Source organism: Pinus tabuliformis, chromosome 6 (assembly GCF_031772625.1).
Source record: "Pinus tabuliformis cultivar Carrire ecotype Pingquan chromosome 6, CPIR1, whole genome shotgun sequence".
Lineage (NCBI taxonomy): Eukaryota > Viridiplantae > Streptophyta > Pinopsida > Pinales > Pinaceae > Pinus > Pinus tabuliformis.
Genome location: NC_142292.1, coordinates 1296330546 through 1296402634, shown reverse-complemented (window position 1 = coordinate 1296402634; position 72089 = coordinate 1296330546). Strand labels below are relative to the sequence as shown.

The 72089-nt window shown below is 39.6% G+C and overlaps 1 pseudogene; it reads left to right on the top strand.

The window, feature by feature from the left end:
* Window positions 1-38935: 38935 nt before the first annotated feature.
* LOC149263366 (F-box/kelch-repeat protein At5g26960-like) lies at window positions 38936-49610 on the top strand (annotated as a pseudogene).
* Window positions 49611-72089: the final 22479 nt, after the last annotated feature.

Genomic DNA, 72089 nt, shown 5'->3' with positions numbered 1-72089 from the left:
TGTGGATCGAGTTGCAGTTGTCCTTGTAAATGAATGGAAGGATGCCAATGGTAAATTTATTCCTGTAAAGCGGTGGCTTGAAGAATGACACTTCATCTAGGTGATTTATTATGTTCAATTACCGTTCTTGCTTTTAGGAATTTAAGGGTTGTTGTTCCTATATTTTTGAGAGTTTAATGCATGGAAAGAGAGAAAAAACAAATAATGCATACCATTTTGCACACAAGAAATCTATTCGTAACTTTGATACCTTCAACTACTTTCTAAGGGTAGCATGTTGAAGTTGGCCATAATTAAGGGATCTCAACCAAAAGGAAACCCCCCTGGATAAATTTTCAGGTCAACGCTATATAAGTTACAAACATATTTTTAAGGTTTCAAAGCTTGGCCCTAATTTAATTTTAGGAAGTATAATATTAAAATAAAAGATGAATAATACACCCATGTGAAGATTGAAAGGTGCACTAGGCTTGTCATTTTGCTTTTTAGTAATCCACCTTTCATTTGAGGGTACTGAATGAAGTCTGCTTGATGATCTTGGGGAGTATACAATATATTGAGGAAGTTGTTTTGATAGCTCAGGGTTAGGCACCTATCTCACACAGAATCCTGCATGCGTTTCTTATCAAAACAAAATACTACCAACAAATACATTACAAAACTATAGGATAAAATCCAGGTGGTTTCAAACCTTGCATTTGGATGTTATTGGATGAATCCGTTGACCAAATAATTGGAGAATAGGGGACACATTCCATTCCGTCTAGAAATATAAGTACATATTTTGGTAGGTCAAATCCGAATAAAAGTTTTTGTGAAAAATATGGGGGAATATCTGGAGGAGATCTTAAAGAAAGCCAACATAAATTACACAGACGTGTAGAACAATTCAACACCAAAACAACTGTTACAACCAAGTTTTCTCCAATTCCTTTGAAGCATAATAAATACAAATGGTAATCATATTATTTCCAGTTGAAGGAGTGCCCAAACCTATTGTTGTGTCTATCCATTTGAAGAGGTCATTCTGTCCACATATATGAAGATCAGTTGACAGTTTTGCAACACACAATTTCAACTTTGAGACCATGGTTTTATCCTTGTAATGGACCCCTCTCATTGTTGCTGGGATGTTTACACACTCATGAGGGGTGACCTAGCTTAAAGGTCCACATACCACATCTTTTGAGCATTCATTAATGGAGTTGTTTGTTTCTACTTGGTTCATATGTGGATATATCACCAATGAGGGCGCATATATGGCATTTTCCATGTCTAAACCTCAATCAAAGGAAGTCTCCATCACACATCTTCATGCATATCCATAAGGGCATCCACCTATCTATTTGGTCAAACAACACATCATTTACCTTGGATCAGTTACACATGCCATCTTGGCTCATTCCAACACCTCTATTGAGATCATTCCACTACTCTATGCATGCTTATCTCACATGTGGACTTACTTCTAGAAGGGCCACACTTATGGACAAATCATCTTTTGCTATTTTTGGATCCATGACTTGGTCTCGATTCAAATCAAGGAGGCTCCCTTATCTATTGGCTCTATACTTGGAAAATAGTTGCAACTAACTCCTTATTTATTACACAAACATATAGAACGATTCAACACCAAAACAACTATTACAACCAAGTTTTCTAAAATTCCATTGAAGCATAATAAAGAACAGTAACAATCATATTACTTCTAGTTGAAGTAGTGCCCACACCTGTTTGTATTACACAAACCTGTAGAAGAGTTCAACACCAAAACAACTGTTACAAACATGTTTTCACTAATTCTGTTGAAGCATAATAAATACAAATAACAATCATATTATTTCCACTTGAAGGAGTGCCCACACCTATTGTTGTGTCCATCCATTTGAAGAGATCAATCTATCCACAAATATGGAGATTGGTTGATGGTTTTGTAACACAAGGTTTTAGCTTTGAGACCACAATTTTGTCCTTGTAATGGAGCCCTCTCATTGTTCCTAGGATGTTTAAACACTCATGAGGGGTGACCTAGATTAAAGATCCACTTACCACATATTTTTTAGCATTCATTCATGGAGTAGTTTGCTGCTACTTGGTTCATATGTGGACATATCAACTAGGCTGTTGCACATAGGGCACTTGCTATTTTTGAGGCCTAGACATGGTTAAATCCTCAATCAAAGGAAGTCACTAGCACACATCTTCATGCATATCCATAAGGGCATGTAACACCTTCCTCCCACATCCACCCAAGTAACCATGCCAACCGGGTTAAACATGAGACGAGAGGCTACTCTGATCACATTCGACCTCCTATGTAACCTTAAGGAAGTGGAATCGACGAAACATCACACACAATCATCCAACATCATTAACATAACCCTTAGGGGACAAGTCAGCCACTTAGACAACCTGTCCCTGGGTCCCACTGTTGTTCTGGATCTCTTAGACCATAATCGCTGTCATACTATGGGCAAGAGAGCAACCAACAGCCCAAAGTCGCTCTCATACACCTGCCTACTAGCGACCAGAGACCAAAATTGCCAGTTCTATGCTAGTGAACCTGAGATTTAAGCCACTTTCTCGGACCCAGAGCCCAGGCCACTCCCTAGAATGGAGTGATAGTTTAGAATAAGTAAAAATATAGGGAAATAATGATGTAAAAAAAATAAGTTGAACAAGACCATATCCAAACCTCTACTAGCTGTGACAGGCATTTCATCAAACATATCATCAACATGTAACCTATAGGTGTAAACGACAAAATTAAGTGTAGGGATCTCATACTTATCTGAAAATTGCTATGAACCATTGTTACCTCATGTCAATTACTGCATTATCATCTATTAGGTCATAGACACATTATCCATTCATATACAAGTAAAAACATGCTGATAGTCATACATAGTTGTTGTCATAAAATGTACATATAACCAACATAATAAAAACAGAAATACCATAAACATATCGGCTATCAAAATCCACATATACATTAGTACATTTACACATGAAAATCAAGGGAATTAATTTCTCAGTAACAAATGCAATGAACCAACCAGAGAGGGGACGACCACGTTCCACCTGACCATAGATTGGATAAGCCAAGTCTCTCTTTAGCCAATCACCCTCGTGCCATATTCTAAACATGAATGTGGGACTCATAAAACACACCAAAAACACCAATCAACATGGATGCCCCCGGAGTTCTCCATCTACACCGTGAGGAATTTGAGTGCCTCCTAGTCTCTCAGGCTTTACTGTTCATCCACAGTTAGATCCAAGGATCACTAGGCCCTACACAGAGACATATTATCCAGGATTTACCGTACATCACATCCCAGGACTACTAGGCCCAACGGAGAGAAAATCCACCTCTTGGCTTTACTATATATCCCACCATTCACCAACAAGGATTCCTAGGCCTACTGAGGCACATAATATGGCTTTACCGCAACCCACAGTCCGATTTAGGGGTTACTAAGCCAGTGGCTTCGTGATCCTCAGTCCGGTTCAGGGACCACTTAGACCATGTGTTTGTCAATTCAGAGATCCACCCCACTCAGCTTCGAATCCAATTCGACTATCCCACATAAACCAAATGAGAGAACCCATCTCATCAAAGTTATCAGGAAATGGCAAGGCTAGGCTGAAAATACTGTCACACTTGGAAAAACCCATGCCATGGTATAAAAGAAACACATGAAATCCCATGCATGCCAAATATAGCCAGAAAAATACACATGCAAGTTGATACCTGCAATGAAGCCTGTTGTAGTTGCTTGATCCTGCCTTTCCTTGCTTGATATTTGCTTCCTCTTGCTTCTTTTTCTTTCTTGCTCCAATGCCAAAGTTCTCCAAGAAACTCTAAGTGTCCAAGAGTGTGTGAGAGAGAGAGAATAATGAGAGAGCTCCAAAACGTAACTAACCAAGCCCTGCCTAATGATCCTTAGAAGCCGTTTTATTAATGAGGCCTCTATTTTCTTCATTTTCCATTATTTTCCTTCATTTTCCTCCTCACATGCAACCTATGACCTTTTATCTTCCTTTTTTCCTAATTTCCTTTATTTTCATAAATAAAATACCAATAAATACCTCACGCCTTTCCAAATCCTTAGCCATTTACTTTGCCAATTTCCTTAGCCATAAACAACTAAATGAACACCCACACCAGGATGTCCTACCCAACAGTTAACTTGAAATACGTGTCCCATCATACTTGGTATTTATATATTTATACATGGAATTTTCACCAAGGCTGTTACAGAACCCTCCCCCTTGGGGGAACACCGTCCTCGGTGTTCAATGACACCTATAACCAACAAGATCGTTGAAAACAAAACATATTTCCCATGGAGCTTTATAACATAGCCCATTGTAGTATTTACAATGAAAGACCTGCTCAAAAGCAAAACATCATGACAACATACTGCATAGTGGAGCTTTATAACACAACTCATTAAGATATTTACAATAACCACATATATACATACACGTTTGCTTCAACCAACAAATAATCATACTGCTTATGGAGCTTTATAAATCTAGCTCAATACAATATTTACTACACACATATACACATTTTCTCAACCAACAAATAAAATTATGCGATGCTTGCATCCGCAACAAGGGAATCCAGAGGCTCACACTTCCACCCTCAAAGTAATACCAAGATTCACCTCCTTCCTAGGAAGTCTAGAATCTATTGCAAAGTCAAATCTACATCCAATGTCCACTGCTACAATCCTGCACCACTTGTCCTCTCAGTGAACAGTTACTGGCTCATTGTTCACGGGCGCACTCCCAATGTGCATCTGATTCCATCTGACAATGCTAATGACCAAAAGAAATATATTCACGACCTTCCCTTCTCTGCTACACAGTCCCTCGGGAATTTGGTCACCCCTTCCGTGTAGTCACTCACCTTCCAAGTTCCACTGGCACGCCCATCCCGGGAAGTCCATCCCTTGGAAAGGATTCCTCGCATCAGAAGATATAAAAACCAAGGCAAATCCCTGCCTTAAAACCATCATATTGGTCATAGCACGCTCGTGGAAATCAATGGACACTACAGGGTACCAGTGTCCCACAATTGCCCTACTCTTGAAGTACTCTATTAGCATACCACTGCATCTTCCAATTCCTTTTGTTGTCGCTGCAAATTTTGCAGTCGATTTCAACCACCCAATCTGGGCATTCATGTGATTCATGTACCAAGCACATAACTTCCATTAGATTTAAAATAAATTGAAATAAATTCAAATCGTACCTCATTGGTAGCTCATCAATAAGGTACACTTGTAATCCTGCTTGCTTCCTGTCAGAACAAGTCAAACTAGCATATTTGACCAAATCAACATGTATAGAAATATCACATCAGGTTAGCTCAAAACATAACCATCATAGATCAAAATCATAAATCACATGTAACCATCATAAACTAGAATCATAAATCACATGCATAATAAAATTGAAATACAATATCGATACTTGTCCTTCATCGATCCTTACTTCTGCCTTTGTTTTTTCTGTACACATAGCGAATCAATTGCCACACCCGACAACACTCAGTGCCTTCTCCTCAACCATGTGCACATACACATAGTGTACATCCCACACATACAACCACACACGACATACCACACCATGCAATACATGCATTCACACCTGACATACAATGCATACACCTACACCCAGTGTACAACACAACACAATACATACATACACCCACACCTGGTGTACAATACAAGACAATACATACTCCTACGTCTGGTGTATGACACAACACAACACGTATACGTGCACAATGTACATCACAAGACATACATCCACACACAATCTACGACATCACAAAATGCATACACATACATCTGATATACAATGCAACTTATATATCTATACCCGATGTACAACGCCACAAAATATGTGTACCCACACAAAGTACAACACAACAAGTACACATGGACAAGGCGCCACCTGCACAACGTGTACACAACGTCACATGTACACTACTGCACATGTACAACATGTACACAATACCACATGTACATAGTACCACATGCACGACATGTATGTGATACCACATGTACACATCGTGACATGCACGACATGTACACAACACCACGTGCACACAACACCACTTGTACAACATGTACACAACACCATATGCCCACAACACCACTTGTACAATCATGCACACAACACCATAAGTACATAACACCACACATACAACATGCACACAACACCACATGTACATAATACCAGATGTCCAACATGCACAGAGCACCATATGCACACAACGCCACATATATGTCATGCAGACAATACAATATGTACACAACACCTCATATTTAACATGTACATAGCACCATCTATACCCAACTCTGCATATGCACAACACTATTTGTACAATCATGTACATAACATTACATAAACAACATGTACACATGCTATGTATACACAACACCTCATGCACACAATATCACAAATGCAACACGTATGACATATACAACATATGCACAACAATAGTACCACACATCCAAAACCACATTGTCCATACCAAGCAACCTTACTTCCAGTGTCTTATCCATGCTTGTCCCAACATGCTACAAACCACATTGCTTCATTCTGCTGATGTATCCTTCCACATTACCTATCATAACATAAACATAGGCATAATACAAGCATATAATATCAATTAACAACCACATGATACTGACCTCGTATATTTGTCGTGACTACTCTTCTAACTTGATTTCTCTTGAAACAAGAATCTCTTTAGGCCATTCGCCTGTATAAGAAATCATTCCTCCATAAGAACGATCCTTGAAAACACTGTCAGACAGTGACATAGATACATAGATACATACATATATACATATATAAACATCGACATAATCATAATCATGATTGTAACATAATTACCAGATATCAAGGTCAAGGTTTAAAAGAACTTCCTTTATTCGTGCAACACATGCGTAACATTGAGAATAGTTGTTCCCAACATAGCCAAGGCATTTGATGCCTCAGATCCATTTACTTTATCTTTTCTTGTTACATATCTCATGACTATACTGACAACGTCCATTTAGACCAATGGACACAACCAGTCCAACTGAATGTCATAGTCTTACCTTCCGTTGTGCTTACTCATGCACCGAGCTTCATATGTGTCTTACATTACCTGTTGAGTACCACACAACTCTCCTTGAGCTCCATTAACTTTCCTCATTCACAAACAATTCCCAAGACTCAAAACAAAAATGAAAGCACAAGAAACAAGCAAGAAGAGAACCATGAAAACCAAAAGTAATATGACACCGCAAAAAAGTGGCATGATCATGCACTAGACATAACAAAATTTCAAATCAAGCACAAGCAAATAAAAAAGACCCAAAACATAGGACTAAAAAAAGACACGATGAATCAATCCCCATGGTTCCCAAGGAAAGCTCAACCTGAGCCTTCTTCCAAATTTCATGGCAATTTCCTTTGCCATGCGATCCCTTGCATCATGCTTCCATAGACACAACTTTTTGTGCATAAATAAACATAACAATACACTGGTTACCTCACCTTGTTGTGCCAAGCATGTTGCTTGCAACTGAACACATCCATGCCATGTCTCAAGGGACTCCAATCCTTTGACAAATCCACCTGTAACTAGAGAATAGCTAATATACTTTTCAAGTACATGTTCATGAATATAGCATGTATCCACATAATGTCAAACGAAATCAAGGTTAAGAAGACTTCCTGTGTGCAAAGAACTCACTCCTTTGGAATTAGGGTTTCCAAACATAGCCCAAGAAATTCTTTCCCAATTCCTTTCTTTTACCTTTTTACCTTGCTGCAATTGAGTGTTACTATGCACTATCACATCACGCAACTATTAGTTATATAAACACATCAACTATTACCTTGTCACACTAATACCAAGCATGTTTTCTGCAACTTCTCACACATGTCAACCACATGTTCCAAACATCAAGACAATCATATGTATCAATTTGAAATCAACCTTTACCAAGACTAACAATCATGTCATAATCCATAGTTAACTCATGGTCATTAAACATAATGCTACAACTATCACCTACACTCAAGAACACATCAACTGTCTCAACACATATGTGTTAGTACAATCATCTTAAAACAAGGTCATTGGAACACATACTCATATTGTTAATTTCATCAAACATTCAACCAACTTGCAAATAAACGATGTTAGATAAATCAATTAGACACCAAACACTCAAACACCCAATATACAACATAACCAAATGGCTAGGCACCAAGTATATGACATAAGAAAACTCATACCTTAATGTATCTTAAGGGAGGCTATCTTGTCTGTGCAATCAATCCAGGTTAGCACGATACAACTTCACAAGATATCAACTCAAACATAAATCATGATATCTGTTATCACTCCAGGAAACTCTCCGAGGTTGTGAATCAGAGATGCCTGGTAACATATAATTTTTAATATTGTTCTCTGAAATATTGGAATGAAAGATGGTTTGGATCAAGTCGGATAACCATTTCTGTTCTATTCACACTCAAGGCATGCATGAACACCCCCAATAACACAAGGCTTTAGACTGCTAATGCTCAATAGTTTGTAGATTTAATGGATAGATGGAGAACACTGACTATGCCAACAGGTTGCATACATGGACCTATACGAATGGCTAGCTACAGGCAGCAAATGAACTTACTGACTATACCGGCAGATGCGTATACAATCACACATATAAATGGCTAGCCATAGGCAGCAAAGAAGCTTGCAAATCTAATATATCAAAGCAAAGATAAGATGACAGTTATCTGGCCTCAAACACACAGAAAACCTGAACAAACTGTCCAAGTGCAAGCATAGAACAGAAGAGAAATGGAAATTAAACATGTAGCAGCAAAAGAAGCTTGTATTACTAAAGACTACAGATGAGAAGCTTGAGAAAACAGGGGAGGAATAATCTCCAAAAGTTGAACCCTTGTTACATCTTGTTTTCAGCTATTTATAGCTTGTTTACAATGGTCCTCAGCCTTTTGAGGCTTCAGGTGTCTTAATCTATCCTTCTGTCTTGTTTAACTGATTGATTCCCTCAATAGGTAGGCATGGCTCGGCGGTTTTCCTCTTCTGACAGAGAAATAACCATACTCAAATATTTTGGGTGGCCTGCTGTGATGCATAGGAGCTCCCTCGTGCCAAAGATGCCCCATTATGTTCGTTAGGATGACTGCTGCACTGGCAGGGCCGTTAATGCTCCATGATTTTATTTGATTTGGGTTGAGGCGTGTAGTGGCCCTTCCCCTTCCCTTTCTGGGTTCTGTTTGCCGGCTGCTGTCCCTCTGCCGAATCCTTCTTCTGGTATATAACATAACTGCACGGTTCCTTCAAGTATGGCTTGCCGCTTGAACCTGCAATGGAGTGGCTGCCATTCTTATGAAATCCCTGCACCGGTCCCTTTTAGGAAATAGATGTGAATGTTTCTTTTCTGTTATTGTGTCTGTCTGGGTCATAAACAGCGAAAACGCTGCGACACTGCTAAATCCCGCCCATTTCTGTTTCACTTGGACTTCAAACATCCTCAAACATGGCATAACTTTCTATCGGGTCCGCCTTTTGGGTCACAGTCGCATATCGTAGCCGGCCGATCCCTTGCTTTTCTTTATATTTGGAAATTCATGAACAATGTTGCAAAACATGGGGAAATCGACTTTGGCGGACCTGAAAATATGTGTATTTCACTTCCCGGACCCTTTCGGGTCCGGGCTTCATCGTTATCGGCATTCGCTAAGGCTTCCTGTGTATTTCCTTATACATTGACAATACAAAAAATACAATAAAAATGGCCCCCGCGCAGACTTGAAATATTATGAAAAATCCTTTATAGTGTCATCGGGTCCGACCCATCGGATCAGAGGCATGCTATATGTAAAGGCCCTGCCCCTCAGATAATGCCGATAGCGATATTCACCACGGACCCGATAAGTTATCAAAAATAACTCATAACGCCGTTGGTCCGGCCCATCGGCGATCGCTGATATATGTTAGAGGCCCATCCCTTTGTTATCGCCGATAGCGATATGCCGAAGCGATATCAGCGATCGCTCATTGGTAATGTATCATGTCACTGCCTCTGCCTCCTCTGACTTGCGATATGCCGACGCGACCTGGACCGTTGATCGGCCAGATCCGACGGCTGAGGTTGATGCGGATTCATAAGCTTGCAATCTTGGTTTTTATGTGATTTTTTGGGTATTTTCACCTTCCGATAGTGTAATTCTGCCCTCCAAAGGGCTTCCCTCTTGCAACCTCTTTGATCGGTGGGTAGCTTTTGTCATGACTTGATGATTTGAACAACAAACATGGATTTTGGGCATGACTATAAGCATATTTACAGCCTTTGAGAGCTTTTTGAATCTATTTTTAATCCATTTGCATAGCAAAGCTAACACTGGCTCCTTCTGGGGATGAGATCCTCCCTATGAGGTCTCAAGAACTGCAGATCAATGCCTTTCCTGTAGAAAACAAATTAGCCAAAATTTCCTAGTGTTCCATTGGGCATGGAGTCTACTTTGCTTATACTAAAACTGAAAAAATAAAATATTTACAGTTTTAAGGCCTAAAGACCTTAAATCACATAGCTTTTCAAAAACCGCCCATTAATTGGGCCATCAAAAACTGGTTCTCCCTCCATATTTTTCAGTATGAAGGTATTGTTCCCTTGAATCTGTGAAATGATGAAAGGGCCCGTCCAGAGAGCATCAAATTTCCCATGATTGCCTTTCTTTTCTTTAAATGCATCCCATTTCATAACCAAATCCCCAACCTGCAAGTTGTCTCTCTTTGCCTTCTTGTCAAAGATTTCCTTGATCCTCTGCTGATGCGTTGTAGTTTTTTCAATCAACTGCTCTCTGATCTGATATAATTCTGTTAAATCAGTGATTCTATTGGCCATAACATCTTCTTCATTCTGCGCTGTTTGGAGCAATTTTGCCACAGGAAGAGTAAGCTGAATTGGAAAAATAGCATCAGTACCATATACCAGCTTGAAAGGAGAGCATCCTGTAGATCTTTTGATGGTCACTCTATCTGCCCATAATGCATATTTGAGCTTTGCATCCCAATTCTTCTTATTATCTTCTAACAGCTTCTTAATAATCCTGATCAGACTTTTGTTAGAGGATTCTGCTAGACCATTCCCTTGGGGGTAATGGGAGGTGGAATGAACAAGCTTAATGCCCATTGAATCACACATTTCCACCAACTCTTTTGCCTTGAAGGCTGCTGCATTATCTGTTATAAGCTTATGTGGGCAACCAAATCTGCTGAAAATGTTTTCTGATAAAAATTTCATTACCACATTATGATCAACCTTCCTTGTTGGGATTGCTTCAATCCATTTTGTAAAATAATCAGTGGCAACTAATATCCACCTGTGCTGGCCACTGGAGTGCGGGTTGATTTCACCAATGAAATCCAAGCCCCACTGCTGAAAAGGTCCTTTTGCAATTATTGGCTTTAGGGGCAGTAATTTTAACTGCTGCTTTCCTTCAAATCTCTGGCACCTGTCACAAGATTTAACAAAAGCAAATGCATCAGAAAATAAAGATGGCCAATAGTACCCAGCTCTGAGAATCTTTTGGGCTGTAGTTCTCCAATAATGATGTCCTCCACACATGCTGTTATGGAACTGCTGCATAACTGCTATTGACTATTCTTTGTCCAGACATCTTAAAAGCACTCCAGATGGATCCTTCCAATAAAGCGAGCTATCATTGATGCAATATTTCATTGCCTTGAGCTTTAACGTTCTTGCTTGACTTTGAGAAAATTCTGAAGGAACTTCTAGCTTTAAAAGGAAATTAATTATTGCAGCATACCAACTACATGAAGCTAGGTTCTCGGCCACCGACTGTCCTCTCTGCGATTCAGCTGTTTCATGCTCTTCCATTAGACCATTTCCTTCTACATTGAACAAGAAATCGACGTCCAAAGATTTGCAATTTTCTTTAGCCAACAGTTTGGCAAGCCCATGACCTCTTACCAGCTTGGTAGGCTTCAGCTCTATGTTGAATTCTATCATTTTTGCAATCCATTTCGCTCTTTTTCCATCAGCATCAGGTTGCGTTAAGACATCCTTTATTGCAGCAGAAGGCACATATGCAACTATTTTGGAATGCAAGATGTATACTCTAAAAGCTTTCAAAGATTTGATAAGAGCGTATGCTTGTTTCTCAATAATATCATACCTCAGCTCAACATCCCTTAAGGTTTTACTGAAAAATGCCACCGAATGCTCTGAGCCTTCTTCATCTGCTTGCAATAAGACTGCTGCAAGGGTGTCGTCAGAGGCAAAAGAAAATATGCGGAACTCCTTGCTATAATCTGGACTAATTAAAGTGGGGACCTCCATAATTTCCCTTTTAATGGACTCAAATGACTTTCTCGCTACACCATTCCACTTGATCTCTGACCCCTTCTTCAACATAGAGGTAATATGCTTCACAAGTTCTGCAAAATTTGGGATAAATCTCCTTACAAAATTAATCTTGCCTAGAAAAGACTGGATGTCCTTCTTCGATCTCGGGACAGACAAGGTCTGTATCGCTTTTACTCTTTTTGGGTCAATTCGGACACCTGCAGCTGAAACAATATGTCCCAACAACTTGCCTTCTTCTAACGCAAACTGTGACTTCTTAGGATTTACTGAAATCCCAAACCTTCTACACTTCAAAAACACTTTCTTCAAATGTTGCACATGGTCTTGATGGCTACTGGAGTATACTGTTATATCATCCAGGTAGATAAGGACAAATTTATCCTTTTCTCCCACAAATGCTATATCCATAGCTCTCTGAAAGGTGGCTCCAGCATTCATCAACCCAAAAGGCATCTTGGAATACATAAAGGTACCCCAAGGAGTGGTGAATGCAGTCTTCTCCTGATCATCCGGATGCACAACAACCTGATTATAACCTGAAAAACCATCTATAAAAGACATTACTTTGGCACCTGAGACTTGCTGCAACAAATGCTCCATTTTTGGTAGAGGATAATTATCCTTTTTGGAACATTTATTTAGATTCCTGAAATCAACACATAGTTTGATTTCTCCACTCTTCTTCCTCACAACAACTAGATTGGCCACCCATTTAGAATATCCGAGAGGCACTATGATCTTAGTAGCCAGCAACTTTTTAATTTCTTTCTCAACCAGAGGAAGGAGCATAGGATTCATTGGTCTCAACTTCTGTTTGAAAGGAATAGTGTCTTTCTCAAGCGGAATTTTATGTTGAATTATATTTTCATCATATGTCTTCAGATCGCTGTACTCCCAAGCGAAAACATCAACAAATTGCCTCATTAATTTGCAGTATTCAGCACTCTGGTCAGCAGATAGATTGGTGGACAGATTTATGAATTTGGGGTGAGCTGGACCTCCTATATCATGTTTGCAAACTACAGTTTGATCTTCTTTTTGGGCAGCTTTGTAAGGCACATCATTGTGATCAAACAATCTCTCAAGAGGAATTAGACCCTGTTGATGCCCCGAAAATCGTTGTATCAACATTGGGGGATAACCACCCGGTCCGGACCTTAATACAACTCCTTTTTCATTTGGAATGGTGGCTCCGACTGGGGATAATGGGACCAGTTTCCCAGCAATGAGTAAACGGAATGAATGAATGATTGATTGACTAATCTAATGATAGGCGAATAACTTAATTTATCAGCGAAATAAAAGAACTACTACTAATCCCGGAAACTATTGTACTTTAAAGTGTAGCGCTTAATGATCTATGTTTATAAACGGGCATGTAGATGACTCTATTTAATAAACATGGACTTTTATTCATTCAAGGATTACTTTGCTTAAATCGTTAAACAAAGGGATTAGCGCAATATTGCTACACTTATATATCATCGATACATATACGATCAAAAGAAAAGCATCCCATAAACATCCAGTAGTGGAGGGAATAAAGAAATGCTGTTAAAACACATACATATATTCGATAATATCAAAGACAATCAAATAACAATTCATATGAAAAGAATGAATTCAGACATAGATAATAGTACCATATGAGCTGCTAGTCACTCCCAATATCAATCACTATTTGAGATTCTTCTTCCAATGCAGAAATACTTTCAAACAAAGACAGTAGTGCACATTTGCATAAAAGCTTCCTTGTCAAAATTAGAATAACTGGTCCAGTTTTAAAAAAGAATATGGCTGAAGTACAGTAGTGCAACTCCAGTCTTTAAGTCAAGTACAAAACTTTACGACCCTTTCCAAAACAGTGAAAGGGTCTATAAATACTTAATTAAGCTAACTATCTATGAAACTGAAATCCTACTTAGTTGGTATCAATTGATTTTGATCATATTCTTCTCAGCAACCTGGCAGTCGGCGGCATGAATCATCAAGTAGGCTGTTTGCCTTTAAACCTGAGCTGACTTATCGCAAGCATCGGCTCCACTTCAGGCGGTCTGTTGAGGCGAGAGTTAAGTTGGGCGGCATAGGTGGCATCCTGAATATCGGGGATAATATACCCGATTGCATCTGTAAGGCATTTGAGGGTGGCTCTTTAACTGTGTGGTTTTACCAAGAAGAACCAATAGGTGTCCCATGTTAAACTGTTAATTCCAGCAATTAATCTCCCCTTTTCCTCTAGATCTGGATAACATGACTGCTCCAATGTTTTCATCGTTGTCAATTTCCCTGGAGTGCATTGGGAAATCATGTTTGACAAGTAGAGAGTATTATTAACCAATTCAACCAAATTGCTTGTAGTTGATTTGCACCTTGAAATTGCCCTCTCTGCTTTCATTAACTGGGACTGCCATTCTGTAAACAATATATCTTTATGTGACTCTAAAATTCTTGGTAAATTTGCCACTTGTCCCTGATCAGTATCTTGCCAGTCAAGAAATACAGCTATCGTTTCTTCAGCTTGATCCAATTCTGCTCTAGCCTTTTCTGTTTTTTCACTTATTGATGCTGTCAATTCGCATAGTGGTTCTGCCTGGGCGATTTGTTGACATAGAAGCTTGATTTGGGATATTAATGCCATATTTATCTGTAGTGCCTCTACTCTGAATTCAGTTATTTGTGGAACACCCTTTGTCTTCTCAAGCTATGCTGATAGTTGAGCAATCTGCTCATCTTTTGTTTTCAGCATTTGTTCATTTGCTGCCCTCAGTTGTGCCAAGGCTTCAGACAACTCTTTCTGCTTCTGGATTGCGCTGTGATCAATCCTTTGTTTCTCTGCCTGCAATTGTTGAGTTAATTGATTATTTACTTGTTGTTGTGTCAACAATTGTTGTTCTGCCTGCTCCGCTTTCTGCTGTGCTTCTATTAGCTGTGCCTGCAATAAAAAGATTTCCTGGTCTTTTGTTTTCAATAAAAGACTCACCTCTGATGCTTTGTCTATTGTTGCTGCCGAATAGGCTCCAACATATTGTGATAGTTTTGTTAGGTCATCAGAGGGGTCAAATTCCTCCTTCCAAACCACATTGCCCGTGACCGTCTGTTCTGGGAAAAGGGAAGGTTGATCAGTCCTTCTTCTCTTCCTCTGTCGTTTTACTACAGTTTTATGCCTTGGGCTATAGAAGATATCCAAGGGAGGAATCTCTTCTACCTGCAAAATGATTTGATCGGAGGGGTCCTTTGGTATTATTTCTCCTTCCTTTGAACTGGGTAGGCCGCTGGTTCCACTTGGAACCTGTTGTGAAGTGGTTTCCTGTGTGTCTGCTGCTTTCGAAGTTTCGGTGTCCTTTGAAAATTCTAGACTGCTGATAATAGAATCAAATTGTTGCCATTCCTGGAGCAGTTTTGGATCAATATGAGTATCCACATTTACTTCTATGTTGCTCTGCTTTTGCTCTTTAGTCTGGGTCTCCTCCCGCACTTTCTCCTGCTCTTTAGTCTGAGTTTCCTCATGTGCTTTCTCTTGTTGTAACCGAAGGTTCCTTTGAATATTTCCGTTCAGGCTCGCTTGATGCTGTTGTTGGGGTTGTTGCTAACAGATCTAGAGGCAGAGTTTGCAACCTCTGTTCTCTAAGTCTGTTGAATTCAACCAACCCTTCATCCTGATATTTCATTCTGGCTAGTGACTTAACCTGCAATATTGACTCGGCTGAGGAGAACAGGTCATTGAACATATCTTCTTTATGATCAAACTTTGTCAATTTGGCCTGTTCAAGTGCATTATAGGCGACTTTGTTGGGATCAAATCGCCTATTAGGGAGAGTTGCTAGAGTTAATGATTTTATCTTTGTAGCTTCTTTCTCTGCATGTTTGAAGTCATGCAACGTGTAGACACCACATCTCAAAGGAAAAGAAGGCCATACCTGCTTCTTATTTTTCTTGAGAGTCTGTGTAACTCCCACGGCAATGATCTGATAGGCTATTTCCCTCGCCAACAGTTTATCATGTATGTACAAAGGAAGGACATGAGGTTCGGCTTGGCTACCGAAAACTCTTATATAAGTGAAATTTTCCTCCCCGAACCATCTTCCTATTGATGTTAAATCAATCCCGGCTTGGTAGGAAATCTTGGGAGCAGGTTTATCAAAAATAGAGTAATGAATGGGTAACATAAAGCCATTGCAGACTTGGTATAAATGGTGCTTATAGGAAGCTTTCCACAATTTCTGATGGTATATGTGAATAGGCATGGGGTCTTGTGATGTCCACCTCCAGCCGAGAACGGGAAATTCAGAATTAAAACACAGGGTATCTAGAATATAGGCACTGTAGTAGAACGGGGGAATTAACCTTTCAGTAATGCGGGTTTTGTTTCTAAAATCAAGAACAGCTGTTGCTAGCTTATCTGACAGTATAGTTGCCCAATCCATTATTTCACTGTTGCATGCCGCTTCCATCAAGGGAACCATTTCTATAGTGAAATTAGCGGAATCGTGCAACCCCCACAATCTACACATCATTATCCCAGCATAACAATAAGGAGAACATAGAGAATCAACAGAGTACTTACCGGAAGATTCATGCTTGTGTTTTGCCAGATTTTGTCTCCAATCCCGGATGGGTTCGGATTCAATTTCGTTCTCTTTTCGGAATTTCTCCAAAAACGCCTTGTCGTACTTCTTCTCTGGCTCAGGCAAATAAATCATCAGCCTTGAATGAACCGAAGATTCTCCCAACTATGGTGCAGAAAGTTCTGTCTGTGATTGGGATTTCCTCAATTACCCACCTCACTACATCCGTATATGGGAGAATTTGTTCCCGAGCTACTATCCGATGAAGGAAGGAGTCGGCTAAGTCCTTTAAAGTACCATCAGATTTCCGAGTCGCATCTGCCGTGGCTTGTACTGTTGTCACTTCCGGTTCTTCGGCCTCAATCAAATTATAGGTAGTTTGCCAAGTAGTTTTGCCGAGACCAGAACATGTAGTATCAGATATCAATCCTTTATTTTTATTTGTTGGATTAGTGATGGCTTGTCCTGTGGCTGGCACAACGGAAGCGACTGTGGTTTTCTTAGACTTCTTCCCCATTCTGCTTGAGTTTTCTGCTTCGGAAGAATTCTGCACATGAGTGAAAATAAGCGTAACACAGAGAATTGGTAGTGAAAACCAAATATGAGCGAGATATATTGATCAATGCGTGATGAGGGATTAACTTTAAAGTGGCCGCGGATACAATCTATGAGAAGATTTTAGGACTTACTATTACATTAAATGGCCGTTAAAACCTGCCAATCCTTTAAATGCCCATCATATCATTAATCAGCCGAATGATTTGTTTAAGCGTGCCTTGGATGTTTTGGCGGTTGAGCGCAGGTAAATCACTGTTCGACAGATAAGGCTTTTAATATGAATTAATCGTAATATCCCTCTGTTTTAACGGCTTTTTTGAAGTTTGCGCTTCTGGCTTTATCGCAATCGGGCGTCGGGGAAAACTTAAATCCTTATATTGACACCTTTTGAAATCCCCGATCGCCGATAGCGATATCGCATCGCATCGGGAGTATGGGCACTTTAAGAACGCATGGATGGTATATCGCCGATCGCCGATAGTGATATCGCATCACATCAGGTGTATTACCTGGGGTGCTTTAAAAACATGCATAGTATATCGTTGATCGCCGATAGCGATATCGCATCGCATCGGAGCGAAAGGAACTTTATCGCATCGGAGAAAACCAATGGGCCTTTAAAGTATGCCTCCTATGTCATTGCGATATGCGATCTTGCGATCGCTTTATCACAATGATAAAAGATTGATTATTTATATTATAAGACCAAAATTGGTTTGTCCAAAAGGCTTTTTTATAATGTCTTCATTTTGTTTTCAGACCTTTTTGAATAATACAATGTTGTTACCAATCAAAACTAAAAGGGACCCATTTCATATGATAGTTTTTTGTGAATAACCATGATATGAAATGGGGGGTTGTTGTAGAGCACAACAGACCCTTAGGAATATGGTTGCTAGGGAGTTGGACTATGCTATTCTTGCCAATCTTATTTCTAAGCTTGGACTTGGGATCTTCTAACAAAGCATCATTATTTTGGTCAATTTGTATTTTAGAAAACTCATCAATGACTTGAAGAAACCTATTTAGCTCATCATCATCATCAAAAACCCTCCAATGTTGGACATTATCAGGCACGGAGGGTCTATACTTCATTTGTACCTCATAAATTAGTTTGGGAGGCGATGGAGGTATAAACAAACTAGCTGAGACAGCAAGGGAGTCGGCAAGCTGATTTTGGGCTCTAGGAATATATGAAATGCAGAAAAATTCAAAGAACTCTTTGGTTCTCCATACCTCATCTCTGTACGCTTTTAGCCTTGGGTGCTTTGCTTGGAATGTTTTGTTCACTTGCTGAATTATCAGATTAGCATCTCCGAATACCTTCAGCTTCTTTATTCCTCTGTCTTTGGCGGCATGAAGGCCCAACAGCAGTGCTTCATATTCTGCTATGTTGTTTGTCACCTGAAAAACCAACTTTAGAGACAATTGAACTGTTTCTTGTTGTGGAGACACTAGCACCACCCCTGCTCCTGCAGTCTCCTTGGTACATGCTCCATCAAAGAACATCTCCCAAATCTGACCTCCTGTATTATGCTCAGCCTGAGTTGTTGGTTTCCTGATCTGCAATGCAGCCTTCTGAGATTCTTCTATTTGGAGAATGCAAGCTCCAAAAGCAGCGTCCACTGCATATATGGGATGGTTTGTAGGATTCTTCTCATCGCTAATGATATATGCCAGCTGTGCTTCTCTATATAACCTCCTGCTCTCTCCTTCGAACACTGGGACAGTTGCATAAGATAAATCGTTCTGCAATGTTCCACCTAGTCTCTTAATCCACCCTTTGGACAACAGCATGCCAAAATTAGGAGGGACATCTGCCACCACAATATCCATTATCATGCTCTTCATGGGCAGCTGGGTTAGGGAAATGGCTAAATCTTTAATCAATCCCAGACATTTCACCTTCCTTGAATCAAACGAGAATAGGTCATGATATGGTCTGGTGATGTCAAGGCCTAACTCTTCCATGACGGTTTTAGGCATCAGATTGTGACTGGCACCTGTATCTAGGAGGCAGTTGTGGAGAATTTTGTCATGAATGGTCAAGGAGACATAAAAAGATGGGGAATTATCCTTGGCAGGTTCAATCATTGGGCTTAGCACAACTGCAGGCCTATCATCTTGCAAATTGACAAAGTCAGTGGAGGTTCGTGTGATCTTCAGCTCGAGAGCCTCAAGGATAGGCTTTCTAAACATCTCACTCTTTACCAGTTCTGTTAGAGGCATGGTTATTTTTAACTTTTGAACTTCTGATTCGAAGCTAAAAGAGAGAGGTAGCTTGTTAGGACTTTTTACCTCTTGAACTGGTGCTTTGAGGGTGACTGGATCAGCTGCTGGTCTTCTTTGTCTGCTATTCTGGGTCTCTGTTTGGACGACAGCTTTTTGGGCACGATTCTCCTTGATATTATTTGCATTTGACCTTAGATTATATCTTTTATGATCCCCAGTTTGCAGAACAGCCTCTCTGTCCCACCTTTGACTGTCTTGCTCCTGCAGAAAAAACTCTTCGTATGCAGCCAATGTCAAAAAGGCATCACTGCCTTTATCTTCCATACAGAGAATTTCATCCTCATCTTCAATCTGTTCCTCCTCCATGACCACATTCTGGAAAGGAGCCTTAACTTTTTTGTCTTCGTTAGTTTCTTTACCCCTCTGAATGATTTGTGATTGTTCGTTGGCTCTTCTAAATGGATACAGATTTCTTGGTGCAAATGTGCCTGGGAGCCTTTTCTTCCCAGGGTTCTGCTCAATCTCCAGCTTAGAAATTTTAGCAGACAGTGACTCGATCATTCTAGTCATTTTATCAAGTTTGGTATCTGAGGATGAAGCAAAAGAAGCCTCGCCTCTCGGCCTCCTTCTATCAGCGTGACTTTTGAGCTTTTCTGCAACCATAATGTTAGATTCGACTTCTAGTGCCGCATCCTGCATTTCAGCTAGGGTGACACATCTTCTTTCTCTCAACAGCAAACAGAACTCAGAGTCAAAGGCACTGGTGTAGGCAAGTTTGGTAGAGGTGGGGGTAGGCTTTACCTAGCTGGTATCTTACTATACATACGGTTGAATCTTTTATTAAAATCAGACAAGGATTCCCCATTTTCCCTCTTCAGGTTTCCAAACTCCGTATGATAGTATAGCAAGTCCTTTTTATCTCCCCAGTGTTTTAGGAACGTATCATCTAAAGCTTCGATATCTGCTATAGATCTTGGGGCTTGTTCTCTAAACCATTTCCTAGCCTCCCAATCTAGACTTTGGACAAAGACTCTCATCCACACATCATCTTCACTAATATCCAGATTATCAGCATAGCTATAAAATGATTCAAGGTGTTCTTCAGCAGTGACACTTTCAGTCCCAGTGAACTTGGGCATATACTTCTGATATTCTCCAGTGGGCATAGCATTCAAGGGAGTGGGTAGTATTAAAGGTCCATACCTGGCGGCTATGATTCTTTCCATTTTGGTGGGTGCTTGTGGTCCTGCCATGTTTGGAATTTGTGGAAGGACACTAGCAGATGGGGCAGTAGGAAATAATGTAATGGATGGCAGAGATATTGGGATGTTTTGGACAGTATGGGAAGCTTTCTTTGGACTGAGATTCAAAGGGGAACTAAATGGACAAGGAGCTTTATGAATCTCTGCAGGTACTTCTTCATTAGCAATACTAGGCTTTGAATCTTCAAACTGCGTATCCTCAACTAAAAACTTCTCATGCAGAGACAAATAAGATTTCTGGGGCTTACCTGATTTTGATGCTCCCTTCTGTGATGACAATCTTCTCAGGGTTAGGAACTGGGACAGCTGGAGACTTCTGCGGATTTCTTCTAGTATGCCTCACAAACTGAGCCAGAACTTCAAAGTGGAGTCGCCAAAGGATGGCCTTCCTCCAGTGGAGTTGCCAGACAGATGATTACAACCAACGTCTATGTTCAAACCTTGTCTGTCATCAAAGCTTGAAGCTGTGTCGTCTCCCAGGGAAGCTGAGCTTCGATTCTCTTCTCCCCGGAAACGGCGCCAATTATGTTATCACTCCAGGAAACTCTCCGAGGTTGTAAATCAGAGATGCCTGGTAACATATAATTTTTAATATTGTTCTCTGAAATATTGGAATGAAAGATGGTTTGGATCAAGTCGGATAACCATTTCAGCTCTATTCACACTCATGGCATGCATCAACACCCCCAATAACACAAGGCTTTAGATTGCTAATGCTCAATAGTTTGTAGATTTAATGGATAAATGGAGAACACTGACTATGCCAACAGGTTGCATACATGGACCTATACGAATGGCTAGCTACAGGCAGCAAATGAACTTACTGACTATACCGACAGATGCGTATACAATCACACATATAAATGGCTAGCCATAAGCAACAAAGAAGCTTGCAAATCTAATATATCAAAGCAGAGATAAGATGACAGTTATCTGGCCTCAAACACACTAAAAACCTGAACAAACTGTCCAAGTGCAAGCATAGAACAGAAGAGAAATGGACATTAAACATGTAGCAGCAAAAGAAGCTTGTATTACTAAAGACTACAGATGAGAAGCTTGAGAAAACAAGGGAGGAATAATCTCCAAAAGTTGAACCCTTGTTACATCTTGTTTTCAACTATTTATAGCTTGTTTACAATGGTCCTCAACCTTTTGAGGCTTCAGGTGTCTTAATCTATCCTTCTGTCTTGTTTAACTGATTGATTCCCTCAATAGGTAGGCATGGCTCGACGGTTTTCCTCTTCTGACAGAGAAATAACCATACTCAGATATTTTGGTTGGCCTGCTGTGATGCATAGGAGCTCCCTTGTGCCAAAGATGCCCCATTATGTTCGTTAGGATGACTGCTGCACTGGCAGGGCCGTTAATGCTCCATGATTTTATTTGATTTGGGTTGAGGCGTGTAGTGGCCCTTCCCCTTCCCTTTCTGGGTTCTTTTTGCCGGCCGCTGTCCCTCCGCCGAATCCTTCTTCTGGTATATAACATAACTGCACGGTTCCTTCAAGGATGGCTTGCCACTTGAACCTGCAATGGAGTGGCTGCCGTTCTTATGAAATCCCTGCATCGGTCCCTTTCAGGCAATAGCTGTGAATGTTTCTTTTCTGTTATTGTGTATGTCTGGGTCATAAACAGCGAAAACGCTGCGACACTGCTAAATCTCGCCCATTTCTGTTTCACTTGGACTTCAAACATCCTCAAACATGGCATAAATTTCTATCGGGTCCGCCTTTCGGGTCACAGTCACATATCGCAGCCGGCCGATCCCTTGCTTTTCTTTATATTTGGAAATTCATGAACAATGCTGCAAAACATGGGGAAATCGACTTTGTCGGACCTGAAAATATATGTATTTCACTTCTCGGACCCTTTCGGGTCCGGGCTTCATCGTTATCGACATTCGCTAAGGCTTCCTGTGTATTTCCTTATACATTGACAATACACAAAATACAATAAAAATGGCCCCCGCGTGGACTTGAAATATTATGAAAAATCCTTTATAGTGTCATCGGGTCCGACCCATCGGATCAGAGGCATGCTATATGTAAAGGCCCCGCCCCTCAGAAAACATCGATAGCAATATTCACCGCGGACCCGATAAGTTATCAAAAATAACTCATAACGCCGTCGGGTCTGGCCCATCGGCGATCGCTGATATATGTTAGAGGCCCATCCCTTTGTTATCGCCGATAGCGATACGCCGAAGCGATATCGGCGATCGCTCATCGGTAATGTATCATGTCACTGCCTCTGCCTCCTCTGACTTGCGATATGCCGACGCGACCTGGACCGTTGATCGGCCAGATCCAACGGCTGAGGTTGATGCAGATTCATAAGCCTGCAATCTTCATTTTTATGTGATTTTTTGGGTATTTTCACCTTCCGATAGTGTAATTCTGCCCTCCAAAGGGCTTCCCTCTTGCAACCTCTTTGATCGGTGGGTAGCTTTTGTCATGTCTTGATGATTTGAACAGCAAACATGGATTTTGGGCATGACTATAAGCATATTTGCAACCTTTGAGAGCTTTTTGAATCTATTTTTAATCCATTTGCATAGCAAAGCTAACAATATCAATAATAGTAACTAACTAACATGTTTACATCATAAGCTCATTGACATTTTTCGTTCATGCATAAAAATCACATATGTACAATCAATCTAGATTAGTATGAAACCATATCACAAATATGTTGGCTTATACCTCAATATCGCAACCATAACCATCTGCATAGGTCAAACCAGGTTAACGCAATACATATAACATCAATATCTTTAATGCAATGAACATAACCATCACGCATATGACCAATCCAAATTACAACATCAAGATCTCAATGAAATAGCCCTAATCATCAAGTTAATAGCATATAACAACAATAAGCTATATATCATGCTCATCAACAACATATGACCTAATCATCAAGTTATCTAATATAAAACAACAATAGTAATTCATAAAACCACAGGTTACCATCATTCTTGACTATCCGACTCATGTGCATATGACTATGTTAATTAACTATAATCTAACATCTATGTAATTATAACATCAAAAGACATGTTCATAGACATAATGCATATAAACCTAATGTATAGAAAAATCCTTGACTTACATACCTGCATGTCAAACATACAATACACGTATGACGATCTAACCTTATCCCAAAGTCCAATGTTTCAACCTCATTATGATGACTTGCATCTCCTGCTTTATCTCAGCCAACACATTGGCATCATAACAACCAACAACATCATGAAGACCTAAATTACATACAATGACTTCACCTGGCATGTCTTACCTACTATTCATGCATAATTATAACCAAGACCATACATGCATAACAACTGCATATAAACATATAACACATGAGTACCAAACCATATACACATCATTCTATCTAGAGTCCAGTCATCAATGCATGACCATATCAACTACACAAACCATGACCTCATGCATGACGATGACAATTACTCCATTATACACATTTCCACATGCAACCGTCAACATGCATAAGCAATGCCTAATCAACTACACCTATGCATAAATGCATGCAGTCAAACACAAGCAATCAATTCTTGTAACCAACCTACAAGACTAATACATGTAATCAAACCTACTAGAATATAGCCTAACATACAAGGATGTAAGTAGGCAACATATAATGAACATGTAAGTGAATAACCATATGCAACCAGTCTCATACTCATGACGAACACATTTCATGATATCAATATTAAATACTCCATGATAACCATACTACAACCATAATCTATCATCAAGAAAATGCAACAAGTACATGAAATGCAAATATAAGAGACACACATGCAACTGACATGCATGCACGATCGACACACACTGCCCATCCAGTTCGAGAGTTGAACCATGCTCTGATACCACTATGTAACATCCTCCTCCCACATCCACCCAAGTATCCATGCCTACCGAGGTAAACATGAGACGAGAGGCTACTATGATCATATTCAACCTCCTATGTGACCTTAAGGAAGTGGAATTGACGGAACATCACACACAATTATCCAACATTATCAACAGAACCCTCAGGAGACAAGTCAGCCACTCAGACAACCTATCCCTGGGTCCCACTGTTGTTATGTATCTCTTAGGCCATGGTCACTCTCATGCTATGGGAAAGTGAGCGATAAACAATCCAAAGTCACTCTCATAGGCCTGCCTGCCAGCGACCAGAGACCAAAATTTCCAGTTCTGTGCTAGCGACCAGAGACCAAAATTGCTAGTTTTGTGCCAGTGACTCCAGGATTTAAGCCACTTTCTCATGCCACTTCCAAAAATGGAGTGATAGATTAGAATCAGTAAAAATACAGGGAAATAATGATGCAAAAGCAATAAGATGAACAAGAGCATAACCAAATTCCTACTAGACATGACAAACATTTCATCAAACAAATCATCAACATGAAACCTACAGGTGTAAACAACAGAATTAAGTGTAGGGATCTCATACTTCTATGATGGATTGCCCAGGATGGGGGTGCTCTCAGAACTTGGAAGGTGAGTGACTGCACGAAAGGGGTGATCGGATTCCCGAGGAACTGTGTAGCAGAGAAGGGAAGGTCATGGTTATATTTCTTTTGGTCATTAGAATTTCCAGATGGAATCATATGCACATTGGGAGTGTGCCTTGGAACAATGAGCCGGTAACTGTTCACTGAGAGGACAAATGGCATAGGATTTTAGTGCTGGACATTAGACGTAGATTTGAATTTGTAGTGGATTCTGGACTTACTAGGAGGGATGTGAATCCTAAAATTACTTTGAGGGTGGAGGTGTGAGCCTCTGGATTCCCTTGTTACGGATGCAAGCATCATATCCTTTTATTTGTTGGCTGAGCAAATGTGTATATGTGTGTACTATTGTAAATATTGTATCGAGTTGGATTTATAAAGCTCCATAGACAGTACGATTATTTGTTGGTTGAATAAAATGTGTATGTATATAATAAGGTTATTGTAAGGTGAGTGACTGCACGAAAGCAGTGACCAGATTCCCGAGGGACTGTGTAGTAAAGAAGGGAAGGTCATGGATATATTTCTTTTGGTCATTAGCATTTCCAAATGGAATCAGATGCACATTGGGAGTGCGCCCTGGAACAATGAGTCGGTAATTGTTCACTGAGAGGACAAGTGGCATAGGGTAGTACATCACATCTCAGGACTACTAGGCCCATAGGAGAGAAAATCCACCTCTTGGCTTTACCGCATATCCTTCCATTCACCAACAAGGATTCCTAGGCCCACCGAGGCACACAATCTGGCTTTACCACAACCCAAAGTCTGGTTTAGGGGTTACAAGGCTAGTGGCTTCGTGATCCTCAATCTGATTCAGGGACCACTCATACCACGTGTTTGTCAATTCAGAGATCCACCCCACTTAGCTTCAAATCCAATCCGACCATCCCACATAAACTAAATGAGAGAACCCATCTCATCAAAGCTATTAGGAAATGGCAAGGCTAGGTTGAAAATACCGTCACAACTGGCAAAACCCATGCCATGGTAGAAAAGAAACACATGCAATTCCATGCATGCCAGATCGAGCAAGGAAAATACACATGCAAGTTGATACCTGCAACGAAGCCTACAATAGCTTCTTGATCTTAGCCTCCTCTTGCCTTCTTTTCCTTTATTTCTCCAATGCCAAAGTGCTCCAAGAAACTCTAAGTGTCCAAGAGTGAGAGACAGAGAGAGAATAATGAGAGAGATCCAAAACTCAACTGACTAAACCTTGCCCATTGATCCTTAGAAGCCTTTTCATTAATGAGGCCTCTATTTTCTTCATTTTCCATTATTTTCCTTCATTTTCCTCCTCACATGCAACCTGTGACATTTCATCTTCCTTTTCTCCTAATTTCCTTTATTTTCATAAATAAAATGCCAATAAATGCCTCATGCCTTTCCAAAGCCTTAGCCATTGCCTTGCCAATTTCCTTAGCCATAAAAAACCAAATGAACACCCGCACCAGGATGTCCTGCCCAACATTCAGCTTGAAATACGTGTCCCATCATCCATGGTATTTATATATTTTTACATGGAATTTTTACCAGGGTTGTTATAGAACGCTCCCCCTTGGGGGGAACACCGTCCTCAGTGTTCAATGACACCTATAATCAACAATACCACTGAAAACAAAACATAATTCCCATGGAGCTTTATAACATAGCTCATTGCAGTATTTACAATGAAATACCCTCTCAAAAGCAAAACATCATGACAACATGACATCATACCACATAATGGAGCTATATAACACATCTCATTATGACATTTACAATAACCTTATTATATAGATACACATTTGCTTCAACCAACAAACAATCATACTGTTTATGGAGTTTTATAAATCAAACTCGATACAATATTTACAATAGTACACACATATACACATTTGCGCAACCAACAAATAAAAGGATACGATCGCTACATCCACAACAAGGGAATCCAGAGGCTCACATCTCCACCCTCAAAGTAATACTAGGATTGACATCCCTCCTAGTAAGTCCAGAATCCACTACAAAGTAAAATCTACATCCAATGTCCAACACTAGAATCCTCCACCACTTTTCCTCTCAGTGAACAGTTACCGACTCATTGTTCTAGGGCACACTCCCAATGTGCATCTGATTCCATCTGACAATGCTAATGACCAAAAGAAATATATCCATGACCTTCCCTTCTCTGCTACACTGTCCCTTGGGAATCCAGTCACCCCTTCCGTGCGGTCACTCACCTTCCAACTTCCGCTAGCACCCCCATCCCGGGCAATCCATCCCTTGGCAATGCTTCACGCATATGACCAATCCAAATTGCAACATCAAGATCTAAAAGAAATGACCCTAATCATCAATTTAATGGCATATAACAACAATAAGCTATATATCATGCTCATCAACAACATATAACCTAATCATCAAGTTATCTAACATAAAAAAACAATAGAAATTCATACAACCATAGGTTACGATCATTCTTGACTATCCGACTCATGTGCATATGACTATGCTAATCAACTATCATCTATCATCTATGTAACCATAACACCAAAAGACATGTTCATAGACCTAATGCATATAAACCTAATGTATATAACAATCCTTGACTTACATATCTGCATGCCAAATATACAATACCTGCATGATGATATGCTCTTATCCCAAAGTCTAATGTTGTAACCTCATTATTATGACCTGCATCTCCTGCTTTATATCAGCCAACACATTAGCATCATAGAAACCAACAACATCATGATGACTTAAATTGCATGCATATAAACATATAAAACATGAGTACCAAACCATATACACATCATTCTAGCTAGAGTCTAATCATCAATGCATGGCCATATCAACTACACAAACCATGACCTTATGCATGACAAAAACCATTATTCCATTGTACACATTGCCACATGCAAACATCAACATGCATAAGCAATGCCTAATCAACTACACCTACGCATAAATGCATGTAGTCAAACACAAGCGATCAATTCTTGTAACCAACCTACAAGACTGATACATGTAATCAAACCTACAAGAATGTATCCTAACATACAAGGATGTCAGTAGGAAACATATAATGAAAATGTAAGTGACATATAACCATATGCAACCAATGACATATTCGTGAAAAATATATTTCACAGCATCAATATCAAATTCTCCATGATAACCATACTACAACCATAATCAATCATCATGAAATGCAACAAGTACATGAAATGAAAATATAACAGACACACATGCAACTGACATGCATGCATGAATGACACACATTGCCCATCTAGTCCGAGATTTGAATCATGCTTTGATACCACTCTATAACACCCTCCTCCCACATCAACCCAAGTAACCATGCCAACCGGGGTAAACATGAGACGAGAGGCTACTATGATCAGATTCGACCTCCTATGTGACCTTAAGGAAGTGGAATCGATGGAACATCACACACAGTCATCCAACATCATCAACAGAACCCTCAGGAGACAAGTCAACCACTCAGACAACCTGTCCTTGGGTCCCACTATTGTTCTGGATCTCTTAGGCCATAGTCGCTCTCATGCTATGGGAAAGGGAGTAACCAACAACACAAAGTTTCTCTCACAGGCATGCCTGTCAGCAATCAAAGACCAAAATTGCCAGTTTTGTTCCAACGACCCCGTGATTCAAGCCACCTTCTCAGGCCCACAGCTTAGGCCATTGCTCAGAATGGAGTGATATATTAGAATGAGTAAAAATATAGGGAAACAATTATGCAAAATAAATTAGCTAAACAAGATCATAACCAGATCCCTACTAGCCATGACAGGCATTTCATCAAACATATTATCAACATGTAACCTACAGATGTAAACAACATAATTAAGTGTAGGGATATCATACTTATCTGAAATCACTATGAACCATTTTTCCCCGATGTCAACTATTGCAATATCATTTATAGGTCATAGACACATTATCCATTCATATACAAGTAAAAACATGTTGAGAGATATACATAGATTCTATCATAAAATGTACATATAACCAGCATAATAGGAACATAAATACCATAAATATATTGGCCATCAAAATCCACATATATATCAGCACATTTACACATGAAAATCAAGAGAATGAATTTCTCATTAACAAATGCAATGAACAAACTGGAGATGGGACTACCACATTCCACCCAACCATAGATTGGGTGAGCCAAGTCTTTCTTCAGCCAATCACCCCCATGCCATATTCCAAACATGAATGTGGGACTCATAGAACACACAAAAAACATCAAACAACATGGATGCCCCTGGAGTTCTCCGCCTACACCATGAGGAATTTGAGTGCCTCCTAGTCTCTCAGGCTTTACCATGCATCCATAGTGAGATCCAGGGATCACTAGGCCCTAAACAGATACATACTCTCCAGGATTTACCGTACATCCCAACCTAGGACTACTAGGCCCAACGGAGAGAAAATCCACCTCTTGGCTTTACTGTATATCCCGCCATTCACTGGCAAGGTTTCCTAGGCCCACCGAGGCACATAATCAGATTTACTGCAACCCATAGTCCGGTTCAGGGGTTACTAGTCCAGTGGCTTCGTGATCCTCAGTCTAGTTCAGGGACCACTCAGACCATGTGTTTGTCAATTTAGAGATCCACCCCACTTAGCTTTAAATCCAATCTAGCCATCCCACATAAACCAAGTGAGAGAACCCATCTCATCAAATCTATCAGGAAATTGCAAGGTTAGGCTGAAAATAGTGTCACATCGGGAAAAACTGATGCCATGGTAGAAAAGGAACACATGCAATCCCATGCATGCCAACTATAGCAAGGAAAATACACATGCAAGTCGATACCTACAATGAAACCTACTATAGCTGCTTGATCCTGCCTTTCCCTGCTTGTTCTTTTCTTCCTCTTGCCTTCTTTTCCTTTCTTGCTCCAATGCCAAAGTGCTCCAAGAAACTCTAAGTGTCCAAGAGTGGGAAAGAGAGAGAGAATAATGAGAGAGCCCCAAAACTCAATTGACCAAGCCCCTCCCACTGATCCTCAGAAGCCTTTTTATTAATGAGGCCTCTATTTTCTTCTTTTTCCATTATTTTCCTCCTCACATGCAACCTGTGACCTTTCATCTTCCTTTTTTCCTAATTTCCTTTATTTTCATAAATAAAATGCCAATAAATGCCTCATTCCTTTCCAAAGCCTTAGCCATTTCCTTTGCCAATTTCCTTAGCCATAAACAACTAAATGAACACCCACGCAAGGATGTCCTGCCCAACATTCAACTTGGAATATGTGTCCCATAATCCGTGGTATTTATATATTTTTACATGGAATTTTCACCAGGTCTGTTACAAGACATCGCCTATCTCTTCTTTCTGTTTGGTCAGACAACATATCATCTACCTTGGATCAACCACACATGCCATCCTTACTCATTCCAGTACGTCTATTGAGATCGTTCCACTACTCTATGCATGCTTATCTCACTTGTGGACTTACTTCTAGAAGGGCCACACTTGTGGACAAGTCATCTTTTGCTATTTGGATCCATGACTTCATCTCTCATCAAATCAAGGAGGCACCCTTATCTATTGGCTCTATATTTGGAAAATAGTTGCAATTAACTCCTTATTTATTACATAGACTGTAGGACAATTTAGCGCCAAAACAACTACTACAACTGAGTTTTCTCCAATTCCTTTGAAAAATAATAAAGACAAATGACAATCATATTATTTCTAGTTGAAGGAGTGGCCACAGCGATTTGTATTACACATACTTGTAGAACGATTCAACACCAAAACAACCGTTAGAATCGAATTTTCTCCAATTACTTTGAAGCATAATAAAGACAAATGGAAATCATCTTATTTCCAGTTGAAGGATTTCCAACACCTATTGTTGTGTCTATCGATTTGAAGAGGTCAACTTGTCCACATATATGAAGATCGGTTGATGGTTTTGAAACACAAGGTTTCACCTTTGAGACCTTGCTTTTATCCTTATAATGGAGCCCTCTTGTTGTTCTTGGAATGTTTACACACTCATGAGGGGTGACCTAGCTTAAAGACCCACTTAACACATCTTTTGAGCATTTATTCATGGAGTAGTTTATTTCTACTTGTTTCTCATGTGGACATATCACCTAGCCAGGCGCACATATGACTTGCTATTTTTGAGGCATAGACATGGTCAAATCCTCAATCAAAGGAAGTCACCAACACACATATTCATGTATATCCATAAGGGCATCCACCTATCTCTTTATCTATTTGGTGAAACAACACATCATCTACCTTGGATCAATGATACATGCCATCTTGGCTCATTCCATCACATCTATTAAGATCATAACACTACTTTACACATGCTTATCTCATCCATGACTTGGTCTCTCATCAAATCGAGGAGGCACAGTTACACAATATTTTGTCACCCCTCCTGCAATTCCTTATGACATACCTCGAAGTTCCCGAAACATGACCATTATACAATATACTCATCCATGTATATAGTTCAAATCCCTCCTAAAACTTTGATTGGAAAATTCCTTGAGCTTTCCCTTAGGAAATAGCTCTTAAAACCCTAAAATGAGAGTCATCGCTCTTATGAGGCTTAAAAAAACGATGGTCGCATGTTGCACTGTACTTAGCCATCGATGGCATCACTCTTTTCCCTTGCATACCCGCAGTTATCCCAAAAAGTTAATTTTCCCAAAGAGGATGAGAAGCTTGGTGGTCTAAAAGCTTCTAGAGTGGCGAGCTAGAGGTTGTTTCACATAGATGAGGTCGAATCCTCTCAACTTGGCCTCTTTGTCTTATCCCTATGAGTTATCTCCTTGAGATGAGGGCCTAATAATATCTTTGGAGAAGTCCTAACTCCCTTTCCCAGCCTATAAATTCATCCTCTCCCATTCCCAAAATGGTTGGTCTATGTCTATTTGCACCCTTATGCTAAGCTTGTGCCTAGAGACTATTCATTAGACTTGGAGAAGGAGTGCTTGGAGAGTTCTTGGCTTGGACTTGGATTACCACTCAAGGAGAGCCTTTCAACATCAAGGCTTTGGTTGTAAGCTTCCCTTTATTTCCTAATAATATACAACTGCTGGTTCATCTTCGCAAAATATATATTTTCATGTATTATTTAGCTTGACATTCCTTGATTAGTTAAATAGGTTGTTATTGGATTTGCTATTGGTTTTGGCATACTTTGTTGTCTCTTGATCACTTGTGCAGGTACATAAACACTGAGAGAAGCAGGAACAAGGCCATGACACAAGCGTTTTGAGGCCCTCAACAAAGAAAATAGGAATAACATCAGAACGAGGTAGGCCATTTCCTTCATTCTTATTTTCAATTATAACCTAGGAAGATGTCTAGTTGATTGTCACTTCAGTTTATAGACCCACTCATTGGGCTAGAGGGATCATCTCTGTTCGCAGAAAGGATTAACATTGTCAACAAAATGGCGACTCCACTGGGGAGCCTATGATCCTTTCCTTCTCATTCTTCACCTTGTCTTTTGACGAGTTTGATCAACCATTCATTCCCAGACTTCATTGTTTGTGTGTATTCAGTCTCACTTTCTGGTAGATGCTTGAAGGTTGTTGATTTGAGATGTTCTTGAAGATTTTGTGCTTTTTATTTGTTTTTCTCGCCCATCGCATTTTTAGCCTTGACAGTCGCGATGATATCGCAAATTTGTTGATTACAGTAGCGATGATCGTTGATTTTCTCTTAACAGGTGCGATGATAAAAGAAGTTAAAGAAATTTAGGGTTTGTCTTCTTGCTTTCAGCTCTTTTTCCTTCTCCTAGTGATTTACTAGTGTGTTTTTATTTGACTCTTTCCTTGTCTAGTTGCAATTGCCTCTTAACTTGGTTTGAATGTGTTTGAAGTTTGATTAGCCTTTTAGGGTTTCTAGGTCTTATAGGTCAACTGTCATCCACTCGTTGGTCTTCTCATCAGAGGTCGATTACCTGTGTTAAAGAGTCTTTTGTGTGTTTGGACATCCTTTGCAGATCACTTTTGGTTCTTGTGTCTCAAGTTGGTTTCATTAGTGTCAAATTGAGTAGATAGTGTGAAAGTCGCTTGAGTTCCATTTCACAAACAATAGATTACAAATTGATTGTCTCATTTGAATCAAAAGGAAGTGTTTGCTTTGAGTTTGTGTTTCGAAAAGCGAAAAGTGTTTATCTTTTCAATAGTTTTCGAAGCATTTTTGTTGCATTCAAACTATTAATGTGAAAGAGATTTTCATGTTTGTTGGCATGATTGCATTCTCTTTTACTTTTTTGCACTAGATTACATTGAATGCACTTAAGTGAAAAAGAAAAATCATCGTTATATATTAAGGTAGTTCTCTTTAAGGTTTTTTGTTTTGACAATGCATTTGCTTATGATATGAAAGATTAGAGTTCATGTTTTTGCATTTAACATTTGAAGATTTTCATTGATGCATTGTTGCTTGTTTGATGCATGAGTTGAGTGTTTATCTTACCTACATAGATAGCTTTCATCGAATTGAAGGATTTCATTTCATCATTTAGTTGCATTTTAGGAACAGGTAACATTGTTAAGGCCTTGAAATCGAAACATAATTCCAAGATCAACTTTAAAATCTATCAATTAATATAAGGAGAATTTGAAACATTAACGTTCATACTTAGTGGTCTAGGCTAGATACGTGTTTCGACATCTATAAAACTTATCAGTTGTCATTTGATTCGGCATTAGACAGCACTAGCACGGACTTGTGCTCCCTGTACCATCGCGTATATAAAGGGAGACCCTCATAGGTTGCAAACCTTTATCCATAGGAAGCCGAGTCTGCCGCCGTGTAAATGTGATACACCGAACACAACATTCGGGGAGATTGTCTGCACATACGTCAAGTCCTTGGTAAATTTATTTGTTGAGGTGTATATTGCAGTTCATGGTTACTTGGTACTCCTTTTGCCTAGAGTTACCTAAGTGGTCATTTCAGTCTTTTCTGACTCTTTTTAATTTGAAAAGATCATGGAGCAACTTGTCCTTTCAAGCTTGCTAAACCATTGAAAGCGACTAGAGTCACCTTTTTGTCCTTTTCTCGACTCTTAAAATATGAAAAGACAAAGTTTTTGTTTCTAAAAATAACTACCCACGATAAACATGTCGAACCCAAGCAGTTGCTTCTTGGTTCAATATTGAGTAATTCCCAGTTAATTTCAAGATTGTTAATAAAGTCCTCAACGAATCTCCTTTCCTTTTTTGCTCTTGAGAGGAAGTCATCGTGGCTGAACCATTGAGTTCATCTCATAGTTCCCCTTCATTGTCTGATACCGAAGGGTCCTCCTAAGGAGTTCATGTAGAGCTTCCTCAATCACTTGAAGATCAAGGTTTTGAACTTGGGATTATTCCAAGTATTCAACCCCTGTCTTCTTGTCCTCCTCCATTAGATTCCTGGTCACCTCAAGAATCTGATCCTGAGACCCCAGACAATCATATTCAAACCCCTGAGAGCCCGCAGAGGCTTGTTATTTATTCGCCGAATCCGTTATTTGATTCTATTGTGATATCTCCTCATTGTGATATCTCCTCAGCGTCCTTACAGTCCTTACGATCGGCCTAGTATTCCTTTGGAGTTATCCCCTCGCACATCTAAGGTTCCTCGTTACCAGTTGTTTCCATCTATGGAGTCATAAGGTGAAATCCCAACCTCTTCTCCGGGTCATTAGGAAGTTTCCGCTACCCATACTCCTCATGTTTATGATGAGCATGGATATGAATTTCCTCCAAAAGGATTTCCTTATACAGGAAGAGTCCCGTCTCTCACTTACCTTGAAACTAGTGGACCCATGTTGCCACCTGGTTATACAACCTTAGCTCAGTTATCTTCAGGTACTCCTAGTGCATCGTCATTGTATCAAAATCCCATTTTGTCTTCAAATGCTATGCCTACATCCAATATGTTCATTCCAAATGCGACCTCTTGAACTTCTGTACAAACTGCTGCCACCTCAGTTCATGTTCAACTTACGATTTCATCACAGCCTGTCTCGTTGTTTCAATCGACCCTTCGGGTACAAACGACTATTTCAAGTTAGGTCTCTCTTAGTTCTTATACCCCTCAGTCCAGTGGACAGAATGTGCCACCGCTTGGGTTGAAGGATCCGAACACTCCTCTTGTGTCAGGTGAAACCAATGTGAGTGGATTACAAACTCACATGGTTGGAGTGAATCAACCTTATTATGGTAGTATTCCTAACCCTGTTGGTCCATCCAGGTCAGCTAACATCCAATATCAGCAGTAGCCTTATATACCGGCTTATGTCCCATATGGTTCGCAAGCCTTGGTTAATCCGTCTTACATTCCTCAAGCAGGAGCTTATGTCCAGCCTGGTCAATTCGCTGTTCCTGGTGGATATGGTCAGATTCAATTCAGAAATTACGAATACCCTCATGGTATATCCTAAGGAACTATCCAACTACCCTTGCAACAACAAGGACAGCCTTTGCAGCAGCAAGGGAAACTGTTATAGCAGTAGGGGCAACCTTTGCCGCAGTATCAACAGCCTTTGCAGCCACAAAATCAGTTTGTTCAACAATCTACTCAACCTTTGTACTCACAAGGCAAACCTTTGTAGAAACAAGGTCAACCTTCGCAACAACAAGCTTTATATGCGTATCAACTAGGTCAGCCTTTGCAAGCCCAAGGTCAACCCTTGCAGTAGCAAGGTCAAATTCTCCAGGTTTAGGGTTAACATGTTCAACAACCTTACAACCCATATGCCACGTACAATGCTTATCAACGACCTATGGTGGGTCAATATCAAACCTACCTTGGACCAAATCCACCTTATGGTCAAGGTAACCCTCAGTGGGGACAAAATTAGGTCCCATATGGACAAAATCCTCCACTGTGGAGCTAAAATCCTTACCAAAAAGCATGGAACCCGTAGTTTGGGTCTTCTCAAAGACCCTATATGCCATTTAATACGCAATTTCCTTTATTGGCTATGTTGGAGTTGTTCGATGTCTCGAGGCTCACGAATGATCCCATTCTTCATTTGCCTTACTGGCCTCCAGTTCCAACTAAAATTCCAAGTGATTGCCCCAAATTCGAAGGAAAGGCTAAGGAGGACCCACAAGCCCATGTGATGACATATCACCTATGGTGCTCCTCCAATTCGTATGTTGACGATTCTATCCGTCTTTGCCTCTTTCAGAGAACTCTCACAGATGCTACCACAAAATGGTATATCGAGTTGCCTCGAGGTACCTATGATGACTTCAACTCTATAGCTATGGTCTTCCTCTCTCACTTCCACTTGTCGGTTCAGTATGAAACTGTCACTCATTTTCTAACATCCCTTAAGCAAGAAATTGCGACCCACATTTCTGATCATATCCATGAATGGAGACATCGACTTCGCCTCATTAAATTTGAGATTTCTGATGAGTTATTGACTGAATGGTTCACAAAATCATTTGTTAACAAGATTTCTAAGGATATAGCTATGGGTGGATGTGTTACTGAAGAGCAAGCTATCTCCCATGCCCAGTATTTAGACTTAGTCTATTCACAATCTGGCACATTGTATGAGATGTTGCCTGATGCTCCGAGACCATATTCAGATCTGACAACATCAAAGTCTCCTGATGTACCACTTGTGGATGGTGTGATTGGTTCCATGTCTCAGACTTCCACGAAAGCTTCTTTGAAGCAGAAATATGTTTCAAACACTGGTTCCAATAATCCTTTGAAGAATTCATCAAGTCCTGGTAGAACCTCTGAGGCACATGATGTTCAGTCTACTGCAATAGATAAGGCCTCTAAAGGTAAGAATAAGGGCAAAGGTAAAGCCAAATCCGATGCCCCAAAACAGGATCCACCAAGTCATCTGCTGATGATGCTTCTAAAAGAAAGCCGAAATATCCTTGCTGCATCTATGAGGAAGATCATTACACCAAGGATTGTCCCCAATGCTCTGAAGTTAATCGCTTGTTGAAAGGGACCTCGACTGTCTTAAAATAACCTTTTCCATCTCAACAGATGCAGTTGGTAGACCAACCGAAATCCTCAACCTCCTTTGGTTCCCAGGTTTTCATGATGCAAAGTTCGTCAACTATTTCGATTGCTACTCAAACAAAGGACTATCAAACCACGCATAAGCAGATGGTGGAGAAAGAAGTCACCGATATCCCTTCTACTTCTACTCCATCCAGTTCTGGTTTGCTCCATATTGAGTTCCCTATCAGTGAGTCCATAATTCGACCACCCCCCAAGGGTGTTCTTCAGAAATCTTCTTATAATCCGAATGCTAGAGCTATACAACACTACAATATTGTTGAGGATTTAGCTCAAGCGCCTTCAACAATGTCTGCCTTGGAGGTTCTCCAAACCTGTCCAACACAACGAAAGTCACTGTTATCTATTATAGGTGCTATTGATCCTTCTGATTCGAGTTTGATTACCTTTGATCTTGAAAACCACGTTCCTCGTCTTCCTCATCATATTACTTTTGTGATACAAGTTCTTATCAAAGGAAAGACGATCCATCAGACTATTATTGATTAAGGTGCTTCTACCTACGTCATATCTGTTTTGTGTTAGAAGGCCATTAACTCTCCTTCTCTTAGCCAGTCCCCAAACACCTTAGAAGCCTTTGATGGCAGAGGCTCACGTCCATATGGTATTCTCACGAACTTGCCGATTACTTTGGAAGGAAGGATGGTTGAATTAGAACTAGAAGTTTTAGATGCAAATCTCACCTACAACCTTCTTCTCGGGTGAAGCTGGACCCACGCTATGTTTTGTGTGGTTTCTTCTTTGTTCTGGGTGCTTCGTTTTCCTCACGAAGGAAAAATTGTCACTGTCGATCAACTGTCTTTCTTCTCTTCTGGTTCATTGAACGACAATGTCCCTTACGTGGAAAATGCTGAAATTCCTTATGAGAGTGTGGGGCCAGGTCTCTTCAAAGACTCTATTTAATGGGTACTTTTACTCTCCCACCTCCGAATGTTACTTCAATCAATATGATCTCGGTTTCTACGGATCCTTGGATTATTCCTACCCCAGATCAAATTGATTCATTTGGCGATTCTATGCCTTTAAGTCCATTGGAGAAAAATTATCAAGAAATTGTCTTAGCTTTGATGGCCACTTCAGAAAGTCACACTGTTTTCAGTATGAACTTGGACACTTATGTACCATCTCCTTGGCTTGGTTCTTGGGATTCTCCGGATCCTTTGAATGAGACATTCCCCACTGACGAGAGTATTTTTGAGGTCATGTCTATGAATGAAACTCCTTGGAACAGTCTCCATCATCATTCTTCATTTATTCCTAGCCTCGGTGAGATGCCTTTGCGTCTTGAAGTGTTTGTTTCTCATTTCCCCACATTTCCACTTCAAACACCTGTCCTGGTTCATGAAGTCTTGTCAGAAGGTAATATGGGAAACATCACTGCTACTATGCCTCTTGACATTTCCATTAAACCTAGGATTGTCGAGAAAGTTCATATTGGGGTTACCTGTTCTCCAGATGAGATCAGAGTTTACACTCAAATTTTTAAAGAATTTCGAGACGTCTTTGCATGGTCATACGAGGAATTTCCTGGTATTGATCCAACAATAGGGGTGCATGAGATACCGACTTATCCTGGTGCCAAGCTTATTCGCCAATGGCTTCACCCCATGCATCCTCAAAAGGCTGCTGCTATTAAAGTAGAAGCAGTGAAGATTTTAAAAGCTAGTTTTATTTATCCCATCCCATTGAAAGATTGGGTGTCTAACATTGTCCCTGTTGCTAAAAAGTAGGGCACGATCCATGTTTGTGTTTATTACCGCGATATCAATCGTGCATGTCCAAAAGACAATTATCCCACTCCTTTTATCAATCAGATCATCGACGAGTGCGTTGGGAGTGAGATTTTCTCGTTCATGGATAGTTTTTCTGGTTACAACCAGATCAACATTTCACTCGTTGATCAACATAAAACAACCTTTATCTATCCCTGGGGCACTTTTGCTTATAAAAAGCTTCCTTTCAGTTTAAATAATGCTGACACTACCTTCCAAAGAGCAATGTATTATGCGTTTCATGACATCCGACACATTGTTTAGCCTTACCTTGATGACTTACCAGTTCATTTTGCTAAGCGTCATGACAATCCAGATCACTTATTATCCATATTTTTGTGATGTTGACATTATAACATCCATCTCAATCAACACAAATGTGTATTTTGCGTTGATTCTGGCTGACTCTTGGGTTTTGTGGTATCCTGCGAAGGTATCCAAATCAATCCTTTAAAAGTTAAGGCCATTGTTAACTTACCCCTCCTCTCCCCCCCCACACTACTTGATTTCTGCAATTGAAAAGCTTGCAAGGAAAGGCTAAGTTTCTCCGTTGATTTGTTCTAAATTTCGCTGAACTTGCCAAAGGTTTTATTCATTTAATTAAGAAGGGGATCCATTTCATTTGGGATGAAGTTGCCCAAAAATCCTTGGATGCTTTGAAAGACACGCTTATTAGTGCTCCTTTACTGCATACCCCGAATTATCGACACGATTACTTCCTATACTTGGCTGTAACTGATACTACTATTGCTATGGTGTTAGTTTAGGATGACGATGATGGAAACGAGCATGTGGTTTATTATTTAAGCCGAAATCTTCTCGATACTGAGTCTCGATATTCCCATGTCGAGAAGCTTGCCTTGGCAGCAGTCCATGTTGTCCAAAGATTTCAACACTACATCCTTTTATGGAAAACCACAGTGATTTTCGATTGCAACCCCATGACCTATATACTAACTCGTTAGTTACTCGGGGGCAAATACTCCAAATGAATTGTTATCCTGTAGGAGTTTGATTTGGAGTTTACTGCCACCAAATCAAGGAAATCGGTTGTTTTTGCTGAGTTGATCTGTGCCCTTCCATCTACAAGCACTTCTACTGATTTTACTGAGTAGATTCCTAACGAAACCTTGTTTTTGATCAGCACTCTAAACCCATGGTATGGAGATACTATCATTTATCTTCAAACCCAAAACTTCCGATCTGAGTTGCCTCGATCTGACCGACACCGCATCCAGCATCAGTCCCAACCCTATCGGATCCTTGGTGATGCATTATATTGGGTCGGTGTGGACTTTGTTCTTTGCAGTTGTGTTACCCTATAAGAGGTTGAATGAGTCTTAAATGATTGCCACTCTGGTGCCTGTGGTGGTCATATGTTAGGATATGCCACTGCTAAGAAAATCCTTTGCGCCGATTATTTTTGACCTTCTATCTTTAAAGATTGTATTCTAGCTGTCAAAAAATGCCATGAATGCCAGATTTTCAATCGCAAGTAGCGTGCCCCACATGCACCCTTACACCCAGTAGTTACTGTTGGCACATTCGCTAAATGGGGCATTGATTTCATGACATGTAACCCTCGGTCAGCCAGGGGGCATGGTTATCGTCGTCGTCGACTATTTTACTAAATGGGCCGAGGCGATGCCTACATACAATGATGACAATATCACTACTGCTCAGTTCCTTTTTAACCATGTCATAGCATGTTTTGGTGTTCCTCAAGCCATTGTGACTGACCATAGATCACATTTTTGTCAACACATGGTGGCAGAGCTGACTGCTCAGGTGGGCCTTCGTCATGATAGCTCAACTCCTTATCATCCACAGGCCAATGGCCAAGTTGAGGCAATTAATAAAGTTTTGATTACTATGCTTCAATGTACTGTTTGGAAGCACAAAAAGGATTGGCATTTGATGCTATTCTTAGCTCTCTAGGCTTACGAAACTTTTGCTAAGATGGCCACTAGATTCACTCCATTCCAGCTGGTGTATGGTTTAGAGGCAACTCTTCCAATCGAATGTGAAATCCCATCGTTGAAATTAGTTATCGAACTTCTTCTAGATACCTTGCCCAAAGACGAGAGGTTACTGTATCTTGAGAGGCTTGACGAGACTCGTCGCATTGTTGCGATGGTCATCGAAGCTCAAAAGAAACTTGTCAAAGCTCATTTTGACCAAACTGTTTCTCCCCAAACTTTTGCTGAAGGCGACTTGGTCCTTCTTTATGATCAAGCCAACAATAAATTGGGAGCAGGAAAGTTCGAACCCATGTGGCATGGGCCCTACATCGTTAAGCGTGTCTTACAAAAAGGTGCCTACAAGCTATGTGATTATGAGGGAAATGAATTATCACAACCCCGTAATGGGTTGTATTTGAAGAAGTATTATGCGTGAAATTCATGTAATGACTTTTGTACATTAGTGTGTTAATTCATTAGTGTGCGTTTTTTATTTTTGGTGTGTTTGTTTGCTTTGCAGACATGTGTTTTTCTGCTTACCCTATGTTCCACTCGGTTTGCAGATGTCGTCAAGCCATTACGTTGGTTTTGCTGATGGTGCTTGTCGTAGCACATGGAACCTGTCTTCCGCAGCATGGGTACTCTATGACCCTAATGGCAAGCTTATTAACTTACAAGGTATCTGCCTTGTTCAAACAAATAACAATATTGTTGAATACAGTGCAATCATTGAACTCTTGTTAGAAGTAGTTGCTCTTGGAATTAGGGATTTAGTTGTCAAGTTGGATTCACAGCTCGTTGTGTTACAATTAAACAATCATTACTCAGTGAGAAATCCACAAATATTGCGTATGTATCTATGTGTTATATTACTCGAAAGAAATTTTTATTTCATCACATATCAACATATTCCACGTAATTTAAATACATGAATAGATGCATTAGAAAATTTTGTTCTTGATAGGAATTTGCGTCATTTATAAAACTGATCATATTATGGACACATAAGTAGAAAATAAAACATGCATATATATATATATATATATATATATATATATATATATATATATCACGTCTATTAAAGTGTTTACATCAAGATATCAAAAAATAGAGTGTTATGGGACACTTGGCTTTCAAAGCCTACAAAATGTGTAAAAGAGCTAGAAAGGCTATCAACCTGCATGGTGCTCATGATACCACGAGACCACTTTGATCACTCAGCCTAACAACTGACATAGTCTCGCGGATACTCCCACTGTGTGTCTCTGCCAACACAGTGGAACATCATCAATAGTGGCATACTCTGGGACTCCTCGAGTTATCGCCTCTAGGTTGCGCTCCATCTCAGCTAGGGGTTTTGCCCCTTCTTCATAGTCTGCGCCCACTATCAGATGAGAACTCACTGTGATATTGGCGACATGCCAGGTGGTCTCTCTGGTCCCACATTTGCACATTTATCACAACACTATTCTCAGTTTACACTTTTACAAAAAAATATAAAACTTGAAAAATTCCAAAAAACAAGTTTTTACTTGCATCGGTCCACTGTTCTCTTGGTGGCAAAGGTAGATCTGGATCCCACTTGAAATCTGTACCGACATAAGCATAGTCGTCTACCTCGAGTAGTTGGCATTCTACCCAAGCAAAAAATTGTGGTGGATAATGCATATGCTGACTCGTTTCTCCTCGAGGCATGAGTTGACTCCATCTCACTAATCTCGGATCTTAAGGGGCAGGATCTGGTACCTCTACCCACTGATACCAGAATAAGGGAATTCAAAAGAAGGCCACCAATATTGAACCGAACCCGAATTGCTTCAGGTGTCCATGTTTCCCCTTGGTCAGTTGCCTTTTCATATTTTCCAGGAGGCCTCCACACCAGTTAAATATGGTGGGGGTCAAACATGCGATAACATACTGGAACTTGGATTTTGAAGCCTCATGTAAGGCTTGTGTGCCAAATGCACACTCCATAGTGAGCAAGATCGTTCTCAAGATGAGGTTGTTGGTGGTTGTTGCTATCTTCACCTTCCCTCCATTGGTCATTTCAGCACCTAGACAATGCCTCTGGACTAGAGTTCTTGTACTCTCACCTCCTGGGCAAGATCCAAAGAGTTGGATCGCTTCCTCTCATCGGGACAATCCCATGATGAAGTATATATCCATCTCCTCAAGTTCTAGTTCATGGCCTTTTATGATGAAGATATCTCGATCTACATCCCAGAGTAATCAAATAGGGAAACAATTCCATCTGGGCCCTTAACCCTGTGGTCCTGAAGAACTTTAGCAACCCGCAATTCCTCAGAGCATTTATGCATTCAGGATTCTGATCTGCTTGGTGGTCTTCGGCCTCATGGCCTCTTTCTTTCCATTCCAAGACCATGATCTCTTGCAAAACATCATTTAACACCAATTAATGCTTTTTTCATGGATTAAAATCATAAATTTTTGCTTGAAAAGAGGGTTTTCCTTCAAAAAAATCCACCTCGGCGCCATTGTGCCTGTTTTTACAAACAGTGCAATGTCATCGTGTGAGCTTTTGGGCTCGAGTGTGATCATCGCAGGTCCAATGAACATCCTTGCAATGATCACCGGTGCCCTAAAAAATAAAACTCCTCCCTTATAGCATTAAAATTACCATTTAAAATGCATAAAAAGTGATAAAATGCAAGAGCAGGGATGGGCCTCTTACCTATTTCAGACGGTTCATGAAATGGCACAACTTACTATGGTAAAATGGTAAAAAATAAAATTACTTTTGGTTATTTATAAGTTTTGCAAGTCATTTTGTCAATATTTTTGTAATATTTTAATGTTTTTTCTTGATATCAATGATGGGTGCATTTCTTTGTGTAGTTATAGGTACCTTCAAGTGAATAATGATCATTATTGACTGATTCTTACAAGTTTTATTTTATCTCTTTTTCGGAATCATTAAATAAGCGAAAAAGGAACCCCCCCGGAGTCATCTTTGAGCTCTTTTCTGACTCTCGAAAACTGAAAAGATTGCTGAGTACTTGTCATTTTTAACTCGTAAATGTAAATGAATCGACATCACCTCACTGTACATTTACCCCTTTTTCGGGCTGAGGTTGACTATTTACGAAAAAGGTACACCTTGATTGACATGGTCAAGAGGTTCTCTCGGATATTGTTTTCTACCAAATCGGATTCAAGGGACAAATTACGAAAAGGGACATGATGGAGTTTTCTTTTTCGTCTCCTTTTCAAACTCTCTAAATATGAAAAAGATGCCGAGTTACTCTTATGTTGGACTTGTTAAAACTTCACGATGAAAGACTCATCACCATGATGAGACCGAGCTTCTCCTTTCTAGAGCTCGTAAAACTTACTAGAATGGATTCATTAGAAGAATGAACTTACATGACAAGCATATGCTATCCCCTTCAAGCTTGTTATAAAAATAATTGGGGTACTCACTAGAAATAGTGGGGAAAAATGAAGATGAAACATCCTTTATATAGGCAGCATTTCGCTCTTGAACATGATACTCTTATGCTTTCTGTCGTGTTTGGGATATCCTCACTCAGTCAGTTGTCCCCTCAGGTTTAGGTGAGCCATTTTTCCTCTCATTTGACTATTCCATTTTTTCATCATGACCTTTAGTCCTATGTCGAGTCAAATGTTGCCATACTCCAGAGTCGTGTCGCTAATGTTCAAGAGAAGTCCAATCTGCAGTTATTTACCTATACACTGTTTCAGTCATTGTTACAGTCTTGGAAATTATTCCACTTTATTCCTTGTTTCATGTCGTTGATGGGGGATTCATCATTTCCCTCAATTGATAGGTCTTTTCCTGTCAAATTTAGCTCATTATCCAGGAAGTTGAATTAGAAACTCCCTTTGAGTACCTTAGAGCTGGCATGCCTTAATGGCCAGTTCTTCTTATTCGACAACAGGTCTTCTTCATTGGCTTTTGATTGGGTGATTCCACGAGTGTTCGACTTCAACTTCATTATCAAATTCACAGATTATACTGTTGTACCTTGAGAGCCATTATCATTATTGGTGGTTTCTCTCGTACCTGTTAACAGTCCCCATCATTGTCCGGTAATCAGGTGGTTTTCTAGCATGTTCGACTTCAACACATTTATTCGCATGTGAGGAATCGTACGTTGATCGGGTCGAGATGGAGTGCAAGACCCCGAGTCTTGTCTGTTACGACTCAGGCTGCATGGAATTATATCTCATTCATGATTGTACACATGTTTCTACTATACAGATGGTTGTGACCATACCATGGGACTTTATATTGATGATGATCCTTGTTATCTGGATGGTTGTGCCCATACCATGGATCTTTTCATATAGTCTTCATCATCCGGATGGCTGCGTCCATGCCGTGGATTCATGTCTTGATCTTATATATGTATATGTATATGCATCTTTGATTTTCAGGTCTCCTAACATTACGTGTCCTCGTCCTTGCAAGAGCTTGTAAAGCATCTCAGCCATCACTCCTCATTCTGCCTTCATGCTTTAGGGGGCATCTGTTACTCAGTACTTTGTCATACCTCCTGCACTTCCCTGTGACATACCTCGAAGTGCCCAAAACATGACCATTATACAGTATACTCATCCATGTATACAGTTCATATCCCTCCTAAAACTTTGATTAGAAAATATCTTTGATATTTCCATGAGGAAATAGCTCTTAAAACCCTAAATGAGAGTCATCGCTCTTATGAGGCTTAAAATAGTGATGGTCACATGTTGCACTATACTTAGCTAGTGATGGCATCGATCTGTTCCCTTGCATAACTGCGACGATCCCAAAAAGGTAATTTTTCCAAATAGGATGAGAAGCTTCGTGATCTAGAAGCTTCCAAAGTAGCGAGCTGGAGGTTGTTTTGCATAGATGAGGTTGAATCCTCTCAACTTGGCCTCTTTATCTTATCCCTATGAGCTACCTCCTTGAGATGAGGGCCTAATCCTATCTTCAGAGAAGTCCTAACTCGCTTTCCCAACCTATAAATTCATCCTCTCCCGTTCTCAAATGGTTGGTCTATGTCTATTTTCACCCTTATGCTAAGCTTGTGCCTAGAGGCTATTCATTAGACCTAGAGATTTCTTGGCTTAGACTTGGATTACCACTCAAGGAGATCCTTTCAACATCAAGGCTTTGGTTGTAAGCTTCCCTTTATTTCCTAATAATATACAACTGTTGGTTCATCTTCCCAAAATATATATGTTCATGTATTATTTAGCTTGACATTCCTTGATCAGTTAAGTAGGTTGTTATTGGATTTGCTATTGGTTTTGGCATGATTTGTTGTCTCTTGATCACTTGTGCAGGTACATAAATACTAATAGAAGCAGAAACAAGGTCGTGACACAAGCGTTTCGAGGCCCTCAACAAAGGAAATCAGAATAGCATCAAAACGAGGTAGGCCATCTCCTTTGTTCTTCTTTTCAATTATAACCTAGGAAGATGTCTAGTTGATTGTCACTTGAGTTTCTAGACGCACTCATTGGGCTAGAGGGATCGTCTCTGTCTGCATAGAGGATTAACGTTGTCAACATGCACCCTGATCTATTGGCACTATATTTGGAAAATAATTTCATCTAACTCCTTATTTTATCATTGCAGGCTCGACCATTGGTGCTAACTAGATATGGTCTTCATTGAGAATTGTTTAATATATTATTTATAGTAACTTCCTAGAGGAGATTATGGATCTCAACAAATTCTTTCTACTTTTAGTAAAACCTTTGTTGGAGATGATGATTTTATCATTATTCTTACGAGAACTATTGTATCTAGGGAAATAATTCATAGTTTATTATATGAGGGATATTGAGATTAATCCTATATAAAGGTTTTCTCTCTCTATTTGCAACTCCAAGTATTGTAATGAAGGTAATTTTTTTCTAAGTTATCTTTGTCACTTCCATACAATATGGTGTATGTCATAGATATGTACTAGGTGCAAAAATGGTAAATTTCATATGCAAGATGAGAATGTCAAAACCAAGTCTATGAGAAACCTTGTCTTGAGGAGAGTAGTTAAAGTGTTATGCATTCATTGTGGGTAATAGGTTGTTCCTTACCTTAGAGAGAGGGGGTTTAAATCTTAACATCTTTTGTGAGTAAAGTTTAACTGCCCTTATGCTCAGTTTAACTATGGAATTCCTATTATGAGTTCCTTCCTTTCTCACCTTGTGACCCGTGGTTTACCAAGTTAGCGGTTATAGTATATGTAGATGAATTGATTACTAGATAACCCTTAATCCATTTTAGAACACTTTCTTAGGTTTCATGTGTGACTCCATAACCCAAGAAATAAGGCATTGGATTCTCTTTCATCCATCACTTGCAAGCCCAACTAGTATAAATTTCTTTGCCTTTCCTTTTTTTGTATTTGTTGCAAAGCTCCCTTTATTCGCATTTCACACTATGTGAAGCGAGCCTAACATCCATGTCCAAACCCCCCTAACTTAGGTCCACTCTTCATCTAAAATGAAGAATAGTGTTGGGTGAGGTAGCAATGTCTAATCTCCCAGTTCCATAAATATCCATCTAGGTGTTGGGGCTTTTCATCTTTGTGTTTGAGATTTTGTGGTAACAATACCCTTCCCCTCATCTCAAACCTTTAAAATCCATTTCGAAAAATAAGACAAAAAGAGTAGTCATTATGTTACCTAAAGTTGTTGCCAACACTGATACCAATGCCAAAGATAACAATATGAATGCATAAATGGAAGGTATGCCATGAGTGTTGTAGAAATTTTTGAATGACTCTATAAATATACAAAGAGCAATAGGTGAAGGAAGATAGAACAATCATAATTTTCAAAACTTAAATAACTATAAAAGCGAAAACAATAATAACAAGGACCTCGATATCTCCTAGAAGAAGTCTTTCTGTTGGTAAATTGTCTCTGACTATCAAGGATCGTGGTAAGAAGAAAATGGTGATCAGTTGATCGAGGGCGATGACAGACCAACCTAAGAATGCTAGGCCCTTGCCAAAAAGCTAGGAAGAGCCCACCCTAACATTAAAATAGAAAAAGGAGAAGTGTTCCAACAAGAACAAAGTGGACCTTAAATCAACATTGCATGCTTAGGTTAGTTCATACATGTTTTTTAAAATCCTTTTGCATTGTTTCAAAGAAACATGTCACAAGGGTCATGCTGCAAACAATGGAATTCCTTAGGATTATATTTGTAGGATCGTAGGAAGACATGAAAGCTTATTGTTTGTGTTTGGGGGTGCTAGAACATGACTTAAATCTACAATCTAATGTAAAAATAATGGTGCCCGGGTAGATGGTGTGCTTTTCAATACTGATTCAATCTAGGGGAACAAATGGTATTTCGAATATCACAATGCTTATAATTCACTATTATATGCACAATCAACATTTCTAAATAAATATATCTTCATTCTAGCAACAATCCTCTGCCCGATTTCAGGATATGGGGATTGCACCATTGTGTATGATGCATGGACCATGTCCTTGACTAGGAGGGCCCTAATGCTCTTCCTAAGGAATAAGTTTGTGTGTTGTGTGATTTCAAATAGGATTTTTGTTGTAGAAGGTGCCCATATAAATTACTCAACCATAACAACCACTGTGGATGTAGAGGAATATATTCCAGAGCTTGACATATGGAAGCCCATTGCGAATATGCCTCGAAAGAGGTATGGTTGTTTGGGTGCTGCTGTGAATGGACTCTTCTATATTATTGGTGGGCTTAAGTTTGGAAATATGAACAAATTATCTGTACACCATTATGCTTATGTGAGTTCTATGGATTCTTTCGACCCAAAGACAAACAATTGGCTTAAGACCAAGGTGTCACCTATGGGGGGTTGTGTGATTTCTTGTGCAATGTTTGGATCATGTATTTATTATTCTATAATTCGTCGAGTCATGTAGTCGAGTTATCATTCTAGAAATATATTACAGATACTAATTCCTTGACTAAGATTAAGCAACCTCCCATTCGATCTCCTCTAAGGAAGGACAATGTATTGGAATTTAGCTGTGTTACCTTGGGGAGATTTGCTTATATTATTCAAGTTGGAGGGTCTCTTGATGATATGTTGAGGAGGAGTGGGAGGAATGCATGAGGATTGAAAGAAGGGTTTGTTATCATTTATGATACAAAATTGCATGAATGACAATGAGGGCCTGATTTCCCTTGTGTACAAAATGGAGTAGCTTGTGTTGTTGTAGAGTGTTGAGAGTAAAATTTGAATGGATATAACTATTTAGGTCTGCAGGACAATGCCCACTATCTACTATGGACCTCTTGAAGGCTTCTTGGGATTACCTACTACAATTCATTATTTGAGCTCATCTATATTTATTGAAAAATATAAAATAATTTTCTCAATAGGTTCTGGTCTCAACCATGACACTTTGAAGCAACATGCAAAAGTTCAAGTTGGAACTGAAAATGAGGTTCACGTAAGAGCCCTTATTGCTTCTTGCAATATATCACCATTTTAGACGTGAAAAATCCATTGAATATACTTTGTTTGGCTATAGATTTCAGCTATGAAACCAATTAATAATATGTTGTTATTCGTATGGATATTTTCCCTAACCACAACTGGAATATACCTTCGAATAATCAAAATGTACCTTCGAATACTGGAATATAAATGGTTAATATCCATCATCTACAGATCTGTATGCTTCATATGTGACCCCTCAGAGGCACTATAACCTAATACTTTTAAGATTTCTAGGAAACTTCTTTGTGCTCTTTTATTAAAAAATGATGTAATATTCCTAAGTTTTTCTCCTATAACATTCCAATCCAGTTTCCATGCAATCTACATGCAACAAAAGGTAAGTTTCTTCTTCCTGTCTGATGATTTCCTAGACATACAAGTGGAGAAGTGTTTTTAATGCTTGGGTTGAAATTAATAGTATTGTACGCATTCCTCTGAATATAGATCTCCAATTTTAGTTTTTCATCCTAGTGTAGTTTTCACTAGTTTCTATTTTAATAGTTGGGGTAGAAACCAGACTCCACATGCCACAAATATCAGTCACTGAGCCATATATAATTACTTTTTATCTTTATATTAATTTCAGAAGAATTGTGAATACAATAGACTTTATAGGAACAATATTAAACTCTAGATTCAATCAATATACTAACTCACACTGCAGAAAGATCTACAAAATATTTGCAACATAGAAAGGTGTCTCGCTAATCTGTCTATCAGATCTAATTACGTACTCTCCACTTCTCTGATATCATTATCCTCTCTCACCAGTCTATACTCTGCAACTATTCTCCCACCAAATCTTTCTTCTCTCAGACAACAAGTTGAATCTCCGAGACCTTTATTTCTTTCTTACAAAATTAAAAAAAAATTGATCTGCAAATGACTGGACTATATAGACCTCTGTTTGGTCCATTCCCTGAATTTGATTTTTTCTCTTTGATATGTTCTTCAATCTCTAACCCCAACTTAACAAGGCATATTAATTCCTTGTTGAATCAATAAATAATGCTTCCAGTGTCATTTCCAAGATATCTTGTCCAAGGTGTGCCTTTTGGACACAAGCATCAAATCCGCTATCCTCTGTGGATCCAAGGTCTAGGGAGCTATATTGCTTCTAACCAACTAGACCAATATGGATGGGGACCGAACTCTTATACTACAATACATCATCCATTTCAAATGGACAACTCCACAATCCATGATCAAGGTAGAGTTTGAAGCTCACCCTTTGCACATTGAGGCCATCTTTAGACTCATCTCCTTGCTTCACAAAGTTCATACATTGAGTGTCTCACCATCAAATAAAGATTAGGATCCCTATTAAGCTCTAATCTCCTTGAATGATACTGCCTTCGTGAACCCCCCTGAAAGGAGTTGTTGGCTTTTATAGGCTTCTATGTTTCTTTAATGGCCATTTTTCCAATCAACTCCCCCTCTTCAACATTCCTGAGGATCTCTATGTCACCCCCTAAATTCTAAGCAAGATCTAAACCTATTTATTAGGAGGATATCTCCATCCAATAGACTTAGACTACCGCTCAAAGGGCCCTAGCCCTAAGATGGCATTCTATATCTATCATTTCATGCAATTGAGGGACAATCATTATTATTGTCAAAATTAAGTGTACATGCAAACATTGGATGCATGCCCTTAATATCCCCCTGGCCAATTCAAAGTGTAATCCCATCCACTTTAAGTTGAGATAGATCACGACACTTCCCACCCCAAGAGAAATTTCGAACTCTACCACCTTTAAGACACCATGTCGAAGAAGCACCTCACACACAAAGCCTAAGAAGAGTCTTCTATTTCAGTTGTGTCCGTTCCCAAGTAAGATTATTTTTACCCTTTCAGTACTTTTTGATCTAATTATTTTGAACAAATTTTTCCCTTTTGAATTATTCTAATGTATGTGAATGCAATGCTTGCAGTCAACACAACAAAACTACTGTAGAGTGGTAACATTCAAAAATTTAAGCCTTGATATTGAAGAGGGTGTCTGTCGGAAAGTGATATCATTGGTGTATCATAACACATATGTTGTACAAGAATGTCTTTATCAGAAGGCCTATGCATACATTTTGGGAGTAGATCAGCCAACTTCTTAAAATAAAGGAGGCCATGATATGCCACATCTTGGTGTGAATGCTTTCATCTTGATCTTATTTCTGATCAAAGTGTGTGAATGAATATGATTTGGTCTCCTCTATATGCACATATACTATTATCCCATTAGGTTGACCATTCCAATTGTTGTTCTAGGGGTGGCAATAGTGGAAAATATTGTCATGACTCTCAGAAGTTATAGCTGGCAGTTCACGGGCTCAATCTTCTAGCTTGAATATTTATTTCCCAATTATTCAATTGATTGAATTTATTTTCTCTTTCTATTATTGAATTTATTTCAGGAATGTTGAAACTACCATTTCTTATGTTTTGGAAAAGTAAGGGTATATTCTATTCTTCCATTTATGGTGTTTGGATATTGTTTAATAAAAATCCCTTTTTGTGGGGAAATGTTTCTAAAATGTGCCAAAGCAATACTTGTAAAATTTAATGCAATAATGGAAGCATATAAAACCTGTTGAAGCTAGCTCACCAGGGGACAATGCAACACAGAGCAAAGGTGGATGTAGTGTTGATATCTGAACCTTATAAGATATGCATATGCTTTTTATAAACACATGTCACAAATCGCCATTGTAATAGTGGGCTCTCAAAAATACATTGAATTATTTTTTTCCTTTTAGTTGAAGTGGAAATGTTGAAGTTCTTATAATACACTAATAAATAAACAATGTTGGTCTACTGTTTACTAACAAGTTTTGATGTTTCACTGTCATTCTCAATTTTGTACAAATCAAGACACAAAAATTCAAATTGAAATTAAATTGAAACTGGCACCGAGAAGGATTCAAAAGTTCTTTCAGCATTGTAGATCCAAATTTATTGACCTCAAATAGTCTTTAGGCGTTTGTTAATTTGATCCCATAGGTGTGACAATATCATACATGTTGTACGCATTAGGGAATGCTTCATGTCATCCTATGGTATTACCGATGTTATTAATCTTGGTGTTGGAGTTTTTGTGGTACTGATACTTTTAAGTGTCGGTAAGTAATAGTAGGAAGTTTAAATTTTAGTCCATGAATTTGGCAAAAATTGCACCTTCGAGAGAGATCATAGCGCTGTTGATGTGCATATCTCTGCCAAGAAAATCCTAGTGACTTATCTAGGTTGTGATGTTAGAGGCTTATGGCGCACTTGTTACTAATATGATAACCTAATGATGGTTCTGGTAGAGTGATTGTTCAAGTTAAAAAATTCTCCACTTTACTTTCCCATGGAAATCCATGTCATTGTATCCTACAACATTTGTATCTTGCCCTATAACTTGATCCTCCAAGTTGAATATTTTTTTCCTTTATGTGAAATCCAATGAGAATATGTATCTACATGTAACAAGAAAATCTCTTTTAGGTTTACCCAAAAAGACAGGGATTTGGAAGTATAATTATTAATTATCAGTGGAAATTATGTTAAATCATGGATATTTATAGGGATGATGGGTGCCACTAATTGACTAGATAATTTGGGATTTTTCTTTATCAAAATCAACATCGATAGTAGTGCATGCAATACTAGATGTGTCTATCCACTTAATAGTGATTGTGTTTCATCTATATTGTTGCAATTATTTTAGGATCATGGATCTTTATTGGGAAGATGGTTGCCACAATGACTAGACCATTTGGGAATTTCTTCTTTCAATCAACATCAACAACAATGCATGCAATGTACGATGTGGCTATCCTCAATAGTGACTGTGTTTCATATCCTCTACTGCAATTATCTCGAGAGGTGGCAAGTGTCATTATAGGATGCAACTGGAAATATTTAGATGCCATAGTTTATCTGTTATATGTTTTGGAGGGTTTTTCAACATATTTTTTGGTCTAATTTTCTCAGAATCCGACAATTGTTTTTGGAATCACAAGTTTAATTGTGAACTCTCCACAATATGAGTGCCTCGATAACCATTGCCACAACAATAAAATACAATACAACAAGAGTTGCAAAGGCTTCAGAAAACTTGTGGTTTGTTGCAGCATCAGAAACACAACTTTGTTTAACAACAAAAACATCTACTACAACAATGAGCACTGTTAAAGGCCTCAAGTAAACTCCACTCACCTGTTTCGTCCTTTATAGACATTTTATTTCATTTCAACTACCTTCTAATGTATTCCCTTTTCATATTGCTTTGTATAATAGGTATGGGATGTGCTCTCTAACAAGGAAGTAGTAGATATTGTGGCATCAACTTAGATAACAGGTCCTCATGCTCAAGAAAAAGCTTCAATGGTACTTAAAAATAACTATCAACAACAATATATATGCAATTTTATTTCATAGGTGTTCAGAATACTTGAAAATGCATGCATTTTCTCTTAGACTTATAATTTTTTTCCAGGGACTTCTTACTTTGTTTTGGTTTAGAATTAGACTTGGAATTTTTTTCCAGGGACTTGGAAGTTGGATTCTGGTCATTGCTTGCTCTGGATTTTGAGTGTCTTAACCATGCAAGGAATGCCATGTTGTAGGGTCCAACATTTTGTTATGTGTTCATATTGACTTCTAAATTACTTTGATGATCATATTGACCTCTCCATTTAGTTTGGTGTTCATATTGACCTATAAAGAAATGCAAAGGCTTACTCGAATGCTATTTGAGAAGAAAAATATAATAATTAGATTGTATCAAAGTCGGTAAGCATCTTGCCACAAAGCTCCCAGAATAGTTGAGGTGCATGGGTCTTTGGATTATTCTAAGGGGTGTTTAGATCACTATTGTGTAGCAATTGAAATGTTTGCTTCAGTATTGGGGTTATTTAGCAGGTATCTTGTTAGAAAGTTCTTGGAACTTTAAGGTATATGGAATTGTTGGGAATTCATATTGCCAAGTTAATACTAATTATATTGTTAATGCGGTAATCAAATACTTAGGTCCCTCCGTTTTTTTACTTATTTTATTTGCAATCAATATACAACTATCTTCAATTTCCCAACTTGCCTATTGACTGCCTTAATTGATCTGCTCTGGTTGTCCTCTATTGTATCTCAATATTGACATTGACAAAGCTGTGGTTTATTACAATATTTTAATAATTTTAATTATATATATATATATATATATATAAACCTTTTTTTATAAAATGACATCCAACATAGTCAGGCTCCTCAACATACTGGACCTTTGAATATATACTCAACCTATGAGCCCATTCAACTAATTGATTCCCGATTCCTAGTGAGACATTGAAAACCCTTCTATTTCAAATGTTATTGTATATATATTCGAAGGGTAAACAAAACCCCAAAACACTATTGACGCGTCTTTGCACCTTTAGGTGCAAATTCTAGTTTTATCTTGTACAATAATATTGAATGATTTTTTTTAAACATTTTAATCAAGTAATATTTTTTTTACAATTATTATTTTTTGGATCTGTATTTTATAATAATTTTATTATATTATTTTTTAAATATTATATTATGAAAATTAATTTTTAAATATTATATTATGAAAATTAATTTTAAATATTTGTATAAATAAGTTTATTTTTTTTAAATATCAAATTATATTCATTATTTTTTTCAAAATATTATATATTAATCAAAATCTAACCATGAAAATGATATTATTATATATTTCATCATATTAATGAGATGTTATTGTATTTTATGATGTTAATACTATATATGTCTCATCTTAAAATATTGTATATTTTAATATGTCACATTTCAAAATATCAAAATATCACATATTTCTCATAATATAAGAGGATAAGATTTGAAAATAATCACCAAAGGGGGACAATATCACAAGAACCCAAATATGACAACGAACCTCACCAAGGATTCGGGGACTAAGGGTTTTGGGTTACTAATGTCTATTCTCTGTATTCATCTGCGTCCGCCTTTGGGGGTTTTGGTGCTCACTTATTTGTCGCATTCTGTCTCAATGACCAGGTGGTTTCAGTGGGCAACTAGAAGAGCTCTCTATGAATTGTTGGTCAGAGTTTCTGGTGTCTTTATTATGTTCCTGGTGTTGTATTGTATAATTGTATGGAATTTGAGGAGCTCATAGATTACAAGCCCAAGGATTCTCGTTGCTATGGAATATTCGTCTCTTTTCTAGGTCGCTTGAGAACATCCTCTGACCTTGCGGGGTGCTCATTGTTTACATTAGGAAGTCACTCTCCTCATCTCTTTGTTCCGAATATGGCTTGTGAACATTCCCCCCAACTTGTGGACGTTATGGTGTCATCATCTCACATGGTTCCTTTCTCTGGGAGGATACCCGACATCTCTCGACGAGTTGGTGTCTCGACTCGATTAGTATGGTATGGCGTTCAAGAATGTTAACACCTAAGAAAGTAGATTTGTCCCCAAGGGCCAACGTGTCGGGAATCCAGCAGATCGGACACAATTCATGTCCGAAAATCAGGACACAACGTGTCCCGATTTTCAGACACGAATCCAAAAAACTGTGACCCGCGTGACATTAAAAGGTGACTTCTCTCCCTTATTTTTTCACATTCACTTCTTTACTTTGTTGTGGGTGTTTGGGAGTAGATAAAAAGGCGCGGGGGAATTTTCAAGGAGATTCAAGCAACATGTAAGTGTATTTTTATTACAACAGTTTGCATATGCATTTCTTTTACAAATTTGTGAATTTTTTGTTTATTTTTTTTACAACATTCATGGATCAATCAAGGGCAACATGGAAGGGGAAAATGAAGGGGAAGAATGTCCCCATTGGATATGCTCCTCCTCTCCCAATTTCATTAGAGTTTGCTGCAAGTATTCCCTCTATTGCAAGTAATGTTGAGGGAAGAATTCCTTCTTAATGTAACATTGACAAATATTCCTTGTTGAAATATGTCATAAGAGAGCAAGGGCCACCCAACAAGGTGAAGGGAGGAGGTAATGTGAGTTGGAAATGCAGCTATTGCCACAATACTTTCAGGAGCACATATTTTTGTGTGAAAGGTCATTTGTTGGATTTACCACGTTGTGGAATTCGAGCTTGTTCAAATGTGCCTTTACCAAAGAGGAAATAAATGCTAAGAGAGTCCAATGTTGGTATGGAAAATGTGGTTGCAAAATAAAAAAAACCAAGAATGATTACCCCCTTCAATTCTTGAGGAAAAGCAACAAAAAATTTCCATTTGAGAGTTCTGGTGGGGGATAAACACTGAAAAGAAAGGCAATTTCACTTGGTCCAATGGACAATATTTTTCAGAAGGAGAAACGGGAAGAGATTGATCTCACCATTGCCTTTTTTCTATCAAAACTTCATATCCTTTAATGTTGCACACTCACCTCTATTTATTGAGATGTGTCATGCTCTAACTCAAGGGCCTCCGTCAGGGCATGTGCCTCCTGGGTCAGCGAAGCTTAGAACCACATTGTTCACTAAGGCAAAAAAAGAGGTAGAAAAAAACGCTTGAGCCTATTAAAGCATCATGGCCAACATCTGGGGTTAGCATTGTTTCTGATGGATGGAAATATCCAACACGACACCCACTCATCAACTTCATGGTGTCTTCCTTGAATGGTCTAGTTTTCTTGAAAGCAATGGATTCACTTGGACAATACAAGGATGCATAATATATGTGTGAGTTGTTTATTAGTTATTGATGATGTAGGTGTTGATTCTTGTGTGAAAATCATTATAGATAATGCACCTGTTTGCAAGGATACTGACATGACTGTGGAAGCTAAATATTCGCAAATGTTTTAGACACCTTTCATTGTCCATTAATTGAACTTAGCATTGAAATCCATTGCTTCTGATGTGCTTTGGATTGGTAACATTATTGAGGATGCACGACATATCTATAACTTTGTACAAAATCAAACAAATTCCTTTACTATCTACAAGGAGTACAACAATCTATCATTGTTGAAGATTGCAGATACACAGTTTGCCTCTTCATTCATCATGTTGAAGAGGTTGAGGGAGGTGAAGACCACTCTTGGGGCCATGGTTATTTCAGATTTTTTATCTTTTTGGAGGAAGACAGATCAAGTAACCTCTAAAAGAGTGAAGGACACAATGTTAGGTGACGCTTGGTGGGAGAGGGTAGATCTACTTAATCAGATCATGGACCCTATCATTTATTTTTTTTGATTGCAGGTACAGACCAACCCATTCTAGGAGAGGTTTATGAGGGATGGGATTCCATGTTTGAGTATGTGAGGAGCATTATTCTACAGAGTGAGTACCCCGAGTATGAGACATCACCAGAGGTATTCTTCACCACTATACATAATATTTTTGTTAGAGGATGGGACAAGAATTGCACACCTTTACATGGTTTGGCTCACTCATTGAACCCAAAATACTACAACCATGAGTGGCTAAATGGTGGACCTTCCCGCAGATTCCCTCCTCACATGGATGGTGAAATGTTACAGGGGAGGAAAGATGCATTCACGCGGTTTTTCTAGGATAGAGCATCTCTTGATGAGGTGGAGGATGCCTTTACAGAGTTTTCCACTAGCATTAGTCGATTTGCAGGGCATGATATAATTAGGGACATGGGGGCTAAGAAGCCCTATTCTTGGTGGGAAAATCATGGGGAAACCCTCCTCTATAGCAGTTAGCCATGGGGCTCCTCTCTTAGGTGACTTCATCCTCTTGTTGCGAGAAGAATTGGATCACATATGGGAATTTGTATAGTGTCAAGAAGGGCAAGCTTGAGTAGTCCAAGGCAGAGAAAATGGTGTATGTGCACACCAATCTTCGTCTTATTTACAGGTAGAGGGATGAGTGGTTGAAGGGAAAGACAAAGATGTGGGATGCCTTTCCCGATGATATGGGCATGGACAACAATGTTAAGTTGTCATTGGCCAACTTGGATTTCAATGATCCAGTGCTAGAGCCTGTCATATTTGATGATCGTGAGACTGTAGAGGGATCATCCTCCACACTAGCAGATGCAGAGATGACTTTGGATACAAAGGAGGAGGATGCAACAAAGGAGAGAAATGGTGACTGATCAGGACAATGGTGATGATTTTGATGAAGGCTATGAGGATTGATGACTCACGAGTCATGAGCTACCTACTGCCTTGAGGCTTGTATGCTTGTAGTTGTTTTGTATTTGCTATTTCTATTTGCCATTGGCATTGCACTACCTATGTAACACATTTTGATTTTGATGACTTAATGAGAAAAGTATAATATCTTTATCTTACTATGTTGTCTTTCTCCTATTGGATCATTGATGAATTGAATATGTGTCATGATTTATCATTTATGTCACAATTGTATTTGTATGCATAATGTTAATTTGTAAATCTTACATCTAGATGAAGATCTACGTTTGAAATCAAAGAATTTGTATCAAGAATGAGAATTTGTGTAAGAAATATCTAATTTTTAATAATATATATAAAATAACATATAATGTATCCGAACGTGTCCTGTTCTGGGGGGTCAACATGTCCGTATCTGACACTTGAATCCGTGTATCTGTCGAATCCCGAATCCTCGTGTCATGTGACTTAGGTTAATGTCAGTTTCATTATCAGATTTCCTGTTGAATAACCTTCCATTATGGCTATGAGATCTCAAGAGATGTTTGAATTTGGTTTTGGAATGGGATTTACAAGGGTTTTCATGCTATAAGTGTTTAACCTCATCTCTATTCCATTCTAAGATTTTAGCCGCTTCCAGTTTCCAAACCCTATCGACACTAATTCCAATCATCCACAATGTTCACAGTTTATGGTCTCTCAAGTTGGGTTGAAACAATCCATGGGCTTCCCATCAGAACCTAGCTCATGATTTTGTCTCAGCAAGAACTCAAATTATATCAGGATTGGCCCCAAGAAACCCCATTGCATTCATACGAAATATTTCCCTCAGGTGGCTCTGGTGTTGGGGGGTGACATTTGTATGGAGAGGGCTTCAACCATGGTGGAGACATTGCTCGTAAAGAGGGTTCAAGGCCATCATTTTTTAATCCAAACCCTAAGGGATCAGTGAGTTGCTTGTGACATTTCTTCCTCGGCCCGAGCTCAACTAGAGGTGGAGCTTCTTGCAAAGGGCTGGATCCATTTAAAATTTGTAGGCTTAGGGGATGTAAAATCCATCGAACAGAGGGTTTGGCACATAAACTCGTCTCATGTTGTTTTTAAATTTTGGACACCTCTCTTCAATGCTTGCAGGGAGCGGTCAAATCTGGTTATGCTTTGGGTTTGATTGTTAGGTCTACCATTAGACTATTGGGCAGATGAGTTTTTTCAAGATATTGGGAACACTATTGGTACTCATTTGGCTCATGCTTCTTCGTATCTCACATCAAGGATTTTGATTATGTCTCAAATTTCGGTTAAGGTGGACCTTAGGGATGTTCTTCTTGAAGAAATTGACCTTGGTGGTGGGGAAGGGTTTATTCAGGATCTTGATTACGAAGGTATTCCATTTCATTGCCACAAATGTCATCAGTGTTGGCATTGACATAAAAGGAGAATTTATTTTGGGAAGATGTAGGGCTTTCGAATGGGATGTTGTTTTCTAGTGGGGAAAAGAGTTCACCTCTTAGGAATTCAATGGAGTTGGTTTCCATGGTAGTTTCTCCTCAACTGTCTCCTATGCATGTGGAAAGTGGTTTTATGGATCCCCTGGAGCATCTTGTTCCAGGTACTCTTCCTGTCTCCTCCTATTTTTTTTTTAATCTCGTGATAGCAGTATAAATGTCTTAATTGCTAATGATCATGGATTCCCCTCTCCCTCATATTTATGCCCCCCCCCATTTCAATTCTCGTCTCTTCTATTTCTCCCACCCAAGCCGTTTGTTCTTTCTCTTTACCTCAATGCAATTTATCTTCCCCTATTATCACCCCCTCAAATTCACTCTCTTATTTGTTGAGTGATGATTCTTCTTCTTATAACCTCTAACCCCGCTCAAATGGCCATTTTATAAAACTCTCTGATTTAGGGTTTGGTCAAATTCATATCTCATGCCCAGATTCTAAGAGTCGGGGTAGGAAGTCGAATATCACCAAATCCATAGAGTGCGCCAACGTTGATATGGCCACGTGTAGAAATTATTCAATTCAAGGGGAAATGAGAGCAATTGAATCTCCCTTAAATGTGCCCTTATGAAAATCCTCTCTTTTAATTGTAGGGCTTAACGAGTCTCCCCAAATGACTTGCTCTAAAAAAGAATATCAAATTTGAATCCCTCAGAGCCATTTTCCTCCAAGAGACCCTAGGTCCCAAACCTTCTATTGTGTAGAGTCTTGAGAAAATCTTATGCGGGTGGAGTTTTTAGAGTATTGATGTTATTGATTGCTTTGGGGGTTTGGAAGTGGGATGGATTAGTTGAAGTTTTAAATTCCTCAATGCATGGAGTTTTGTGTCGAGAATTTGCATAGAACTTTTTTTGGAGGAACTGTCCAACCCCTTTTCCTTGTTCAATGTATATGGTTCTACACAAAACATAGAACCTTATTAGGAGATTTTCTTCAATAAGCCATTCATAAATTAACCTTCTCTCATCATTGGTGGTGATCTAAATGTCTCCATGGGTGCCTCAGAATCCTAGGGGACAAAGAAAATTCTGATCTTTTGGTCAATTTTTTCATGACTACTTAGTCAATCGGTCCCTTATAAATGTGGCACCTCTGAAGCTCTGTCCCACTTCGAGAAATAAGCGACCGAGTTCGGATCAAATAGCCAATAGGCTAGACTGGTTCCTTGTCTCTAAAGCTATCATGGATCAATTCTTTTCAATTAAACAATAGGCTGACACCGGAGTGACATATAACCATTCCCCTATCTTCCTTGAAATTAAAGGTGCCACACATAAGTTGACATGCCCTTTCAAGATGAATTCCACCTAGTTGAAGGAGGCCTCCTTTGTGGAGATGATCAAAGAGAAATGGTCTTATTATTCACCACTTTCAGGGATTTCAGTAGGAAAACAATTTGCACAAAACCTCAAGAACATTAAACAGAAAGCAAAATAGCGAGATTTAGAAAAGAAACATGTGTATTCTATGGTACTTAGGGAGATTGATAAAAAATTTCGGGAAATTGCATCACAAGAGGCGAAAGGTTATGAATCTACTGAATCAAGAGACCAACTCTTTCAGTTGGAAAAGAGAAGGAAACAAATTCCAGAAAATTGTGAGGTGGAATGGGGATTTAAGAGCAAGGCTATCTGGTTGGAATGGGGACAACAACACAAAATTATGTGAGGCTTTTGCCAAAGGTCATAAGATGGAAAATACAATTTGGTCATTAAAATATCAATCAGGAAGGGATGTTTCTACATTCTTGGACTTAGACATATTGGGTGTTTTTCACTTTGAATATTTCTTTAAAGCTCAAGAGGAGGCCACCATAGCTAAAGTCATTTGCACGATTCTCCCTTTCCCCCGTTTTCTCAATGAGGAGGATAATTGTGAACTTACAGCCGAAGTTTCAGAGGATAAATTAAAATTTGTTCTCCATAGTTTCCAAAAAGACAAGAGCCATGGCCCAGATGGATGGGGAATAGAATTCTTTTTGGGTCTATATGAAAATTTGGGGAATGATTTATTATTTGTGGTTGAGAAGTCTCGTAGGAATCGTCATATGCTTCCTGCATTAAACTCTACATTTATAGCTCTAATTCCTAAAGTGGACTCCCCTACTTCTTTTGATGAATTCATGCCCATCTATTTATGCAATTCGATATACAAGGTTATCACGGAGGTGGTTACTATTCATCTAAAACTGATCCTCTTTGCCTCTATTTCTAAAGAAAAATTTGGTTTCCTTAAAGGTAGGAAAATTCATGAGGCAATTGGGGTGGTGCAGGAAGGTTTGCACAACCTTAAGATGATGAATATTAAAGGTTCTATCTTCAAACTTGATTTATCAAAGGCATATGACTGGGTCAGTTGGATCTATCACTGATTACTTTTAACTCATGTGGTTTTCGGTCTCGATTTTCTATCTTGGGTTCTGAGTTGTATTCAAATGGTCTATTTGTTGTATTAATAGATGTTGTTGCATCCCATTTATTTCATGCTTAGAGGGGTTTTCATCAGGGTTTCCCCCTCTCTCCATTTTTTTTTGGTTATTGAGTATCTCAGAAAGCTCTTGGAGGAAGCTAAACAAAGTGGGGATTTCCATGGGCGGTTGGTAACCCAAGCTCTAGCTATCTCACTTATTATTCATGGATTGTATTCTCATATTTTGTAATGGGGACCCTCGCGAGGCGGCAACACTGAAGAAAATTCTTTCATTATTTGGGAAGGCCACTGATATGTCTATTAATTTTCAAAAATCCTCCCTTATTTTCTCAAATCAATGTATCAATGTATGAGATTTATCAAATAATTGTATTTGTTTCGATGGAAGCCTCTCACCTTGACAATGACATTAACTATATGGGATTTCACCTGAAGCCTAATACTTATAAAATGGTGGATTGACACTGATTGATCTCTAAGGTTTAAAAACATATCAAAATTTGGTGTCAAATATAACTTTCTTGGGCAGGTCGGTTGGTTTTAATCAAATATGTACTTGAAGTAATACTTGTGTATTGGTCCTTAGCTGCTTGGATTCCAAAATGTGTATTGGAGCGCATAAGGTGTGTATGTTACAATTTTTTGTGGTCTGAATCAATTTCAGAGGTGACCCTTCCTTGGGTGGGGTGGGATAAAATTCATAAAACAAAGGCCCTTGGTGGTTGGGGCCTCAAGAGAATCTTCCTATTTTCTCACGCTCTAGCTACAAAATGTGTTTTTTGCCTTCTCACCACACATAACCTTTGGACAATGGTTGTAATTGCTAAATACATTTCACCCCTTTCGTTGGAGGATTGGGTGCGCAGGTTGGATAAACTTCAACACAACATCTTTGTTATATGGGGAGCTATTTTAAACACTTTTCAAACCATCTATGGTGGTATTGTCTAGAGAGTTGGCTATGGTTTACGAGTCTTTCTTGGACAAGACCCTTGGCCTGACTATCTTCGTGACCATATTATTCCATCCCCATTAATTGATTTTCTTTGGGATTGTGGTTTTTCAAAGTTGGCACATTGACAACCACTTCTATTTGGTGAAAATGCTGGAAATCTATGGCTGAGTTGGAAATCCCGAAGCCCTTCTTGGAAAATGAATAATTATATAAATTATATATAGACTAGTCATGTTCATATAACGGACGAAGATGATGAACTTGTTTGGGTCGTTGTAAAGTGTGGGCTGTATTCCCCAAAAGTTGGATATAACTTTATAACTTTTGAGTGTCATTCGATTGCTTCTCAATGGTGGTGGAAGATCGTTTGGAGATTCAAATTACCATTAAAGGAAAATATTATGTTGTGGTGTATTTTAAATGGAAAAGTCCCTACATGGGATGTTCTTCAAAGATGTTTCTCTATTGGCCCTAGTTGGTGTGCTCTATGTTAGGCTGAAAGTAAAGCTATATCTCACCTTTTCCTTTACTCTCCATTCAGTCTACAAATATGATATGGCTGTAGGTCTATAGAAGCTTAAATTGGACCCCGACATGGTCCATTTGTTGAATCTACTTGGCGTTATTGTCTCTCTCTCCTGGTCTCCTGCACATTCAAATCTCTTCCTTTAATCATTTGTTGGGGTATTTGGATTTCTTGTAATCGAGCTATCTTCCAAGACTTTGTCTCTTCTCCATGGAACATCACTATTGAAGTAATGGTGATCCTTAGTCACTTTCCTTAGGAGAAGGACGTTCGTAGGGTACACGAAATTATGGTAGAACAACCTGACAAGTCTAAATCGTGGGCATATTCGACAATGCATTGATTGACTCAAATGGTAATTGTCGGGGCAATTTCATTCTTCATCTCTAATGACATCTATTTTCATGTTTCCATGGATTTTCATCCAAGATCAAACAAATATGCTGAACTTCTTGCTTCCTGGAACCTTTTTGCCTTTGCTATTTATTGGGGTGCTCTTCACATCTATGGGATTCCAAGCTTGTCGTCAATTGGATGAATGACACTCAATCTTTCAGGAATTTTCTATTATCTCCTATTTTGGATGATATTTTGAGGTTAAAAAATATGTTCTCATGTTTCTCTTTCCATCATATAGATAGGGAACTCAACCAGACATCTGATGGTCTCTCCAAATAGGCTTTATAATTGGTTTAGGATTGCTGGAGGATCTATGAGTACCATGAAGGCACAATATATTCTTACTCTTACAATCAGTTCATAGGCCATCTTGATAGGAAGATTATTCTGCCTAGCTCAGGTAGATAGTCTGCAAGCTTCTATTTTTACCTTTTCTTGTTTTTGCTTATCAACAGGTTTATGTTGATTATGTAGCTTATTCATTATCACTTATGCTAAGATATTGATATTTTATGAAGTCATTAATAGCGATCTTCATGGACATTTTTATATTGGGGATCACTATTTATTATTGACCCTTGCCTAGTTTTTTTTCTTTACTATGATTTTTTGTACTTGGACAATTTGCATACACACTCTAGTGTGTTTACAAAATGTAATTTTTTTTTTCCCATGGAAAAAGTCGTAATTTTCACTAATGAGAGAAAATTACATTTTGTAGATGCTGAGTGGTGAGCTCCAGTATTGCAGCAATAATGCTACAACTCCTGGGACTCCCTTCCTTACTTTTATCAACCAGGTAGTTCGTAACAAACTTGGAAGCGACGGTGCTGTATGCACAAGTACTAGCTCTTGCTGCAGCTGTCACTTGGTCAGCTGGCACAAGTATGCTAGGGGCTCAAGCCAACTTCTATGGGCTCTGAGAAGAAGCTTTTCAACTGATGGACGAAAGCTACTTTAAAGAAGGCTGATCTACTTGGAGAAAGATAGTGAAAAGCTAAAAGAAAACACAAACCCTAGAAAACCCTAATTCTACCAGCTAACTCTACTGATGCCAAGAAGAGGATGCAAACTACTGAAGGAAATGCCATTGACTTCTAGGAAGGTAAATACATGTACCTAAGCTACTTCTACAGTAACATCTGAAAGAAACATCTTTTTGTATTTTTGAATAAGTTGCCAGAGTTATTATGCATATGATTTGACTGTTTTGGGCTGTGCAGAGGTGGATATGCAAGAAGAAATGCTTGGGAAAGGTCAAGAAGGTTTAGAGAGGGCCTAAGGGGTCCCTAACACCCTTCCATAGAGTTTCACCGAGTTTGGCTGTTGAGAAACCTCATTCGTGAGCCTCTACAGGAAGTCTGCAGGGGTTCTACAGGATGTCTGTGATTTTCTACAGGATGTCTGGAATTTTCTACAGGATGTTCAGAGATGAGGTTTTTGGTGGATGAATGGAGAGGGAAAGGTGAAGGAGTGAGTGTGGAGGTAGGGTGAGGGTTGGAGATGGTCTAGAACTCAGTGGATGGAGTTGTGGACAGGTGTGGATGGTGGTATTTGGCTCAAAGAAGACTAAAGCAATGTTACACACAAAACTAGGGTTATGGGAGCGAATGGCGAACAGGAGGCAAGGATTCTAAGCAGAGGGTGGAATGGATGGTGCTGATGGCGAATGAACAGATGAAGGAGTGGTACAGGTACTCTGCAAGGCGCTGTTTCCCAATTGATCCAACGAAGACCTGTAAATTCAAAATCCTAATTATGATGACCTAAATCTGCTAGCTGCCAATGAAGAGAATGAACAGAAGTGTGACCTGCAATGAAACCATGTATTTTAACTCATGCAACTAAGCAAATGAAAGTCTGAGATTGCAACCAACTTATACACATGAAACTCAAACACTAGTGATTTCATGGCACGACAAAATTAGTGTTTTTGTGGGCAGCAAAGTTATCCTGATCCCAGCTCCAGATCCTACTGAAGGAGAGGTGAAACCAGAGATGTTTGATGGCCCTTTTCTTGAAGCTTTTTCCTCTTAAAAATTCAACAAAATATGAGCATTCAAAAGTCTATCTAACCATTTATAGTGACCTATTTAATCAACAAACTTTAACCTACTTAACAGAAATGTTTTTGCAAATGCATAAAGAACAACTAGCAATACATAGCGGAGGTCTTAGCACCTGGGTTGGGCCCAACCCCAAGAGCTGTAGGCTCCTATAAAAGACTCAGATCTGATACCAAGTAGAGCTGCTTATCATTATTCAAAAAGAACCATCATAAGAAAGTTGTACTGTAGTAGCTACAATAAAACAGGCTGAGCAAAACGGCAGCACTATAGTGCAAAAATAACAATGGTTCCAAAAGTAAAGTACGAAGGCTGAGGCCTTCCTATTTTTACAATACGAGGGTGCTAGTAGCCCTCCTAGATTCAAGGGACTCGGCTGTCCCAACTGCTAGTGAACAGTTACTCCTCCAAAATCTGCTTGGCTGCCTTTAAAACTCGGTTTGGTGGCCTGTGGAGCTCGGTGTTGAGGGTGGAGATTTCGAGGAAGGCCATTTAATGCTAGAGACAACCTCCCTAAGAATCCTCACCTCAAGCTTGGCTGTCAGCTGACCCATGATTGCTTGGTTTTGCTCCATAATTTGTCCAAAAATCCTGAAATCACCACGTATTAGTCTCCTAGGTAGAGTGACCACCCTTATTCGTTCAAATAACATAAACATACTAGGAAAACATGCATAATCTATGAAAAATGGAGGATTGAACAAGGATAATTAGGAAAAATGAGCCCAATAGGTTACCCAATTTGGGGGCTCATCATCATCCCCCTGCTAAATCGGTTGCTCATCCTTTGAGCAACTAGTCCAGCTCATCATCCTTTATGGCCTTGATCGCCTCCCTCACGTCCCAAGCCTCCGCTGTGATATCCTCTTCCCGGTCGTGGAATCCTGCCTTCCTCTCCACTTCTTCCCATTGCCTACCTTCCTCCTCTTCCTTTACTCCTTCTAGCAATCCCAGAAGTAAAGGAGGACTAAATTTCAAGCCAATCCAATTGGCCTGCAAGTCCTGCATCAACTTTTTGTAGAGAGGTACCCTTGCCAAGGCCTCCCTCATCCTAGTGGGAGAATGGTATTCCCTTATCTTCAGGCTGTGAGGCAGTGTGTTCCACCACCTTGTGTAGGCATGCATACAGTTTTCTCCCAACAGTCTCTCCATGTCTTCAAAATGGGCAATGGCTTGAGCTTGTTGCTCAATGTATTCCGGTAGATCCTGAGGACTGCTGGCCAAGTGCTGGTGGGTGCTTATCACTGCTGATGGGTCATCTGGCTCTGCTCTGATCATGAGAGGCTCACTGAGCTCTTTGCCTATGATACTGCGGACTTCTGCTGCTCTCTTCTCCTCATGGTTCATCCAAGAGGTCATGGCCATAAGCTGGATATCCCCTATCACCGTGTTAGGATCCCATGCGTTCATGTCCAGAAGGGCAAAGTTGTGCAAGTAGAACTCTGCCAATTTGGCCCTATCCTCAGATGAACTGCTGCCACATAAAGCTGCAAACTGATGATAATTTTGGAAAGGGGTGATGCCCCTTTGAGCCAAGGTATTGATTTGAAACTGTAACCATTGGTCCTTGAGGTAAAGGGCATAGGATTTGGCAGGCTGCCTGCACTGCAGAGCTTCCATTGCCCAGCTGGCCATGCAGGCCAGTTGGGCCTCCTTTTCTTGCAGCTGCTGTTTTAGAGAATGTATCTCTAGTTCTTGTTCTTGGAGCTGTTGGTTCAGTGCCTCAGTTTTAGTCTGTGTCCCTTCCTTCCTTTGCTATTCATAAGGGGTATCGTGGCTGTTGTGGGCCCCTCCTGTTGCTCTTGTTCCCCCAAGATGTGAGGTCTGTCTTCTTGCCTCTGTCCCTGTGACTGTAGCTGTTGTTTGAGCTGCTCATTTTCTTCCTGTAGCCTGACCCGATGGATGCTCTCCACATGTCGCACCATAGCCAATTCTCTTCTGGCCTCTTTGAGCTGCTCCTCTAGAGGACCTATATCTGCTACTCCCTTGGACTTAGCGATTTTCATCCAAGTGCGGGGATGGCATGTTCAAGCCTACCTCTCCTCGAGATTTCTAATTCCGATGCACAGACACGGGTTTCTCTGCTCCAGTAGATTTCACTCTGCTTCCTATAGAGCTCCTTCCTGTAGAGAGCTTCTGCTACTTCTGGAGGACGTCAGGGTACTGCAGAGAAAGTCTGGGACACGGGAATAATTTGAACAGGGCCAAGAAATTCTGGCTAAGGAACTGCAGAGGAGGAGGACGCTCACAGTGCTGAAAAACTGGTTGTGGTGTAAATGACAGTGGTTGAGGTGCGTGCTCTGGCCGAATGATTTTGAAATACGACGCAATTCATGGCGCGGGGGTGAGGTGTCCAGGCCGAGCCGTTAGACAACGTCACGACCATCATTCCTCGGCGTGTTTCTGATCGCCAATATCTATCTCCGCCATTACCCGCCGTCATCCTTGTCAGTCCACCGATTTCACTGCAAATTTGCTGATTTCCCCGACTGGACACTTCCCACGTGTCGGCTCCATGTCTTTCTGGCGGAATCGAGCGTAACCATGCTCGTTCGGATCCCACGAGACAGTTCAACTGGCTGTGGATGGCCAGTTGACTGACCATTGCTTTTGTTCAATCCGCACATTCACAGTCATGCAAGTTTCACAGTATAGTTCATGTTAATTTGACGAAATAAGGTTAGGCACTTACCTGGGGGTGACCGCGGACGTGTTTCGCAGGTTTTTGGACGTGAAGCAATGGTTTTGCTTGCTGCTGCTTCATGCACAGGCATGGTAATTCCCTCGTCCATTTGCTGATGCCAGATGCAAGGCTTTCGGGAACCGGTCCTATGGTGGTGAATTGTCGCATGCACGGCCCCGCCTGCTCTCAGTTGTGGAGAAGGTGTTCATATTTCCGAGGAGCTAATAGCATGCCTTCTGTGCTGATTTCAACTGCTCCTGACTCCACAATGTGTATTCCAGGCGGATCAACTGCTACAGGATTCTTGTAGGAGATCCTGTAGCTGCTTCTCCTCCTGGGCTGCATGCTGAAACGAGCACGCACGACTACAGTCACGGGTGAAGGGTCCTATTGGATATTTTTACATGTATAGTATGCGGGCCTTCATGTATTTGATTTGTCCCTTGGAAAAAAAATGGCAATCTGAGGAAAACAGGACTTTTTACATGACTGTGCAGTGGTACAGGACCAAATGGCGGTAATGGCAGTGGAAAGAGAGGAAACATGTGATGGATGGGACAAAGGGGTGGCTGCCGGCCTCACCAACAAACTTCAAGTCTTAAATCCTCCTCCAGAATCGATTTTGGCTCGTCCAAAGGTTCTACAGGAAGTTTCCTGTAGAAATGCAGAACTTCCTGTAGAAAGCCCTGAAACTTCTTGTAGGAGGTTGAATCTTGACCCCATCTTGTCTTCAGAGGATTTACCTTCAGATGATACAGTCACCAAAGAGAATGAGAATGACACCATTCAAATTCTTTTCGTAAACACAGACTCTGATGAACATGGGGGCAATCTACCCATTCCTTTACCGCAGGAAGGAAGTTCATCAGAGTTGTATCTGGCCGTTTATTCGGTCCCACCTCCAAGCAACCTAGTTGTCTCCTTCAATTGGAATCTACTAGGCAGACCCCGTTTACCATCTAATGTACCATTCCGAATCATAGTGCAAACTTACAGAATGGTCATGGTTGGTACCATCATAGATGAAGGGGATTCTGTGAGTATCCTTTCCTCAACTGCTTGGAAAGCGCTTGGTTTGCCATCGCTTTTGCCTGAGATGCAAAATCTGACAGGCTTCGACAAAGGAACCAGTCGACCGTTAGGGATCCTTCCAAATTTGCCTATAAATTTGAGAAGGAAAACTGTTTATCTGAACGTAATGGTAGTCCAAGGACCTTTAGATTACAATCTACTCCTTGGGCATGACTACATTTATAGCATGGGAGCTATTGTTTCATCACTCTTTCAAGTGATGTGTTTTTCGCATGAAGGAAGAGTGGTCCAGCTCGTAGACCAGCTTTCATTCCCCGGTTCACACATAGCTAATAGTCAAATGCCATCCCTAACAGGTCTTTTTACGCAAGGAATGTCTCATCAATCTCCAGTCCATCCACCTGATGAACGCGAGTGATTCGGTGGTTGTGACTGAAACCCACGGGGCATGCACCTTGGTCTGCTTCAGCAGAAAAACTTCAGGTATAGGGTAGGTTTCCGCGGAGGATATATGACTAGTCTGACACACTCGTCCGTTTAGGAAAATGGGATTAGACTGGAATAGGATACCTCTGTCAGAAGGTATGCCTTTCCTGACAGAGCAAGTGTTTTATCTGCAAATTGAAGGGTAACCTAGGTATGCCTTTCCCGACAGAGCAAGAGTTTTGTCTGCAAATTGAAGGGTAACTTGGGAAACTCTACTTCCCTATACCTGGGGGCATGCAAACCTTTTTGCGTGAAAGTGAAAAGCGACCATTTATTTTCTTAGTTTGTAGGTTCTTAACCCTTTAAACTCGTAGGATTGGTCATTCCTAGCTTACATAATAAAAGGAGTCGGAGCATAATTTTAAATGGTGCAAGCTCCCTAAAAAATGAACCTATTGATGAGACATCCTTATTATACGATTGGCACGAGCAGTTTTACACAAAGTTCAAGCTCATTAAAAAATAAACCTAGCAAGGAGCATATGTTCCACCAGAGTTTAATCTCATTAAAAAATGAACCCACCTCCGGTAAATAACCATTGTGAACGCATTATCATCAGCTTTTGAGCCTTGGTTGTGTTCTTACTATCACCTCCACTCTGTTTTAGCCGATCATACGCCTCCATTTGATTGTTCACCCCTTTTGAGGAACAACTGCAACGAGTGATTCTGTTAGCCATCTTCTTAACATTGGCATGATTGGAAAGTTCCAACCCTCACCTGGAACCAGCTACTACCCGAAATATCACTCGTTCCTAAAAAACGAGTCTCCTTTAAGCTATTTTCATCTGACTTGTAAAATATGAAAAGATTGTCGAGCAATTGGACTCTGCAACTTGTTAAAGTGATTGGAAGTGCCATCCCTCCTCTAGATTTTAATCTTTTTGGACCTGCGGGATTATTGCACAAAAAGATCGAGCGTTTGTCTTGTTCGACTCATTAAAACTATCGAAAAGTCATCCATTTCTCATTGTTTTATACTTTTTTGGACTTAAGGGATTATACTAT